Source organism: Lotus japonicus, chromosome 2 (assembly GCF_012489685.1).
Source record: "Lotus japonicus ecotype B-129 chromosome 2, LjGifu_v1.2".
NCBI lineage: Eukaryota > Viridiplantae > Streptophyta > Magnoliopsida > Fabales > Fabaceae > Lotus > Lotus japonicus.
In genome coordinates this window covers 79,943,934-80,013,677 of record NC_080042.1, presented here as the reverse complement: position 1 = coordinate 80,013,677, position 69,744 = coordinate 79,943,934, and the positions used below count along the sequence as shown (strand labels likewise).

At 37.3% G+C, this 69,744-nt stretch overlaps 10 protein-coding genes and 1 long non-coding RNA gene across 12 annotated transcripts; 6 read left to right on the top strand and 5 right to left on the bottom strand.

Moving 5' to 3' along the window:
* Positions 1–1,780: 1,780 nt before the first annotated feature.
* On the bottom strand, positions 1,781–2,900 carry LOC130737093 (uncharacterized). Its single transcript, XM_057588863.1, has 2 exons — positions 2,364–2,900; positions 1,781–2,221 (listed from the first exon to the last, which is right to left on the bottom strand). The coding sequence occupies exons 1-2, from the start codon at positions 2,898–2,900 to the stop codon at positions 1,781–1,783; spliced, it is 978 nt and encodes a 325-aa protein (XP_057444846.1).
* Positions 2,901–17,200: 14,300 nt separating this feature from the next.
* On the top strand, positions 17,201–18,319 carry LOC130737092 (ethylene-responsive transcription factor ESR2-like). The gene has a single exon (XM_057588862.1). The coding sequence runs from the start codon at positions 17,201–17,203 to the stop codon at positions 18,317–18,319; it is 1,119 nt and encodes a 372-aa protein (XP_057444845.1).
* Positions 18,320–21,017: 2,698 nt separating this feature from the next.
* On the bottom strand, positions 21,018–30,258 carry LOC130740056 (plant intracellular Ras-group-related LRR protein 3-like). The gene is given in 4 exon segments (XM_057592552.1): positions 21,018–22,023; positions 22,143–22,309; positions 23,358–23,795; positions 23,798–30,258. Coding segments are annotated over 4 exon segments (1,365 nt in total). The 5' UTR covers positions 23,915–30,258; the 3' UTR covers positions 21,018–21,380.
* Positions 25,054–26,168, top strand: LOC130737091 (uncharacterized). The gene is made up of 2 exons (XM_057588861.1): positions 25,054–25,086; positions 25,782–26,168. The coding sequence occupies exons 1-2, from the start codon at positions 25,054–25,056 to the stop codon at positions 26,166–26,168; spliced, it is 420 nt and encodes a 139-aa protein (XP_057444844.1).
* A 397-nt stretch (positions 30,259–30,655) lies between the features above and the next one.
* Positions 30,656–31,803, bottom strand: LOC130740057 (protein PAL OF QUIRKY-like). Its single transcript, XM_057592553.1, has 2 exons — positions 31,509–31,803; positions 30,656–31,390 (listed from the first exon to the last, which is right to left on the bottom strand). Exons 1-2 carry the CDS (start codon positions 31,660–31,662, stop codon positions 30,867–30,869), a joined length of 678 nt encoding a protein of 225 aa, XP_057448536.1. The 5' UTR covers positions 31,663–31,803; the 3' UTR covers positions 30,656–30,866.
* Positions 31,804–38,004: 6,201 nt separating this feature from the next.
* Positions 38,005–41,732, top strand: LOC130740055 (inorganic phosphate transporter 2-1, chloroplastic-like). Its single transcript, XM_057592551.1, has 3 exons — positions 38,005–39,170; positions 39,891–40,082; positions 40,640–41,732. The coding sequence occupies exons 1-3, from the start codon at positions 38,385–38,387 to the stop codon at positions 41,456–41,458; spliced, it is 1,797 nt and encodes a 598-aa protein (XP_057448534.1). The 5' UTR covers positions 38,005–38,384; the 3' UTR covers positions 41,459–41,732.
* Positions 41,733–43,339: 1,607 nt separating this feature from the next.
* LOC130740054 (ABC transporter B family member 26, chloroplastic) lies at positions 43,340–50,878 on the bottom strand. 2 transcript variants are annotated; one of them, XM_057592549.1, is made up of 18 exons: positions 50,172–50,878; positions 49,959–50,086; positions 48,482–48,524; positions 48,261–48,305; positions 48,040–48,162; positions 47,852–47,955; positions 47,395–47,449; positions 47,240–47,310; positions 47,043–47,145; positions 46,660–46,870; positions 45,924–45,997; positions 45,673–45,729; positions 45,509–45,583; positions 45,110–45,184; positions 44,749–45,030; positions 44,583–44,647; positions 44,433–44,493; positions 43,340–43,965 (listed from the first exon to the last, which is right to left on the bottom strand). In XM_057592549.1, the coding sequence occupies exons 1-18, from the start codon at positions 50,613–50,615 to the stop codon at positions 43,885–43,887; spliced, it is 2,097 nt and encodes a 698-aa protein (XP_057448532.1). In that variant the 5' UTR covers positions 50,616–50,878; the 3' UTR covers positions 43,340–43,884. The 2 variants fall into 2 exon arrangements, with proteins under 2 accessions (XP_057448532.1, XP_057448533.1); XM_057592550.1 differs by lacking the exon at positions 50,172–50,878 and having other exon boundaries at positions 49,948–50,086.
* A 1,562-nt stretch (positions 50,879–52,440) lies between these two features.
* LOC130740053 (60S ribosomal protein L27a-3) lies at positions 52,441–53,082 on the top strand. Its single transcript, XM_057592548.1, has one exon. The coding sequence runs from the start codon at positions 52,496–52,498 to the stop codon at positions 52,934–52,936; it is 441 nt and encodes a 146-aa protein (XP_057448531.1). The 5' UTR covers positions 52,441–52,495; the 3' UTR covers positions 52,937–53,082.
* Positions 53,083–55,006: 1,924 nt separating this feature from the next.
* Positions 55,007–58,640, bottom strand: LOC130740052 (protein DETOXIFICATION 29-like). Its single transcript, XM_057592547.1, has 8 exons — positions 58,239–58,640; positions 57,619–58,160; positions 57,398–57,484; positions 56,402–56,458; positions 56,020–56,258; positions 55,668–55,786; positions 55,439–55,525; positions 55,007–55,336 (listed from the first exon to the last, which is right to left on the bottom strand). Exons 1-8 carry the CDS (start codon positions 58,590–58,592, stop codon positions 55,250–55,252), a joined length of 1,572 nt encoding a protein of 523 aa, XP_057448530.1. The 5' UTR covers positions 58,593–58,640; the 3' UTR covers positions 55,007–55,249.
* A 1,925-nt stretch (positions 58,641–60,565) lies between these two features.
* Positions 60,566–64,295, top strand: LOC130740051 (uncharacterized). The gene is made up of 2 exons (XR_009020038.1): positions 60,566–60,765; positions 64,010–64,295. It is a non-coding gene; the product is annotated as an uncharacterized LOC130740051 (long non-coding RNA).
* A 2,848-nt stretch (positions 64,296–67,143) lies between these two features.
* On the top strand, positions 67,144–69,452 carry LOC130740050 (uncharacterized). The gene has a single exon (XM_057592546.1). It carries the CDS (start codon positions 67,381–67,383, stop codon positions 69,199–69,201), a length of 1,821 nt encoding a protein of 606 aa, XP_057448529.1. The 5' UTR covers positions 67,144–67,380; the 3' UTR covers positions 69,202–69,452.
* The last annotated feature ends 292 nt before the right edge of the window (positions 69,453–69,744 follow it).

Below are 69,744 nucleotides of genomic sequence, written 5' to 3'. Positions count from 1 at the left end.
TTCCTCTTTCGTTACGGAGCATTGTCTTTTCTTTTTAAGTTTAGTTGTTGGAAGAATAAGTTTGTGTTTGAAATTATACAGTGAAAATAAATTTAAAAATTTATTTTTATGTAGATAATAAGATAGAATTATTTTTGAAGTGTAAAAAAAAATTGTGAGTGCATGCTTATAATAAAATTTAAACTATTAAACATGAGAGATATTGAGAATAGAGAATGAGATAGTAGAATATATATATATAAAAAGATATGAGAAATTTTATAGATAGTTTGGTATGATAGAATGAGAAGTTAAAAAATAATGTGAACATTCTCTCATCTTGTTTGGTTGAATAGAAAGAAACGAAAGAGAAGATATTGAGGTTCCCAAGGTGTATGCTTGTTGTCGAGTGTAGGTTGCTCAAGGGAGACTCTTTTACCAAATATTGAGTGTCTCGGCTATCCGTGGTATCAATTAAGTGATATTGACCTGAATCCTTGTCGAGAGTCGTGATAGGGAAAGATGCTTCAGGTTGGTTTCAGCCGCTTGGCCGAGGAGTTACACTCGAAAGGTCAAATGACTGAAAAGATGAGAGCCATACCTTGACCTTTGACTCCTTATGACGTACCTCCCTACACAAAGGCGTATCTTGGTCGTGAGTAAAGTCGGCCCAAGGGGATATACCTCGGTCGCGCAAGCCAACAGGTGAGTCCTTGCCTCAGTATGAGTGTATCTGGGTCTTGAGTATGAATGGTAAGCTAGATATAGTACAATTTATTTTTTGCCTTGAGATACAAGTTAGTTTACAAGGGTGTGCGGATGCATGCCTGAATTTTTTTTTCCTACTTCAGAAAACTAACAACAATAAAAAATGAAATACTAAGAAATTGACAAACGATCCCCCAAGACGAGGATCTCTAGGTCCGGCGGCGGAGCCTCCAAGAGACACAAATTCATGGACGGAGACGAAGCACCCTTTCTAGCTAACCAATCAGCTGGTTGATTACAGTCCCTACTTGATGTGTCCCTGAGGATTAGCTCAAGTGGTTAGAGTTAGGGGACATAAGGGTTGGGGAGGGGAAGGTTCAGGGTTCGAATCCTGGAAGAAAAATTTGAAGGAATTTTTTAACTTACTAATAACTAACCCCTAACATTTGCCTAAAAAAAAAAAAGTCCCTACTTGATGCATGCCTGAAAATGATCTAAACAAAGTGTAAAACGTTAGTATGTTAAAATAATTTTTTTATAAGGAATGAATTTTAATTCATTTACGATTCATCTACTCTTTTATTTATATTTCTATTATTTTCTTATCATTTCACTCTATTTTTTTTCTGAAGTACTACAACCAAATTTGTAATGTGAACAAACATTAACCCATAGATTATACGGGAGGAGAGAGTGTATTTTGATCAATCTTGCAAAAGAGATTTGTAGTAGGATATGCTGGTGGATAGCAATAGTAGCATGACCTCTATATACAGTATGCACTTCTTCTACGGGAGGGGCCCCGGAAAGAAAAAATGCCGATCAGAGATTATTTTCACACTAATGATCTGGTAAGCTAGCTAGCAGAGGAATTTTAATGAAAAGCTGTTGTGATTGAGATAGAATCACAGTGAATAAAAAGCATCGTTATTGGTATTCACGAGCATTGGCCACACGATTACCATTGTTCTTTGTCTCTCTTTAGTAACGTGTTTGGATAAAAGTTTTTCTTTAGAATAAGTTATACCATTTACGAGTGATTGACATAAGTTTTGTGTGTTTGGATTTTTTTTTTGAACTCAACTTCGTTCAATTAAGAAGAAATATGTGTCGCAGAGGCCGATACATCAGTTTGGACAATGCCAATAAGTTGAGGAGGGACTTCCTCAATCCACACACAATCACCCTGCGAAAGCGATAAAGAAGCTAAACAGTCGGCCGCACAGTTGCCGGTACGGCGGACAAATAACAAAGCAAAGACATCAAAGATTGAAAGAAAAACATTACAATCCCTAACAATAGAGTCTAAATAAGAGCAACCACCGTTACGTTTCCAAGCATCAACTAGGAGAGAGCAGTCGGTTTCCAAAACAACCTTCCTGAACCCAAGATCTGCAGCCATTGTCATCGACCACCGCATGGAGAGAGCCTCCGCCGTCGTGGGCGACAAAACCGGACCATAATACGAGCAAGCAGCTGCAAGAACCTCGCCACGGCTGTTACGGGTAATAAAACCAAAGCCACCATGCCCCGCCTGAGAAACCGAAGCATCAAAATTAATCTTGCAAGTTGCAAATACCGGGAACTGGTCGGGTCCAATGCGTATTGTGTTGCTGACCCTGGCGCGCTGGTATCATGGCCGGTCCCGGGTGAAGGAAGGAGCCCCGACGAAGCACCTGGTCCACCGTCGCAGCTGTATCATTGAAGACCAGGTCATTGCGCGAGCACCAAACCGCATACAGAATTTCTAGGAACGATCCCAGTGCTTCGTCATCTGCAACCTGCAGAAACTGGAGAAAAAAGTCACGAAAAACTTGTTCTTGCTGCAGGCGCAATCCCAAACTACTTGCAAACCAAGTTGCTTTAACCATGGGGCAGAAAAGAAGTGCATGATGCACTGTCTCAGAAGCTGCTTGGCAACGAGGACAGATCGGGTCCAAGTCCATTCCACGTGCATGAAGCACTTCACAAAACGGGAGAGCTCCCAAACAAGCGCGCCAGCCCGTTTCACGACACCGAGGAAGGGCGGGGGCTTTCCAAAGACGCTTCCAGGCCGTGGAAGGCAAGGATGGAACCGTGGATGCCATGCCAGCAGAAGACTCCTCCTCTCTTTGCAAGAACTGGTAGCCAGACTTGGTGGAGTAGAAACCATCTGGTGTCAATGGCCAAATGCAAGTATCACGTTGCGGTACCATGGGCAAGGGAAGCGCCATAATGGCTTGGGCCGTGGGTGGGCAGCAAATGAATTCTATTAATTGCTTATTCCAAACTATAGAGCCTGGTAACAGCAAATCCGAAACCAGTTTAATCCCAAGCTCTTCAGATAAGGTCTCACTGAACACCAATGGAGAAGATCCCGGCACCCACTTATCCCTCCAAGCTCGAATATTTCTACCATCACCAACCTTCTAGAAACCACCCTTCTCAAGAGTATTTCCGGAGCGAAATATTCTAGACCATGCGTAGCTCGGACGCCATCCTTTCTTGGCCTAAAAAATGGAACCTCTAGGGTAATACACCGCTTTGAAAACCTTGCCAAGTAAAGAATTTGGACAATTCACCAAACGCCACCAGTTCTTGGCTACCAATGCCATATTAAATTTTTTAAAATCACGGAAACCAATTCCACCACGATCCTTAGACTTACATAAGGATTTCCAGTTTACCCAATGCAAAACACGCTTGGAAGCATCACCGCCCCAATAAAACCGGCTAATCATACCTTCAATCTCTGAGCAAATACCATCAGGCAATAAGAAACAAGACATGACATAGGATGGAAGAACTGGTGGCGTTTGGTGAATTGTCCAAATTCTTTACTTGGCAAGGTTTTCAAAGCGGTGTATTACCCTAGAGGTTCCATTTTTGAGGCCAAGAAAGGATGGCGTCCGAGCTACGCATGGTCTAGCATATTTCGCTATGGAAATGCTCTTGAGAAGGGTGATTTGTGGAAGGTTGGTGATGGTAGAAATATTCGAGCTTGGAGGGATAAGTGGGTGCCGAGATCTTCTCCATTGGTGTTCAGTGAGACCTTATCAGAAGAGCTTGGGATCAAACTGGTTTCGGATTTGTTTGGATTAAAACTTACCAAACTGAGTTTATGTTAACTTGAATTTACAAAATTGAGTTTGGATTAAAGTAGTTTATTATTGTAATGTGATTTATGGTAGATTCCAAATCCACCTAAAGATCACCACTTCATAGTGTTAGATTAAGTATAGATGTGATTTTACTATTTTAAGTCAGCACATTAGAATTTATTATGTTGAGTTTGTTAAACTATATATACAAAATATGAATCAATGAAATAAGTCACGTATTGGATGAAATAGTAAGTGAACAATTTATAAATATAAGGAATCACTTACTATGCCTTAAAATTTTGCGAGGAATTTATGCGGACAATGTCCAAATTATTCCAAACTCGATCATGAGCCATCAAACTATGATAGTCTCATGTTCCGCTATGCCGCTCTTATGGAGTTTATGAGCATGTCATGATTGTAATACATTGAGTTGAACGAAATTAGATACATGATGTGATTAAATGTGAGAGAAATGAAAGATAATATACATGATGTGATTAAAAATAAGAGATATCCATAGTATATAGAAATAGGAATTGTTCAGGGTCCCACTATTCCAGGTGGCATTTGAATACCTATTCTTCATCAGGATCCACGTGGCATCTTTTCAGCATTTTCCATTTTCTTTTTTCTTTTTTCTTTTCTTTTTCTTCTTCTCTCTCAACTTTTCAAGTTTCACGTTTCAGCAATTTTTCACAGTCATTTCTCTCTCTCTGTCTTTCAACTCCTTACGCTGCTAGATCTGAGCGACATGGGAAAGGAGAGTAGCAGCGTTTTGCGCCTCACCTCATCCACCATCTCCTTCATCGCGTAACTCTCTCTCTCTCTCTCTCTCTCTCTCTCTCTCTCTTTATTTCCTGAGTGTAGATCGCTAATTACTTTCCTTTCTCTAATGCATTTTTAGGAAATTTCATCGTTGATAGCGTTCGTCGTGCTGCCTCTCATCAAAGGTATCACCGTTCTCTCCGCGTCATCCTGATTTCTTCTTCATCCTGTTCTTTCAACATGGCCAGTGCTATGATCAAATATTAGGAGTCATAGACACTCAGATATGAAGACTTGATTTAGGGATTTTGTTTTTCAGGACTTAATTTAGGAATTTTGCTCTATGGTATTTTAGTTTTCCCCTGATTCGATATAAACCTGGATTTCTTTGATAGTGCAATGACCATGGTGGGTTGATTTTTGGTTACACAATTCTTGATAATAATAGTCCATGGTGGGTTGATTTGTATTTACCTTAATTTTGTAGTCAATTATGTTAAAAATGATTCATTTTTATGATGCATTGTTGTATTCTGCTTCAGCAGTGAAGGAAACAGAACATGTTGAAAGTGAATCCTGTGCAGTGTGTCTACGTCTGATGTGTAAGGGGGAAACGGTCCGGTCGCTTCCTCTATGTAATCACAGGTACTATGCTGATTGTATTGGTGCTTGGTTGGAGAAACCCTTTAGAGAATCTATGATTGGTGTGGTACAGATTTTTACTGATCTATTTGTAGCTCTTCTCTGCACAATTCTTCCATCTAGCATCACTGAGTCTTTCCCCTTGGTTCATTCATATTTGTAACTATTTATGTAATGTTTATGCAGAATAGATTTAAATTGGGATTAGTCCCATACATATCAATTGCTGATTTTTTTGAGTCTTCTGGAAACTTGCAATTTTAGGTAGTTTTGCAGTTTGGCTTAGGTCTATACTCAGTGATGTGATCACTGTACCGAAAAGACATTTTCTCCACTTTTGTATTCACATGAGTTCTACATTGTCAGATAAATGATGGTTTGTTACTTGTCTTTTTTATAAATCAAGAAATTCATCATCTTAATTAAAAAATGTATAGTTATATCTGTCTGACTGAATTTCTTTTTATGTGACTGTGTGTTGATCAAATACAGATTGATTTAACAATGTTTAATGGAGAGATTTTGTGCCAGTTATAATTAATTTGTTTGTAACTGTTGTTTGGTTTATTTTAGATACTAAAACTTGATTTCTATGGGCTATTGTTTTCTTTTCTAATCTGAGGGCCAGAGAATACAAATATAACTTTGCTTTGAATTTTCTGTAGCCAGATGCATTTCTTTGCTCTGTCAGTGACGTGAAAGTCAGCAACACAGTTGATCAAAGGGGGCGAAATGTTATTGCTGGTGCGCTGAGGTGAGATATTTCGGATTATAGTACATGATTTCTATGTTTCTGATTTTTTTCTTATGATTCTACACAAAATCACTGTAAAATTTGTTATAACCACTTCCCTTGACAAAATTTGAATTTCGAACCTCCTTCAAATTAGGGAATTTCAAACCTGGTTCATCTCAAGATTCTTACTTCCAGTATTTGATAAAATATCTGAATTAATTTTCAATTATTTTCTCTTTTTTGACCCTTCTCTTAAATTACTCCACCTATCAAGCTTCAGATTAGGGAATTCAAATTACGTTTGACCAAATCATTCCCTCCTATTCCTATGAAAATCAAACCTGATCTTTTTAAAGTGGAAAATTGGGATTTAAATTTTGGATTATTGGTATCAATTAGTAAATTAGTAATAATTTGTTCAAAAAATAAGAGAAAACCCATCAGAAATGCGAAATTTTTTATTTGAGTTTTTCATGGTGCAGCCTCAGATTACAACAGCTGTTGTGAAGTTCACATCCAAAATTTACTCATGCTAAATGAGAAGAAACAACATAAGGAAAAGAGTAAGAACATGCGCTATGAGAATAAATGGCATTTACAAGACTCAATGAATGTATTAAGGTGCTATTTCTGTAGATTTAAAGATCATTGCCAAGCAACCTGATCTGAAGGTCATATCCAAGGCAAGTCAAGATTCAATGGTTTACTTTGTTTTTGTAGAATCTTTTGTTACAATTCCCACGATATTTAGCTACCATTTTGGTAGTAGGCAGAGGAAGAGTATCCTACATATGCTTATGTTTGGTGGTCTACTGGTCTATCCCACTCAAACATGTCTATCAAATCTCCTTTCCTCCTTTCTCTCTTGATTTTTTGTGACTTTGAGTGCAGGGTCTGCGGGAAGTAATTCTAAGTGAAAACTTAATTTAGATGGGTTGTTGGAAGCTACTTCTTATTTGTCTGTTTGATTTTTCATTTTGCAACCATTTGTTTTTTATTCTTTATTTCTCTTCAAATGTTTGGTTTTGGTTTTGTGCTGTTTTTCCTATTCATTTGATCTATTTCATATTTTGTTTTTTCCCTCATTCTGTAGGAAACAGCTTGCAGAAAGCTTAAACATGAACACGACTTAGGTTCTTGCTTTCAAGAACAAGCCACTTGAGCCATTTGACTTGGTCCCACATGAGATCTACAACTCTTCCCAAGGTACTCATGCTATTGCTAATAGATCACTTATTCTCTTTTTGCAAGAGGCATAGAGTTCAAGTTTGAATTGCAAGAGGAAAATAAGTAATATTTTGCGCATTAAGTATTTCTGTGAAAGGGACTCTTTCCTCCAAGGTTGGGCTGTTTCATGTCTGTCCTAGCCTTTCTCTTCTTTAGATTTATAATAAAAAATGGTTAAAAAGCAAGATATCTGCTATAGCTTGCTAATTGTTTGCTCAGATTTTGTATCATTGTACTCTTGTGCTTCTCTTTTCATAAGTCTTCCTTTAAAAGAAAGGGTTTTTTATCCAAATTTCATCTTTTTATGTTTCGAAATGGAGCTGTTTCAATTCGAGTCAGCTTTGTTCCTTGCATTGTTATTAAAAATATCTAATGATTTAAAAGACTTCAAATTACAAAATGGAGCATTGTGGGAGTGATACAAAACTCCATGAAAACTGAAAAGCCATTAAATTTGCAATCTTTGGAGTCCAATTTGCTTAAGTTTTGTGCTCAACTGTTCTGTTTTTTACACAGATTTTGTGTTCATTTGTCAACATGGAGATCGGAGATCGACAAATCAATTAGAGTTTGATGATTGAAGGCCTTGGGCATCACCTACAATTTTTCTTTGTGGCAGCAATATGTATATGGCTGATGCATATGCAGGATTTTCCTATCAACCCACCAATAAATGAACGGTGAGAGATTGAATGTGTAGCTGAGCTTTGCCTCCAAATATTCGAAAGTGTATTGATTCAAAGATCAATGAGATTGTATTAAAAGGGTTGACCTATTTTGAGGGAATTGTAGTTTACCGGGGAAGTTGCTCAGATTGTCATTCTTTAGGTAACGTGATATACTTCAATATTACAAGATTTGGTTCAATATTTTGTACCAGTTCCAGCCTTGCTGGACCCGGAATATAATCACGAGAACAAACCAAATTAGGGTGTTTTTTTTTTGTCTTAACCAAGGTATCCCCATAGCCGACAGCCATGAGACTAATCCCTCGCCCCACGGTCAGCGCACTAAGCGGTAGGGGGCTGGCCAAGGAGTTTTTTCTATTCGCAAGAGTTGGGATTCGAACCCCAATCACTTGCTTAAAGGATGAAGTGCTGAACCACTACACCAACCGGTGTTTGATTACTGTTTTTGAAAACTGTTTTTTGTTTTTAGAAATTAAAAATTTAAAAACCTGTTCTAAAATATGCAAAACAGTTTTCAAAAACAATTTCTGAAATCAGTTTTTAAATACAACTTGCAAAAACTGCAATTAAATAGGTTCTGATTTTATTTTTTTAAAAATGATTTGAAGGATATTTTACAACTTAATCGAGACAGTCTCTTCTCAAGTTTTTTTTAGGGGCGTCTCTTCTCAAGTTATTCCAATTTATACTTAATGAAAAAAGTGGGCATAAAATGAACCAAAAACCAATGGAGGTTCAAGCCATTCTTGATCCTATCCTCTAGCCAATGAACCAAAAACACAATAATTCTCTTATCTATTTTTTCTTTATTTTCAGGGATTTCCAATCTACTATAGAGCCGTGTAGCAATGATGAACCACTGTCCAGTGATCATATCAAACAATGTGAAATTCATAAGGATGATGCTTTTGAAACATGTAGCAGAATGACCTTTTTTTCTTTTAATTCATTATCAGACAAAATGTATAATTAGTACTAAAAGTTTAGATCTTAATAAGTGTATAATAACGTTTCCACTATTTCAGTTAAACTTGCATTGCTGTCTACACTTTATAAAATTAATTTACAATCTATAAACCATATCAAATTAATACTAATATATACCAAATGTCACCCGGGAATGCACGGGTATAAAACTAGTATAAAGAGAAAGTGAGTGAAAATAAAATGGAAGAGAAATAGATGTGTGAATGATCAAAACTTATTAGACTACTCTAAATTACTAATTAGAAAAAAATCAGTAAATTAAGAGGAGAAGGAATTAATAAGGTTGAAGTTTTGGGTAGGAGATATCTGAATTTTGATTGATTTAATTTCCATCAAGGATACCAAGTGTTCGGGCTTCTCGTCTCCTTCTCTAGATTCTATACAAAGGAAAAAGCTGGTTTCTAATGGATTTCATTGTCTGACTCACGATTTCTTCTTCTCCTTGTCGTGGGAAATCTATTCAATTTCTGAAAATTCATTCTCTCGGCCAGAAAACCGTCATTTTAATTCTCCCCCTGGTCTCTTGTTTTGTTCATTTTCGATGTTTTTTTTGTGTAAAATTTAATGTTTCTGCTGTTATGGGAATCAGGTACTGGTTTTTGTCATCACTCTTAAAAAAGGAGGAATACACAAATAACTGGATAAAATGAGGGATCTCATTCCAAAACCAGATATTTCATTTTCAATATCCGATTAATGGCCTATTCAATTGGTAACTTTTGCATTGATTTTTTCACATCATTTCAGATGACTCAGTAACCACACATGCTCAAGTTTCACGGGTCCATGGTTACATCAAGTCATCAACTGATATCATACTCCAGATGACATCCACAGGTATCATGCTAATGCTGAGAGATAGGAAGAAAAATAAAATGATAAGTGTAAGTGAATTATTCTTCAACTAAATAATTTTAAAATCATCTCATTTTCCGTATTTTTTTCTTTCTTTCTTCTAATTTTCTCTTCTCTCACTTTCCTTCTACATGTCAAATGTAAGACCCAAGATTTTAAGCTTAGAATAAGTGGAAGAGATTTCCATTTACGATTAGGCTTGATGTAATGTGAAGGGAAACCTGAACGAAAGTTTATTAAATGAAATATATTTATGAAGGAGAAAGTTCAGGAAAAGTTCAAGGATTGCATTATGATCGATAAAAGTTATAGCACGAACGTTTTACGCTTAAACCTAGGTCAGAAACCCTAGTATATAGCTAATTTTCACTTTTAGGCACGACGGAAGTTAATTCCAAAAATCTTCAGAGAAATGTTAGAACTTCTCTTTTTCCATATATCAAAATCGTTTCGAGGCGAAACTCTAGGATCTACGAACGTCCGATTCCAATCATCGGAAGTTTGCCGAAACCGGATCCCTGGTATTTCAAAACCCTAGAATTTCTCGACAATGAAGACTTTATCTATTCAGAGCTTCAAATGAATATTCCACACGCGTACACCCATTTCTCTTGATGATTTCAATCTTTCTTCCGAAGGAAGTTTTCTATTCCGACATTCGATGCAAAAAGCAACTTATCGGGTAAAATAGTTTTACACCGACTATGCATTTGTTGCCAAAAATATAAGGAGACCTCATTTTAGTTTTGGAATTCTTTCGCCAAAACATATCTTAGAATTCATGAAGAATGACGCCGGAAAAATCAGATTCGCGAAACTTTCATTTCGCCGCGAATTTCCATCTTCTACATATAGCAAGAAAGGTGAGAAAATTTACAAGAACTCCTCCATTTCTCACCCAAACCCGCGAGCTCCATTGAAGAGGAAGGAAGAAGAGTTTTTCTTCATCTCTTGCTTGATCGTCGATTAATCAGTTGCTACTTCAAGGCTTCGAGGTATAGTCGCTAATCCTTACCTCTGATCGCTTTTTCCATAGCTTTTCTGTAGAGTTTTCTGAGTGGATAGTTTATGGGTTTTTGCAAAACTATCCTGAATCTTTCATTTCTGATTCTAAACCTCTTCTATATGTGCCCAAGATCACTTCTGCCGGATTAGATTTTCCGTTATGTCGCCGGAATTCCGCCGGAATCAATTTTAGCCTTAAATACCCATTTTTGGAGTTTTTGAGGTAAAGCTTCAACCTTTAGGCTAAAAACTATCGCCTTAGCTTAGTGTTAGTAGGATTAGTTGTCATAAACGTCGTTAGTAACGTCCCTGCAAAATTTGGTTTTTGGGATTTCAGTTTTGAAATTTCTAAGTTAAAAATCATGACCAAAATACCCCTGCGACAGTTTTTGATCCGATAATTTTTCCGAGTTCAGAATACCCTTAGTTACGGCTAATGAAAGCATAGGAACCAAGTTTGATCGAAGAAAAATCGAGCCCCACAATTGTGAAAAGTGGTCGAGCCCTATAGGGGAGGAGGGGGAAAATTCCTTTTCCGAAAACTTGTCCTTTCGCGCTAGATTATCGTACCTCGGAGTATGAACTACTTCGTGTAACCTTAGTGAGCATTGATAGCTTAGTTTCCGATAGATTTTGATAGAATTCTGTGGTTTTACTTTAAAGGTTCTTTTGAAGAATTTCCTGAAGATCAAGGAGCTCATTGTGAAGGAACGTTTGAGGAGAACGCTGGAATAACTAGAGGTAAGGGCAACTTACCTTACTAGCTAATGCTTTAGGTGTCGACGCATTCGACTTGATTTACTGTTTATGCACTTGTTTGTGTATGATTGGGAAAATGTTTTCTGAGGCTTCGGCTGACAATGTAGATGATTCATCTACTGACTGTTTTTGAGATTGAATTATATGCTATGTGCTATGTGGGTAATCTAGGATGTGTGGTGCATGCCTTATATGCTAAGTGCTATGTGGTTATTGCTTATTATGTGGATATATGACATGTTGATTGATGGTGCTGAGTTATTTATGCTTTAGCAATGAAATCTGAGTTTCTGAATAGTGAGAATAGCGGGCAGGTCATGCCGATTTTATTTTGAGAGTTTTGAGAAAGTTCGATAGGACGAATGAGATTCGGGCCTTGTTATGGTGTTTATGGATAGAGACATTCTCTGGAGTCATTTGGGGATTTGGAGATCCCGAGAACTGATAGGATTTGCGATAAGACTAAAAGGATACTATTTTGTAAAGAAAACTCATAAGACATTAAACAACCTCTAAATCTTCAAATAATGATAATAGACTCGTTCGGGGAAGCTTGGGATGCAAATCTTAGTTTTTGGAAAACGAGAATTGTCGTCGGATCCAAGTGTTGAGGAAGTTGAGAGGTTTTGAGTATGTTGATACTCTTGTGCTCTGGGAGCAGTTGTGTTGTTGGGCTATCTGAGAGATAAGCCGGGAAACGGGTAGTTTCCGAGCATGTTGATGCTCTTTGCTCATTGAGCAGTGTTGACCATCGGATAGAGATGAGTCGGATGACTTGGAGATCATCATGAGATACCGTTTATACCTTCGGGTACAGTTTATGCCTTCGGGTACAGTTTATGCCTTCGGGTACAGTTTATACCTTCGGGTACCGTTTATGCCTTCGGGTACAGTTTATGCCTTCGGGTACAGTTTATACCTTCGGGTACAGTTTATACCTTCGGGTACCGTTTATACCTTCGGGTACCGTTTATGCCTTCGGGTACAGTTTATACCTTCGGGTACAGTTTATACCTTCGAGTACCGTTTATGCCTTCGGGTACAGTTTATACCTTCGGGTACCGTTTATGCCTTCGGGTACAGTTTATACCTTCGGGTACAGTTTATACCTTCGGGTAATTCGGACATCGACGGGGGATATGATCGACCGTGAGGTTAGGATCGACCTGTTGATTGTCGGGCATAGCGGAGGGAAAAGTCGACCCGCAGGGTTAGGACTGATCCGGCTATGTCAAGGTTGTAAGTGACACTCCGGGGTTACGGTCGACACAATGCCAGTGTTAGGACCAACTCAAACGTGCCCAGCCTATTCTTTCTGGAACCGTCAAGAGTGACGTTGTATTGACATATCATGCACTCTAATTGTATCGTTATGTGTTTTGATGAGTTGATGTTGATAAACATCGTTATGTGTTTTGATGAGTTGATGTTGATAAACATCGTTATGTGTTTTGATGAGTAGATGTTGATAGATATCGTTATGTGCTTTGATGATGGAATTGTACTAGAGATTTGATAACATGCTATGTTTAAACCTTAGGGTAGACAATGCAGAACTTATATGTATGTAGACAACATATATATATATACCCCTTATACTTTATCTGGTGTCTTGTATTCTCTATCCTATATTCCGTAAGTTGACCCTTGCACGTGCTACCTGTGTTTGGGGGGCTATGTATGCCCTTTTTGTCAGATGTCGTTGGTGGATTCTTCCGTGATTCCTCGTCGTTCGGGGAAGACCCGGAGCGAAATGACTACTATTGAGCCTTCGACGTGGACCCGGACTTCATGCATGACCAGATGGGAGTCGATGATGGAAGTATGGAGGATGGGTGATTAGAGTCTATTAAGGTTGGGTGTTAGTGTCCTAGCTCTGACTTATTCTTATTTTTGAGGGCTTGTGTTGCTGACACTTGACCTATCACTTAGGGGATTGTACATTTTGCCTACGGGCGTTACATTTTTCTACTTTCCGTCACTGGAGGTTACTCGTGACGAGGTCGCTACTTACAGCGGGGAATGTTATATGTATTGTGTATTAGTTCTGTTACCTTTCGCATTTGGGTTTTATTCAATTCAGTCTTGTCTTAGTTATTATAAAAAAAAAAAATATTTACGTTTTCCGCATTAAGTTTATTTTGGTTACTAAAGTGACGCCACCGAAATCGGGGTGTTACACCAAATATAAGAAGATATGCGGGTAATTTGTGACATAATAAATTCCATGACAGATTTAATTTAGTCATGAAAAACAATCTGTCTAGATGGATGAAAATTTCTAATAGTTATAGCAACAACAAAAAAAAAACTCTCAAAATTTAGAGGGAAATATTTTTGTCGCCATTGTATAACACTTAGTGGTGGAGATTAAATTGCCTGTGTCATACATAATTTTCATCTCAATTTGTTACGGTGTATGAAATCTCTCATTAAATATTTAGCGACGCAACCTTCTGCCCCAAATTCAAATGCGCTGCAAATTTCGTCCCTGATAATTTCATGAGAGATTTTTTGTGTGTTTAGTGAGAGTTTCTTACATCCCTAATTTGCTTTCTTTTAAGTTTTCTTGTAATGTGTTACTATTAAATTAAAATAAATTTAGCCAATTTTGACGCTTTTTAACAAGATTAGTTGGAGAAAACTGAATTAACCAATGTTCTGATTTTCGTTCATGCCGATTGAATCGTTGATCCGATTGTGACAACACTAACTCCATGCAAATACAAAAACTCTCTCCATGGAGTGGATTGAAAATTTGTTCACACTTCACTCAACAAATATTCAACCACATAAGGCATTAGTTTCATAGAAATTAGTTATAATGCAAAGATTGGTTAGCTAAATGTGTTAAGGAGAGCAATTTTAGGCAAACTTCGAGTAGAGTTGTTGGAGACTTGCCATTTACCATTAAGCTTCAATCTTTTTCTGACTTGAATAGTAATACAAGTACAACCAGTAACAACTTTTATGTCAGTTTCAAGCTATCAACAGGACCTAATCTCTCGCCTTCATAAACCCCTATACATGAGACAAGTCCATGTGAAGTTTAAATTTTTGGTTTTTTTCCAGTCTCAACATCAAAACCAGAGAGATAAGCAGCAAATCGGCAAAAATATCGACACATGCATAATCAACCTCACTGAAAAAGGAAAACAAGGAGGAACAACTTCTGAGCGCCGCCAGCGTAATCATTCAAAATCATAATCACAAGACTTTCTCCAACTTCCCATAAAATTTGATTTTAAAAAAGCTAGTAACAGTTACCTTTATGACTTTCTGCCCCAAAATCTTCATTCTTTATTATATGTTGGAGGGAGATCATTTTAAATTTACTCTTCATGTGATTTTATCCACCAAATAGTAATCAACATCTGACAACCGATAGATAATTGAATTCAATGATTTGTTGAGAGAAATGTTAACTATTTATTTAATGTGAAAATGAGTCTTAAAATGATTAATCTGCCTGAAAATTATCAAGGAGTAGTGTGAAGGAAAATACGGGAAGATCCTGAAAAGTGTTTACTCCAGTTTCATAAAAGTTTTAGTAATAGCAACTTTATGTTGTTTGTTGATTCAATTCAATCATAGTAACTTTACACGACCCAGAAAAGGTAATCTAGTTCATCCTTCCCTCGCCCCAAAATTGCATCCTTTCTTACTCTCTCGGAAATAGCCAAGAGCAATTAATTTCTATCACTGGTGTTATGCAGCTGTCACAAATCACAACAATCAAATGACCACTACCATAAAATTAGAATTTGCTTATAGCCAAATTCTGTTAAAATAAAATAAAAGATTGTTTGAAAATAAGAATTACTTCTAATAATTTAGAATTAATTGAGGTGTTCATGGTTTGAAAAATGGCCATGGAGACAAGTGGGATTGGGTAATGGGTATTCTTGATTGAAAGTCTTGATTTGTAGGAGGAAATTAAAGTGATTTGGCAAGACTAGATAGACCTCATGATAGAGGAGTGTAAAGTTCATTGGGTATAAAGATCTGTAGTAATGTTTGTTTGAAAAAGTGAGATGTCTAAGAAACCTATCTCCATGCCTGCTACGTAGAGCACTGTAGAAGAGAATGCGATGGATGGAGGACATGCATCAGATCAACACAGAGAGACAAACAAGAAATTATCATCATACCATGCATGCACAGTGTGCAGTGCAGTGTCGCTAATTAAAACTCTTTGCAGTATGTTATCGTATTCGTACTCTACAAACCACTGATCTAATGACACATTACCGAGTCAATTAGTTGAACATAAGTATAAGTAATAAGCAGTATAAAAAATAAAAAATAAAGTTTTTTTACCAATTTCACCTCCATATAGACATAAAATTAGAAGATAGAAAAATGAAATATATAATGAGTGCTAATGTGATGGAGAAAGAAAAAAAAAATAGAAAGATTAAGTGTGTGTTTGGATCAACATTGGTATAATTGGATTCGACTAGATTTGTATCTGATTAGAATTAGATCTGGTAACGTTAGTTTAAGTGACGTGATTTATATTTAGACGCATTTACTCATAATTGATATTCGGATCACCTAGATGGAGAAGCTGCCCAAGTCAATTATGTCAGATCTGAATAAAACTCGTATAATCAATTCTAAAAATAGGCTTCCAAACATCTTCAAAACGATTAAGATCCACATTTGAGATTCTAATCCACGTTTGCAGCTCAAATTCACGTTTAAAAATTAAAACCAAACACAACATTCATAATTTGGTGAAAATGAGATGGAAAAAAAATACGAACATAGATAAAACTTAGTTCCACTACTTTGTCTATTGTTTATGACATTGTCCAATAAGAATTACAAGCACCCCGCTATTTTAATTTAGATATGCATTAATTTTTTAACACATGTGTCATGTTGTGAGTAGGTAAAAACAAAAATTGAATGTATGAAATTGTATCTTAGTTTTAATTTGTTCTATGGACGTATCTAAGTTGGAAGAAAAACGTTTGCAAGAATCAAGTTTAACAAATACTAACTAATACGATTTTGATGATACTTTATTTTTTCTCATTTTCACTTATATTTTTTTCTCTCTTATTTATTCATATCTTTATAAATGGATGTATGATTATATTATAAATGGACAGTTATATTATAAAATAAAATTTTCTTTTATAAGCTTACAATTATTTTAAAATGAATGAAATACTTTTCTTGCATATATGAAGTGTGGTTAAAACCATTGTTCATAAACATGCAACTCCACTTATACTTAGAGAATAAGGAATAAAAAATAGAGAGAAAAAGATTGATAAAAAAAGTGAAGGTAAATGAGATGGAAGAGAAATAATGATAATCAATCAAAACTCATATAAAAAATAAAATATTTATAATTTAAAATACAAATTTTGTTTGACTATGTATCATTCATTCAATTTAAGACAAAACACATCCTAATTACCAAAAGTTGAGAATAAACAATATGGAAAAGGAGTATGTTAATGATATGAAGTTTTTGTTCTTGTTACTATTATTTTGTTGGAACTTGGACATGCATGATTAAAATCAATCGCTTTCCTAATATCCTTTCCATGAAGAAATGCAAAGAAAAATGTTGCAAGGCAGCCGTGTGCAATAAAAACTAGACTCACGCCTCTATAAATATCCACCCAAACCGCACCAAATTTCAAGACATTCTCAGAACACACCCTCAATATCCTCTTCAACGTTCCATTGTTCCATCTCATCATTCTCCATCACTCTTTCACTCTCATTCCTTCTTTCCTGCAATGGAAGAAGCACTCAGGCTTCTTAACGGTGTGGAACCTGACCAGAAGAAGTGCTCTGCCACCACCAAGAAGACCACTTCACGCGAAAACGGAGGCGGCAGCGGTGGAGTAATGAGGTACCGCGGTGTCCGGCGTAGGCCGTGGGGCCGTTACGCAGCTGAAATCAGGGACCCGCACTCGAAGGAGCGGCGGTGGCTGGGGACGTTTGACACGGCGGAGCAAGCTGCCTGCGCCTACGACTGCGCCGCACGTGCCATGCGCGGTGCCAAAGCTCGCACCAACTTTGTTTACCCAACTTCTCCACCTCCTCCTTCTTCTCCTTCCGCCACCGCTCACCACCTTTTCCCTCCCACCTTCAACTTCCCCAAACAACCCTTCAACAAAACCACCACCGCCGCACACACCCGCCACGTGGCAACTACTTGTTGGCCGGAGCCTCACTCTGTTGACCTTTCACCTTCTTCTTCCATCGACATGCTTCTGTTTCGTGACTTTGTCAACTCTTCTTCTAACCCTTCTCTTGTTGCTTCTTCACCTAAGTATTTTTATGAAGAAATATCTTACAAAAAGGCTAGTAGTTCTTCTGTTCCATCTTGCTGTGCCTCTTCATGTAACTGTTTCTCAGGTTGTAGCTGCTGTATGATGAATTCTCATGGAAGCATGGGTGCTAATAGCCTTGTTGGTAGCTCATCTTCTTCTTGTTCTTCTTTGACCATGAACACCAGCAACAACAACCCCAAAATCGCTGAAGCTGATTATGAAGACTCTGAATTTTTCCCTAGAGAGTCTTCTGACTCTGGTTTGTTGGAGGAGGTCGTTCAGAGGTTCTTGCCTAAATCAAAGCCGAAAGTAGAGTCTCTCTGCAACACTGAAACCATGGATGAGATGAAGAAGGGGCTTCCCAAGAAGGAGAGTTTCAGTGACTGTTCTAATCATCACCAAGGTTTCGGAATGCAGCAATTTGACACCCTGAATGGGTATAACACACTGCATGGTATGCCTGTGGGGAGTGCACAACAATTCATGATGAACAATGCAGAGTCTTACTCTATCATGGAAGATGTTTATCAGTACCCGGAGCTTCTCAATGCTTTTGCACTCAGGATGCAGAATGCTTAGTTGATTCAGTGTCTCAATCTTATGCTTTAATCCATCTAGTTAATTATATATGTAGCTAGGTTGTTGAATTTGTTACCACCAATTCAACTTGGTTTGGTCTTAATTGAGCCAAAAGCACTGATCTTTAGCGTTTTGTTGTTGCTAAGTTAATCTAACTTGGTTAGTTTCATTAGTTTGTATGAACTCATTGTGTACTCTGACTCCTACTATGGTTTGGAAAGTACTAATAGAAATTTCAATCTTGGTATACAAGAGTGTGTTTGGTTGGGTTAGCCCGTGCGTTTACATTTATTAGTACTTTTTTGTTCAGCATGCGTTTGCCATTTTCACAAACTTATGCTTTGCTTTTTGTTTGCTTCGGTTATTCTGCTATGAAGGCTCAGGGCAATTGATGAAAAGGTGTTTATGAGAATGACACACTGAGAGTAAAGTGAAATCCTTTGCTTGGGGTTGAATAGGTAGCTAGATAATGATGGCTTCATCTGCGTTGACCTTGGAACTAGGAAAGTATGTGTCTGTGTTTGCACGCTTTTTTCTGCTACTTGTATGGATCTGTATTATATATATTCTTTCCTTTTGTTTGGAGAAGGTAAAGGTCTGGTTTGAGTAATGCCTGGTTGTGCTGTCGTTTTCTTTCTTCATAGTGGTTGTTGTGGGATTGTAATTAAGGTGGGAAGAGCCCTAGAGAGAAATGTGTTCTGGGAAAAAGTGTGGGTGTGGCACTGAAGCTGGCTCATTCATTGAAAAGGTAAATAGCTGGCAGCCAGGGTGAGGAATTTTGGTTACACGACAAAACACCTTGTAGTTGTGGTAAGCCCTTGGAACATTTTCACATACCACTTGGGTACTGGCTGAATGAGTGAACAAAATTTATGAATGGAGTTTTGTGCCATTGATTATGTACAGTTTTTGGTTCCAATCTCAAAGGATTATTCCATCACCCCTTGGATTGGAAAATTCACATGGTTTTTTTTATAGGCAAATGTTAGTTATTAGTAATGTAACTAAATTAGTCATCCTTAGGGTTCAAACTCTGAACCCTTCACTTTTTACCCTCCCAAACCCTTATGTCCCATAATTCTTACCAATTGAGCTAACATTCGATGGCCGTGGTATGAAAATGAAACGAGAAAAAACCCTTCACTTTTTACCCTCCCAAACCCTTATGTCCCATAGTTCTTACCAATTGAGCTAACATTCGATGGCCGTGGTATGAAAATGAAACGAGAAAAAATAGTGTGAATGAATCAAAACAGTTTGGAGTAAATCATGGTATCTATTTTCATATTTATATTTGCTAAAAGAATAATAATAGTGATATACTCCTCCTCAAGAATTTTTATTAGCCAAGAGTAATAGGCTGTAACAGCTGTTGTTTAATCATTCTAAAAAAATTAAAAGACCATTTATTTATGATGTCAGTTTTATTATTTGCGAAGGAAGTAATGATATTGGTAAAGTTAGTTTTGTTAAGAAATAGATCGATTACATATAATTTAATCAAAACCGTTCAAATAAGTGTTACTTGCAAATTATCCATATTTAGATCTCTATTTCTTTAATGCAAATTCTCATCTTCCATTAAACAGAAACCGAAGGATTACAAAGATCAATAGACAATATTGGATGAAAGCCAAGAGCACGAGCCCTCTTCAACCCAAATTTTATCCGGGGCCGACTAAACTAATTTTGACATATTTGACATAATCAGCCGCTTTGAACAAGCACTAAAGTAACTCTTGAAAAGCAAGAAGATAGCAGCATCTTGCAATCCTGGGCAAGAGACAAACAGTCTGTTTCAAAAGTAACTTTTGAAAAGCAAAGATCACGGCTGAATTTAGTAACCAAATGTTTCATAACACCTCCAAAATGTTAGAGCATCTCCAATGCAAGGTTCTTAGTTCTTATTTTGGAGTTAAGAACTAAGAACTAAGAACTTTACCATTGGAGGTGCTGACATGGACTCCTTAGTTCTTAAAAATAAGAACTCAGTTCTTATATAAGATGTTTTGCTTTTTGAGTTCTTAGCTTAAAATATTAATTATTTATCTCTCATCCAAATTACTTTATTACTTTATGAGTTTTGTTTTATTACTTTATGGAAAAAAAGTATAAATAATGTGGTTGGTGGGACCAAATGAATAGTAGTAAGAACTAAGAACTAAGAACTCATAGTTGGAGCAAAATTACTTGAGAGTTGCTTAAACTCATGTGGCAATACGCCCCCACATGAATAGTGCTAAGAACTAAGAAATAAGAACTAGCATTGGAGATGCTCTTAGAACCCAGGTGTTTCCCGCAAGCAAAGAAGCCGGAAATATTAATGCATTTATTTGTTAGATAAATACAGCTGATCTGAGCTCAAATATGGTCATCAACATTCATGTCATTTTTTATCTTTAAAGTGAATCCTTAGATGGTGATGCAACTCTAGACATGGCACTTGTTACACCAAATTTAACCCTTAGATGGTGGATTAGAGGGAGCAACAAGATGCTCCTCCTTCTTTGTTAGCATCTGAATTGACTATATAATCACAAGAAAGGGACCTCATGGGTGTAAAAAAGTCCTAGGTGATCCACTTAATCTCATTTTTAACATTGATTTTGTGGTCATCATTGAACTCCAGATTTCTCAGATGGGAAATACTTCCATGTATGATGTTCAGGATATATATTAATCTTACATAAACAAAAGGTAGAAAAGAATAGTTTCGTACTAAATATTATGGCAACCATAATGTAATGAACAACAATTCAAACAAAACAATTAAGGAATTTGCAACTGACCTCTCTAAAAACCTCTGTTTGAATGCTCTGATATGATACTTTTCAACAAGTGTTCGCATCTAATCTTTAAACATTGCTCTGGCCAATTGAAAAAGGTAAAGAACATTATCGCGTGGGAGGTATGGCACGTGAAAGTTTTATACTATTTGATTACAATATCCACAATAGTCCCGAAGCTCTGTCACTAGCTGTACATCCCGCAAATTTATGAAACTAGAGTATGTACATAGAGAAACTCAGGAGTCAGGAGTAGAGATTATGCTATACTTATATCACAGTTGTTGATCAAACCATGGGTCTCTTGGAGCTTTTCTAGAGCCAAAATATTCTGCAACACTTCCAGTAACCCCAGCAACATTATTCAACAAAGAGGCTCCCCACGCAATCCATCCTGTCTGTGCTTGCTGATTTTGTGTTTCAACCATGTTTTTCTGTTGTTCTTCAATGAGTTCAAGCCACCGCTTGGCCAAGAACTCTTTGACAGCATCAGCCCCTTGATTTACAACCTCTGATGGGGGAAACGTGATTGGATTCTGGTCCAGGTTGAGCTTTGTTAAATTTTGAAGCTCGCGAAATGTGTAAGGAAGAGCTCGGATTTGGTTGTTGCTGAGATCAAGCTCCCTTAAGTTAACCAGATCACCAACTGTTTCAGGAAGCTCAGTCATATCACTGAAATTACTGCTAAGGTTTAGATATTCGAGATTTGTTAGTTTCCCAATAGAGTGAGGTAACCCATGAAGCTCATTGAAATGAGCATCAAGATATCTGAGAGATCTCATTTCCCCAATGGATGAGGGAAGAAATCGTATCTTGTTTAGAGGGACTAAGAGCTTCTCAAGGTTAACTAGTCCATAGCCCATCTTTGTTGGCAGACACATCAAATTGTTAAAGCTTGCATCCAGTTCAACTAGTGACCTGCAATCGCATAAAACCAAAACTTAACAGAAGCAGAAAATAGAAGAAACAGATATGCTGCAAATATCAATATCAAGTCTACAAAAAACTTTATTCTTAAGATAAATAAGAAAAAATACCTGCAAAGAGCAATGGATTCAGGAAGAGCAGTTAGCTTGTTCCCTGACAGATTAAGGTTCTTCAGATTAGGAAGTAAACCAACAGAGTCTGGTAGAGACTGTAAGAGATTATTTGAAATGTCAAGCTCCACAAGCTTTTGCAGTCCTGCAATTGAATCTGGAATCGCCTGTTTTGAGAGCACAGAAACAATCAAAATTACAAGCTACAACAAATGTTGTAATCTTTTTCAAAAGCTCAAGAAAAATAGATCCAGAGCACTTTAGTTTCTTTTTCTTTCTCATTTCACACATGTGATTGTATTAAAGAATGAAAAAAATGCAGAATGGAGCTATTTCACTTGAACCTAACTTGGACAGGTAAGTGGCAGTACTAAAGGAGACGTAAGTGACAGTTATTGATCCACCATTGGCTGATTCAGTTTTCTGTTATAAATCCTAAATGAGTTCAAAGGAATGTGTGGATTTAAATTGCGCTGAAGTGTATAGACACTCCTTCAATTCGCATGTACACCTCAGTAAAAGCATAATCAAATGTTGAGCAGGAAAAGATTAAAGTGAGCAACCAAATATCATATATCAATCCAACAAATACCACAATAACAGCATGTTTGGATGATTGGATCCACTCCTAATCTTGACAAAACCACCTCTCCCCCAAAGGATTGAAATCTCCTATCCTCAAACCGTGTCTTATTCTCTGTTCCACAATCCCTTCAATCAAATTGACATGACAATTGAAATTTGAAAATCATCACGTAAGTTTGTAATTGTCCAACTCATTTCAACAATATTTCATTGGTGGGACAAGAAATCGAGAAACCGTTTAAGGACAAAATAAATATCTAGATCCTTCTCATGTCTGATTTAATTGGCATGACAATGAAAGCTTTCATTGGTAGGACATGAAATTGAGACATCATTTGGTGACGGAAGATCTCGATCCTTCTCTCAAATGTGGAAACCTACTTCTAAATCCAATCCTGCCACAATTACTTCTCCCCCAAGGTGGAAACTACCAGCTAAATTGTTATTTTTAGCGATTTCATTCTAAATTCTTTAATCAAGGATGATTCAAATCTTACATTATTGTGTGTCTTTTCATCAAGTAACAAAAACACCATAGCATATCATCACATACATAGCAGGTTTTGCTAAGAACAAAACACACAATCACACACACAATGCAAAGATTAGATACAGTTGAAATTCACCTACCTCTAACTGATTGCCAGCCAAATTAAGCAAGACCAAACCATGGATCTTCCCAAAAGCCTCAGGAAGAATCCTCAACTGAAGCCCAGAAAGATCAACTCTCTCCACATCCTCACTCACCGCTTTCCTCAACACTCCAACAACCTCCTCAATCTCATCACCACCTCCTTTCACCGACTGCGCCGCCACGCACGACTCGTACTTCTCCGCCAACCGCTCCTCCGCAACCCTCAGCTTCTCGGCACAGTCCTCGTGCATCTCATCCATCCTCAGGAGAGCCTGATACACGTGAACGTCGGTGTCGGAGATATCCGGCTGGGCGACCTTGGCCCGAGAAGCAGCGACGGCGGAGGGGTCTGGGCGGGGACCGAGGGTTTGGAGGAGGGAGAAGGTGTGGGTGATGTTGAGGTCGGTGAAGAGTTGGGTGAGTGAGGGTGTAAGACTTTGGGGTGGTTGAGATGAGGAAGGTGGAGGTTTCTGGGTGGAGGTGGATAGGTTTGGGGATCTTGCTGGTGCATGAGGTGGCTGAGAATGGGGAAATCGTTGAGGTTGGGATCCATTTTCTTCAACAGAGGAGGAAGAATATTGGTGAGAAAGAATAGAAAGTGGGGTTAAAGAAGAAGAGCGAAGATGGTGAGTGCTGGTTTTGTGAAGTGGACGGAGACTCTGAGAACGTTGGTGGCGTGGTAATCTGACTGACTTGGTCAATTTTATTGTAATTTTTAAGGGGTAACTTGACTTTTCTAGCTAGAGAAAAGTGAAAGCTTTTGATGATATACTCCAACTGATACGTTAGGAGTTCTTTTTAAATTAAATTTAGGCTTAATACATCAGAAGGCCCCTGTAATTGTAAAGGGAATCAAATCCAGGGCCTAGAAAATTTTTGCATCAAATTGGGTCTCTAGAAATTTTTTTTTAATTCAATTAAGGCCAAATGTTGCCACCTCTCAATTTTGTCCTAGTCAGCAATACCACGTGGCTTTTTTTATTTTTTTTTAATTAGAAAAATTAATTAAAAATTATTTTTAAAATCCAACTCAATTATATAAGCAGAAAACAAAATTTAATAAAATCCTAATCTAATAATAACCTAAACAAAAACCTAAATCTAATTAATCCCTAACCTAATCTAATAACAAATCCCTAAATTAAAGCCTACCTCAATTTCTAATTAGAAATTCAACAACGCAGCATCAACCCAGCAACACTCAAATTTTTCAGATCTGGTCTTCAAGCTCTCAAACCTCCACATCAAACATTGTTCTTCTTCATCCCTTCAAAGCCTCTAAACCATAATCAAAGCCAGAAATCTCACCCCTTTTGGAGCTTCTGAGAGAAGTCTGAGACAAGAGCTTGCAAGCATCCATGCTCAAATCCATGGCTGTCGCAGATGCCACGAATGTCGCAGCATCCTCCGTGCAAGTCACGTGCTTCACCCCATCCTCCACCTCCGGCCTGCTACTCTCCCTCTCCCCGTCCACCTTCGCCGACATCACAAACCCCTTGTACTGGAATTGCAGTTCCAACCCGAAATCTGACCCGGACCCTCTCGACCCTGACCCGGTTCCTCTCCCCGTTCACGCCACGCCGCCGAGGTGACCCAGCCAATCTGTTTCTGTTCTTCCAAGTTTCTGACCTCGATCTGCACCATCTCTTTCATTTTTCTTCTTCCTTGTTTCTGATATGAGGGTTTTATGATATGGAGGCTGAACTGTGCAAGAAGAAGATGAAGGTTGAGGGAGATTGATGATGGGGGAAGAGGGTTTGCCTTTCAGGTTTTCAGGGGTTGGGTTTGGGGTTGGGGAGCGTGAGGGAGGGTTGGGGTTGGGATTTGGGTTGATGTTCCTGGATTTTCAGTTTCTTGCTGGGTTATTTTCATGTGAGTTCAAAAGATGAAGATGAATATGAATGGTTGTGAATGAGTTATTCTGGCTTATTGTTATAATTTTTGGGTGAATATGATAATGTTAATTTTTTGGTTTAATTTTTGCATTCTAGGTTTTTCTTGATGACAATTAAGAGGATGAAGATGAAAGATTAGGATTTAAAAATAGAATAAAGGTTATTAGAAAAATTTAACTAATATGAGTTGGAATTAAAAAATAAAGTTTTATAATTTTTCAATTTAAAAAAATAAAAAATGCCACGTGGAATTGGTGACTAGGACAAAATTGAGAGGTGGCAACATTTGGCTTTAATTGAATTAAAAAAAAAATTTAGGGACCCAATTTGATGCGAAAATTTTTCAGGCCCTGGAACTGATTCCCTTTACAATTTCAGGGGCCTTCTGATGTATTAAGCCTTAAATTTATGAAGTAATTTTCACAATATGATAAATATCTTACTAATAAAATACACTTGTGGTGTATGTACTGATGGGAGTTTTCGCCACGAGACTGGTTTGATGGGTGCTGGTGGTGTCTTTAGGGACGAGCTTGGGGGTGGCTCTGTGGCTTCGCGAATTCAGGACATGGCGGAAATCCTCTAGTCGTTGAGGCTCGTGCTCTTCGTGATAGTCTCAGACTTGCGTGGGACAAGGGTTACAAGTGGATTGAGGGGGAGGTTGACAATCTGGAGCTGGTAGCAGCAGTAGAAGGAGAGGGTTGGGATAGTTTTGTGCCTGAGATTAGAGAAATCAAAAGTTTGATGGCTCGACAGTGGCAGGTTTCTCTGAGAGGAATCAACCGGGAAGCTAATAGAGCGGCTGATTTCATTGCTAAGGCATCCTTCACTCATACAGGGTTTCGGGTTCTCCTTAGGCCTTGCTATGACTTGGAGGTTTTGGTGCTGAGGGATGCCATTGGTGCTTGTTAGGTTTTGTTAGTTTGCTTGTTTTTCGATGTATCAGAAAAAAAAATACACTTGTGATGTGGTCTATTGGGAATATAGATATGTATATGAAATTTAGGTGATGGGGGATTGTGATTTTGTTACAAAAGGGCATATAGAATTAGGAGTTGAAGTTTTTTCACGGATGAAACTCTTCTATTCTTATCAAAGGGTTTTTTTTTTCCGTTCGATCTAGTCAAATTATTGATAACTCTGATCGTTAGTAATTTAACTACAGATAAAGTCAACGGTATTGTACCGATGTTCAAGATTGTTGCAAAGATACCGACAACTTTTTCAAAATCATCGACAATAATTATAGACTAGACCAATATGGCTGACTTTTAGCCATCGGTTGTTCGTCGGTAAAATAACACCATTGATTGCATTTAGAGCTTACTGGCATTTTTATGGCCGTCGGTGATAACAATTTTTGTGTAGTGAACCCACTGAAACATAAAAGCCAAACCCAAGCAGACAACAAAACCCAACCCTCATTACCTTTCACCACAGTTGAGACAACTTCCACACCAACAAACCTCGTGACCTCTCTCAACCTCTCCCGCCAACAGCCCTTGCACCGTTACAACCTCGATCTCTGTCGTCACTCCACAAACTACCTCATTGTAGATCACTTCATTGTTCTTTCACCACCATCGAGCTCAACCTCTTAACCAAATCCTCAATATCTTCAAGCTCGCAATTCGACAAGCCCAAGACCTTCCAGTTTTACAACAATGCTTCATCTCGCCTATAAGGTCTCGTTGTATTTCCTAGTGTTTGGGTGAGGCTCTAGTGGTATAGAGATGGATAATGGGTTGTTGGTCTGGAGGAGTGAATGGCTCAATCTTGGTGCGACGGAGTTTAGATCATGTACGAGTTTGTGGTGGTTGTGGGAGGTCCGATGATGTGGTTTTTGTTCTTGATTGAAATTGGGTTTTAGGGGATGGGATAGTGGAAGGTTTATGGATAAGTGAGTTTACAAGGTGAGGGGTGGTGGTTACTATGTTGTGGTCTGGTATGGGTATGAAGGTTGGGAGTGAGGGGCTTAGGCGAGGTTTGGGTCATACAACCACCGCGACTTAGTGGTTCTCACTTTGGTGGGAAATGGTGTGGTGGTGTGGGTCAGGATGGTACTTGTGGTTGCCCCGATGAGGGGTTGGTTACTTCATGTGTGGGTGGAGGTTGGGTTTGGGACGATGCATGTGGAGGCCAATGCAAAGGTGAACTTGACTGGCTGGCGGGTGAGGAGTGGGAGTTTCTTTAGTGTTCTAGAGTCCTACATGATGGGGTAAGGGTGAAAATGATATGAAGGTTTGAGTGATTATGTGATGACTAATTTACTAACATTACTAACAACTAACATTTGCTTATAAAAAAAACTGAAGGAATAAAAGTCACTTTATTTTTAAATTACGAGGATTAAAATGGACTGTTTTTAATATAGAGACACTAAAACTAATGTTATCTTATAAAATAAGGACGAAAGTATTTTTTTTCCTTGTATCAAGTTAAGTTCCACATTCAATTTATTTTTCCAACAAATACTTAAGTATCCTAAATTTGTTAATCCCTTATTTTCTTAAATAACACAAAAGAATAACCTAAAAGAGATAGTAGAAAAAGATATGGTGGGGTAGGAAATTATGTCATTTAGAGATTAGTTCTGTGAGTTTTTTTTTTTTTTTATAGGCCAATGTTAGTTGTTAATTGTTAGTAAATTAGTTCCTTCACCAGGATTCGAATCCTGACCCTTCATCCTGCAAATCTCTTCATTCCCTTAGATCAACAAGTGAGCTACCCTTCCCCAGATTAGTTATGTGAGTGATGTTTTTTCTTTTACACAATATTCAAACTTAAGATATTGCTTAAAAGGAAGCAAATATAAACTACTTGAACCATCACTCATTTCTTCATTTGGCATTATTTTAATTATTATCTAATTAATAGTGTCCAAGTAAATTAGGTGTGTGGATATCTCTCATATCTCTTCCAAAACTGAGAAAGCGAAATTAAGGATCTTTCTTGCACCATCTCCGACGAAGAGATGATAGTTATCTTTATTATTATGTATCTTTGTTCTTTTATGCTACTTTTTCTTCATTTTTAAAAAGAAAAACATTTTCATTTTATTATGGTCCTATTATTTGAACATTCTAAGTCCCAGCTGTCTTGAAAGGGTTTTAATTTTCACTATGATTATGATGTGTTCATTAATTCTATCTCCGGCGTGACTTTGGTCCCTCATGCCAATGGGCAATGACATGCGTTTCAGACTTCGCATCGGCATCTCTTTTTTTATGTTCATACATGTGGTCCGGTGTTCTTTTTTTTTTTTTTTTCTCTTTTGGGGCCATTGTATATTTGTATGGTGTTTCATACAGCAAGTTTGGAAGTTTGTAGAAAAATCGTGTATGTCTCCAGAAACCACGTATACACATGAGCCATTTTGAGTCCATCAATATGAGATTCTGAGTAGCACGTGGAACTGTGGAAGCAAACACCCTTGCAGTTCATTTGAATCTGGCTAAAACACAGAGCTGAACTTGAATTCTATCATTAGTTATTCAAAAGGAATGAGAAGCAGAGAGACAATTTATGCAGAGAAGAGGACACAACTGCAAAGAATTCAAAGAATGTGAGTTCAAAATAAATTAATGCATGGAGTCTCACATGAAAGACAATTCTACCAGACGTATATAGATGGATAATATGAGAAAATGAGTATAAATTTATGGCCACGGCTCAGGTGCATGATCGAATAAGTCATGTATGTGTGCATGATAGTTTTATCAGTTGAGAAAAAAGATTACACCGTCAACCAATCAGATTTTAAGGATGTGCCGCGTCAATTAATGAAATTAAATAAAAAGAGAGATTATCTAACATCCTTGAAATCTGATTGGTTGTTGGTGTAAAAAAACTTTACACCGTCGGTGCATAGAAATTAAACTCTTATCAGTTTTATTACCATTTGATATGATAATAAAATATTGGGCTTATAAAAAAAAAATTGATAATAAAATATTGGATGCCTGAGATTGAAGGAGTAAAATGACTAAAACACCTAATTCAAATTATTTTCTCCCATCTCCCATTATCTCCTTTAATTCCTGCGATGACATTGGCATTGCAATGGCAACAGACCGAAAAACCAATCCTTCATCCCTCGGCAAGAGGACTGATAAAGAAGCAAAGAAGCTCTTGCATTCCTACACAGGCCTCAGCTTTCTCCATCTTCCTAGCAATGCTCCTCCACCAACCTCTGGAATGCGCGCGGAGGAAGGAAGTGATGTCATCGTGATGCTAGAACTCCAAGGCCAACAACGGTGGGGAGGGGGCGAGATCTTTGCCTCTCATTCACCTGAACGTCTAGCGTGCGGAGGAGAAGTGCTTGTTGGGTCAATGGTGGAGGGGTCGAGGGCTTGGGCAGAGGAGCTAGAATGCCAAGTGGCTGAGAGGAACGAGATAAAAGGGTTCATTATGAGGAGGATGGAGAATGACGGATTGGGTGCGTAGGTACTACTTGATGAAATCCCAACCTCCATGCTCCATCTTGGTCAGTCCTTTATTGAGCATTCACACAATCACACCAATAGAACACGAGGCAAGGAAGACAATAGCTTTGAATCAAGCTTGAATTTTAGATGTGCATTTAGTAAAATTCCCCTTGAATCAAGCTTGAATTTTGGTCTTGCAGATTGAATTGTTGTTGGGTTTGGGAAGTTAAGAAAATAGCAAACCATGGCTAAACCACAAAGACAAGACAGGAACACGTTTACACATTGAATTTGAAGCACTAGCATTTGCGTTGGATGTGAGGGGTGAGCACCTATACATGATTTGGAAGGGTGATGCACCATAGCCGGCGCCAAAATTTATACTCTCACACTCATTTCTCTCCATCTTAGGTGAGACTTATTACTTATGGCACCCTATCTCCATCTCTAACTATTTCCATCTAGCTGGTCTCCAAAGAAAGGAATTTAAAATAAAAATGTGGACAAGGAATTCAAGGAACATCAAAGCAAGGATAAACTGCCAAGCAATTATAACATAATGAATAATAATGAGAGCCATCTATCAAAGGATGCATAACTTTGTTTGGCCTAGCCAAATTCACGTGGGTGGAAAAACTTACAGTGGAAGCGTGTCCAACAGCAGCCATATCTTGTGCTGATTAACATTTTCCAGTCCTCAGTTATACCTGCAAATAGAGATGTTAAATTACTGATCAATCGAAATACAAACCCTTACCTAAAAAAATAACTGTAAAAACTAGTTACGACACTGATGAGAAAGGAAGAAACTAAGACAATATTCGCCATGGATTATAGCCAGAGCACAAACCAACATTAGGTTCTTAATGAAATTACGAGAACCAATTTGATCAGCAATGGAGTTCAAAACCACGAAGAAGACACAGAGAAAATAAACAAGACAGACAAACAAACTCACCATAGTAACAAAAATGGAGCCAGAACGAAATTGGAGAGAAATTCATTAATGTGCAAGCAAGCAATTGGATCACAATGTAACCGCAATTCTTCTCAACCATTTTACAGTCCCATTTTACATGACTTTTCCCCTCTCCTTTTTGACTTGATTTTAATCTTCTTCTATATTTATCGTAAAATTTCTTATATCCATTTTCTAATTCTTTCTTTTAATCAGAACCGCTTCTTAATCTTTTTGCCAGTGGTTGCCGTTGTGGATCAGATACGAGTGGCCACCGTTTCCCTGACCATGGTAACCCTGGCGAGGCAGAGGAATATTATTCCTTCGAAAAGATTGCTCCACGCCAACCGGATACGCCATCGGCGGCGACATCTGATGGACACAGCGGTGTACCACCGGAGCCGTCGCCACCGTATTCCTCTGGCCAGAACCACCGCCGGTCTGGCTGCAATATGATGACGAAGACGACACCGAGGACGCGGATGAGGTGGACGAAGATGAAGATGCTGATTTTGACAGAGACGGATGCGGCGTGGAAACCTTGTTCGACGATCTCTGCGGCGGAAGGAACACTCGGATCTTCAACGAGGACGGTGGCGGCGACGCCACGCGATCGTATTCCTCGACGAGGTTGGCGAGATCCTCGTCGGAAGTGATGGAAACCAAAGCGTCAAGGTCTTCCTCCGGTAACTGGCAGCGAAGGTGTCTCACGGAGGAGCCGCAGAGCTCTTCCAGCTTCGAGAGGAGTTCTGCATCACACGCGATTATTACGGTTAGCAATCGCAATCTCAATCTCAATCTCATTCTTCATTTTATCGCATAACGAATCGATGAGTGAGAAATTAACTGTGAGAGAGAGAGACTAACCGGAAAATGGAATGGAGCGATCTACGGCGAGGACGCGGGTGTGGCCGCCGAGGTAGCGGAGCTTGCCGTCGGGGTAACGGGGGAGGATTTTGCCGCCGTAGCTGCAGAGGAATTTGATGGAGGATTTGGGAGCGGGTTGGGAGGATCCGAACATGTTGGGCTCGGGCTTGGATTCGGGTTGAGGAAGGTAGCCCAGTTTTGAATGGAGAAAGTGAGGGAAGGGAAGGAGAGTATAGAAGAAGGTGCTTTGGAGTTTGGAGTAGCGCCTTCAAGCCTAACTTTGCTGTCATCTGTCCCTTATTTATAGGGTCTTTTTTTACCCGCAAGAGGGCGCGCTACTGCTACATGGTTGGGCTTGGGTTAGTTACTTAACTTGGATTCTAAATTTGGAAAGATAGAGACAATAGAGACAAAAGGCAATTACTTACCCACCCAAAAACGCATATATTAATTTGAAATAAAGATTCTTTAAAAAAAATATAAGGTAGAATAGAGTGAAAACACATACAGACTATTAGGCAAGACGCTAGTGACATGTTAGGGAAAGGTCCACTCTTAGATAGGAGCATCGGAGATTCATCGAGGAGTGTTGTCAACTAACTGAGACTTTATTGGAGCTAGAGAGATTCAAATGAACCATTATCCTACGGGAAGACGAGAGTTAAAATCGGAACGTGTTGTAGTTGTGTCACCTCAAGTTGGCGAAGAAACAATTTCTTTGTAAGGGCAACTAATAACATAAACAGAATGAAGAACATGAATTCAGTATAGTACAATAGAAATTCAATTGCATGTGCATATATACATAAATATTTGCATATACAAAATTTCAAGTGATGGGTACTTTTTCATCTGTTTTTACTTATTTAATTGCTATTTTCGTTAGTAAGTAAAATGATAAGAGAAAGTCGCTTTTATATTTTTCTGTAAGATTTAACTTTATTCAGTTTTCTCTCAATTGAGGGGAGAAAAGAATCGTTAGGGTTAGCGTAAGTTGTTCAACGATTTCAGAATATGAAATCACGTAGAGGACAACTATGACTTGTATAATTTTTTATGTATAAACATATTAAAGTTGTTTTTTATTATATTTTTATCGATGTGTTCATTTCAAAAATTTGAACCCCTAACCCGGTTTCTGGATCCGCCACTGCTAGAGGAGGTACCTTCTGAGGTTGAACCGTTTGTATCAACTGATATTTTGGTCTCTATGCCACCTGTTTCATATATATGCATGAATTTTTTTTTTAAAGAAAAAGAACTTTGCTAAACTCGTTTATCGCTTGGATCTCACAAGATATATTGACAAAAGAGAAATTGATCAATATATATTTTGATAGAAAACAGAAGATATAAGGCCACAAGAATTAGTACTCCTTGACTGAAAGCCAAGTATTTGCAGATTAATAACTTGAGGATGGCAGAATATGAATTTATCACAAAAAGGGAAATTTAATTAACTGCAAATAATACCCCATCACAAGAGTTTATATGGTGTAACAGTTAGGACACCTCATCCTTTTCAACCATATGTAGCCAGTCTCATTCATATACTTAGCAATATGGATGGAACTTATGGGTTCCACATACAATTGGTTTCAAGGATAACCTTGACCCGGCGCTGAGATGCTCTATGTGGATCCCATTAGAGGTCTATTTTTTTTTTTTGAAACTCCATTAGAGGTCTATTTTTAAAATGATATAATGTATATAATGTACGTACCATCATCATTCTTTTTACGCATGTATATTTTGATTATATAAAGTATCCATATCCTTAGAAAATATAATACATCAACACAATTTATTTTCACCATCTCTCAGTCAGCAGAGCTAGATTTTAATCATAATTAAATTTCTCAAAAGTTTATAATAAAACAAAATACCATATATACAGTACCACATGTTAACTTAATGTAGAAAAAACATGCTACACATGGAGATTAAAAATTCCTTGTACTAATTAAAAAAATTATTGATCAAATACTACTTAATGCGCTGACGTGAGCTGAGAATGTTAGTCTCACAATTATCAAATGTGGATATATATCTTAGTTAAAAAAAAATCCCCATACAGTCTTTTATCATTCTCCATTATCTCCATTCTTCGGAATAAAATTCACAATAATGTTATTGTTTTTCCCGTATGATTTTGAAAGTTATCTTGGATTTTTATTTATAATTATATTAATATTTATTTCACATAGATACATGCATCATGCATGCAATTCTAAATAATTGCATATATATGGGGCTTAGCGGTTTAATTGGAGAACGGATGATGTGGTCCTATGAGTGCCACACGGTCAATTAATCCCCTTCTACTCACAATTGCAGTTGCAATATCTATTCCTAGCCAACAAAATACATAGCTCATTTTTGGTGTACCATAACTATACTGGATTAGATTTTATATGTAGGACACGTCCAGATTTTGGTGAAGTGAAGGCATGTTGTGGCGTTTCTGGCTTACCCAATCTGACGATCTATTCGTTGCTAAAAGATTGATGAAAAGCACTCTAAATCTGTGAACCTGGACAACGGATATATGTGGTATGGGAATATCAATAACCTATGAGCGGTAAGAAATGGGCGAAAACCATGGAAATTAACATGGAACCAGATAAAAACTTCTTAAAGATATTATTCATTGCATAAAATTTCAAAAAAGTAAAGAATTAAATTTAATCGCATAACGCATATGCATACCTAAACTTGAATTCAAGACTATTTGCCACGGTCGCCATCTCATACTACGGAAAGACGATTATGATATTGACCATACTCTTCGACTTCGTAGATGGGTTTAATTGTTAGTTGGTCCTCTTATGATGTTCGACATGGGCGACCATGTGCCTTTTTGATCCGAGCAAATTGTCACTGGAAAGTGTCTCGCTGTCCTTGATCATGAGTATCCTAGTCAGTTGTGATGACAGTTAGAGCTTACTATGCGTTTGTTCTTTAGCTCTATAACCGAGCGATAATTTGTTGGTATGGAAACTTATTGAGAGTAATGGTTGCAGAAAGAGTAGTCCCCTAACTTTAGTCGTCACTAAGAGTGATGGTCAGGTATGAGAACTCATTGTTCTCGTATCAAGCACCACTAAAAGTGATGGTCGATATGAGATTTTGTTGCTTGTGGTTGGCATCCTTAACAATGAGAGTCATCATTATGGTGTAGTGATTTCTACGTAGTTACGAGCTAAAGAGATTCTCTTACTTTGGATAATACAATCCAGAAATGCCATGCTTACCCGGAGAATAAAAAAGAAATTAAAGAAAAAAAGATAAATTAAATCAAAGACTGATTGCATCTCCACAATAACTTTGGGACCCAAAACACGGAAGATAAGAACGTTTTGGACACGGCGCAAGTGTGTGTCACAACAATCGTTACAGCATTAATTTTTTTTTTATTAAATGCTATAGCATTAATTAAGCAAGTGCAATTTGCATTCATTTGGTAAACCAATCTTAGAAATAACATAGAATTCGGATTGACTACTTCAGCTAGTGACGAATCCAGAAATTTAATGTTGTGGGGGCATTATATACATGTAAATTCGTAATAAAAAAAGTTAACATATACTAATAGAAGTTGAGACATTTTTTACCAAAAGAAACACAAGTAAGAACATTTTTACCAAAGAGACCATAAAAAACTACATACTTTTACTATCAAGTGAGGGCATTTAGTAATGTGCGACACAAATAAGAGCATTTTTTACCAAATAAACTATTTAAAACCACATACTTTTACTACTCAATTTTTTTTCTAATGAGTTTTGTCAAAATTAAGTGAGGGCATTTGCCCTCATACTCCTAACATGATCCGTCATTGACTTCAGCAATCTACAACTTGTTTGAATTTTAAGGTTTCGAGAATCTTATCCGGTTAATTTTTTCTTTGAAGGTCCTGTACTGTTGGAGAATGATTGGATCATTGGACCCTAATTGAGAATTTAGAAACAGAGAATGGGAGACGTACGTGGAGGTCACACCCCCACCGTATAATCATAGATAAAAATCCAATGGCATGTCAAAAGAGTTATGCTCCACAAATTAATTTTTGTTCTTTTTCATTGGTGATGATGATGGTAGAAATAGATAGCTCATAGCTCTTCATCCTGTTAATTCTCCCAATATAATGCATATGGGGTCCTGAGCTGATCTTACGTTTGCTCTTCATCTCTCAATTTGTTCATAATATTTTAATTTTACAGGATAACGCTTCCTTCCAGATAATCTTAAAAAGTTAAAATATTAGATAGTAAAGGCTACTATTAAAAGGCAACCATCATGAGCAAGCACATCCAATGATCCAATCCAGATTCTTCTCCTTGGTCTGACGCAACCCCAGAATCGTGCACTTTGCTTAGGTCACTGGCTTTTTATCTTAAAATGAATGTTTAGGATTGGTTTTGCTTTTCTTTGCTTAGGTCATTGGCTTTTTTTTCACTAAAAATATGGTTCTGTTCTATCCTAACAATGGAGTCCACCCACTATTTGTCCAAGCCCCCCAGGTTCATGCGTCATGCACTGACCCCACAAAATACTGAAAATGGATGGGGATAATATGGATGGGCCACCCTAGCCCGTTTGGATCGATGCTGATCTCTTTTTTTTTCCAATTTGCATATTTTTCTCTTAGAGTAATTCTTATTTAGACATATGATATTATATACTATAGATTATAGATATCTGAAATAAGAATATTGTTTTGCAATATACTAGTCACTTGTTGGATGGTGACGGGGGAATGGATGTGAGATACAAAATCACAGTTTAATGCACAGTTATGTATGTTTACTGCAATTCCTCATCCAGGGAGTGGGTCGTTTTGCTGTGAGATTACAAACCAAACAAAGCAGCACATTCCTTGAAATCTGGAAATTAAATTGGAATGATTCAGTTTGTTTCAGTGTGTGCGATATTGTCAGATTTGGGTTACATGATGCTGGAATATGCGTTGGATCTTCCCCTTGCGATTGGATATGAGGCGCTGCAGTCCAAAATGACTCAGCAGTATAATAGTGGTAAAAGTGTGGTGGTAATGCATGCCCATGATTGTTCGGTTCCTTGAATGGCATGGCATTATATTTTCTTTTATTTTTATTTTTAAACCTGGCATGGCATTATAAAATTGTCACATAATTAGAGTGCTAGCTACACTCACTTTAACATTAACATTGTATTTTTACTTTTTTAGTACACTCTAATTTGAAATTCATATGTGTCCCACTAAATTTAAAGTAAGACTCATATTATTAGTGGGCCTTACATGAATTTTAATCAAATTAATAAGAGAGTGTTGTAAAGAAATGATTAAAGTGAATATTATTATCATCTTTTTGTCTCTTAAGAAAAATAAATTAATGACTAGTGTTCACCGCCCTAAACCGTAACTGAAACACTCTCTTCTCCAACCAAAGCCGCCATCCAGATTCAGAAGCGGCACCCCCTCCTTGCGGTTAAGGTAACGACTTCGAGCATGACCAGCTCCCATAGTGTGACGGTTCACATTCATTTAATATTCTCTTATTATCGTAGTATACAAACCAATCAAATCACAAAAAAATTGGAATATTGTTTCTCACCCTCGCAATGGGAAATTGAAATTTTAAGTATTGACATTTTTTTTTGGGTCAAAGGTTAATGTTATAACATTTTTTTTTTTGGTCAAAAGCAAGTATTGAAATTTATCATAATTTTATTTTACAAAATATAATTAACATTAAATGGTCTGTTTTTGTCAAAGGTCCATAATATGTTGAGTTTTTTTGTATAACTTGGGCTCAATGATCAGTGGGCTGGGCACACCCTTAGAGCCCAAACTTTCAAGACTTACATACACATATAGGATCATAGATGACGGGGAAAAAAAGAACCATACAGGATCATACGGCTACAATGGACTAGGCTCATCGAATGACCTAGGCTTCACGTGATGTTTGGAACAAGTGGATTTTAACAAACAATATGAGAGAAAATGAAGCCCAATCATAGGAATTTGCCATAGAGGTCATGCTATTTACTAAGCAATTTATTGGCAAAACAATTTTTTTTTATATTTGAAAAATTACATGTCTACACCTGAGAATTCATTCATCATTTAGTTTTAGTAAGTTAATAGTATTATTTATCTTGAGATATGCCACTTTGTGAATATTAATCGACTGAAATCTTGGGGTCAAGAATCGTCATAAAATACTAATAGTATGTTTGAGGAATGTCTGATGAATGTGTTATGACTCACCATTTTAAATGTTTAAGACCATATTAGTTATTATTTTACTATTTATAAGAATGTATTTTTGAGAAATTATATTCTAAAGCAAATTTATCCGAGATAGTTATAATAGTTGAAAGTTGAAACAAACAAAAATCCAAGACAAGTTACACGTGTAACTAGGAGAGACAATACAAGTCATCCATGATGACAAGATTTTGTCAGATCAAGATAATGGTGGCTAGATTTCTTTCTTTTCCTCAATCTTCCTCAATTGAAAAATGTTTGGTAGACATTCTCTGTTTTGATGCGTAAGTACAGTTACTCTTATCAATTTTATGATGCCTCTAGTGGCTGGTGAAGAGAATCAGTTCCTGAAGAATTTTCAAGCTACAACCACCACTCATTTCCATTAGCAAGAAGCAACCTGCCAAATCCACACACACAACACAACACAACACAACACTCCCTTTCCCAATTTCCCCTGACCAAAACAATCCACCAAAATGCACTTTCCCACATTCCCTGCAGCTACCACTCTTTCTATTCCTCCACATCCATGATCCATGGCCTAACATAACAATCTTCTTCAATAATCACACACTCTCTCTGTGTCCTTTCACCTTCCTTGTTTTGCCCTACAAGACATGAACCCCTCTTGTCACTTCTCTTCAACCAAACACACACCTTCTCTTCCACAACAATACTCCTTCAACCATGCAAACTCTCATCCATTCATCTCCAAAAACACCTCTCCTTTCTTCTCAAACAAGACTCACAGCCCCAAGAGTGAAGTCCTCTATGTCAATTCAGTACCAAACCATTCTTTTGCCACTCTCCGGATCAAAAACTCTAGACTCCAGCACACTTTTGCCACCTTAGCAGAAGCAGGAGGAGAAGAAGAGCAGAATGAAGAAATCCAGCTCAGTGAACATCATCATCACCACCAGCAACAGCAGAAACAATATGCAAAACCAAAGACACAGAAGGGTCATGATGATGGTGATGAGTTGCCTGGGATTGCAAAAGCATTCAACATATCTCCAAAAGCTGCTTCAGCCATATCAATATGCATGGCATTGGCTGCTCTGACTTTCCCTTTCTTCATGGCTTCTATGGGGCAAGCTCTGACTTTGAAGACTAAGTTTTTAACTTATGCCACGCTTCTGCTTGGGTTGTACATGGCTTGGAACATTGGGGCCAATGACGTTGCAAATGCCATGGGAACTTCGGTTGGTTCCGGCGCCTTGACGCTCAGGCAGGCGGTGTTGACTGCGGCGGTTCTGGAGTTTTCAGGGGCGTTGTTGATGGGGAGTCACGTGACCAGCACAATGCAGAAGGGTCTTCTTGTGTCTGAGGCGTTTCAGGGGAAAGATACTTTGCTTCTTGCTGGATTGCTCTCTTCACTTGCTGCTGCTGGTACTTGGTTACAGGTGAACTATTAAGTTTGTTAATGAAATTGGTAAAAACCATTATGAATTTGGTTAAGCACTTAATTTCTGTTTTAGTTTTCACTTTAGGAAGTTCTCTCTGATTTTGGGGGTCACTTCTTTGTTCTATTCTTGTCTTTCTTATGTTGTAACTTGTAAACAAGATATGTAGTGCATTGTTAGTACTTGTGATTGGTGAAAGCAAGTGCTAGTGGAGGAAAATGGACAATATGTTCAAGATATAATGCACCAAATTTTCCTGGCTAAAATAACAAAGCATGGGAATGAGTGTCCTTTTTCCATTTTGTCTTTTCTTAGGCCAGGACATTGGTGTATTCCTTACTGTGAAGAAGTAGCTAGAAACAAGTGAATAGTTATAAAATATTCATTATGATTTAAGAGTTAGTATGTGTAGGCTATGCAGTTTCTCCATGTCAGTGAGGAGTTTCTCAGAGGCTTTCTTAGTTGCTTAGATCTTAGCTGTTGTCCTATATTTTGAGCGTAAAAGGATATGAAAGGAAACATAGATATCTGATTTGTATTAGTAAAGACACACCAACATGGCAACATGTCTCTTTACAGATCAAAGTTTGAACTTTGAGGCTTCTCGGGTCAGAAGTATATTTTGCTTCATTGAAGAAGCATGTACACTACTATGTACCTCCCTTTTTTCTGGCTGGACCTGGTAATTTTAGTAACTATTTGTTGTTTTGTTCTATGCAGGTTGCGTCATATTATGGTTGGCCGGTATCTACTACTCATTGCATAGTTGGTGCCATAGTTGGATTCGGTGTAGCCTATGGAGGAGCTGGAGCCGTTTTCTGGGGTTCACTGGCTAGGGTGATTTCTTCATGGGTTATCTCACCACTAATGGGAGCAGCTATGTCATTTCTTGTCTACAAATGCATTAGGAGGGTACGCACTAGTTATAAATAGAATTTTAGTCCAGCATGATAACTGAAATATATCACCAACATTCAACAGTTTTATATTTGCTTCATCACTTTCAAAAGCAGTCTAGGAAAATTAATTCAAATGTAAAAGCAAAAAACTCATAGTCCAAAATAATATCCCTGCTCAAAATTTGGAATATAAGCAGCTGAATTTGAATCCAATATTCATCTTTCACACTATATGGACACTTCTTCAAAGTTCCAACTTATTTTTGGCTTGAACTTAATTGTAAAATAGACATCAGGTTGTCATCCACCTCTCCCATCTCTCTTCTCTAAATTCTTGCGCTCTCCTAATGCGATTTGAACCATCACATGATTTAGCATTTTATCCAATTTGATGCCCTTTAACAATTAGAGTTCTGCTTGATAGCGCGACCTATGTTTATATCATTTATAGAAACCCTTCAAATCCGATTACAAAAAACAAGGAAACTTGTAATAAAATGTTCCAAATTGATGACATGATAATAAGCTAAATTATTCTGTTGCAAACCACTTATATTGTCCCCCATCCAGTTTGTGTACAGTGCTCCAAATCCAGGACAAGCAGCTGCTGCTGCAGCTCCAATTGCTGTATTTCTCGGTGTAACCGGAATTTCTTTAGCTGCCTTCCCTCTTAGCCAGAGGTTTCCTGTGGCGCTCGCCCAAGCTTTAGCCTGTGGAGCTGCTGGTGCTATTCTAGTCAACACAATCATCAGAAAACAGCTTGGTCATCTTCTCAAGCCCACAACTCCACAGTCAGAGCCAAAAGAGGAAACCGTCAACAAGAATATTGGATTCCTCTCTGATATTGCAGGTCCAAAGGGTGCCCAACTGGAAATTGTTTATGGCGTTTTTGGATACTTGCAGGTCCTCTCAGCATGCTTCATGTCATTTGCTCATGGAGGAAATGATGTTTCCAATGCCATAGGTCCTTTGGCTGGTGCATTAGCAATTCTTCAAGGCGGCGCTGGAGGAACTGAGGTTGTTATTCCAATTGATGTTCTTGCATGGGGAGGATTTGGAATTGTTGCAGGGCTTTTGATATGGGGTTATAGAGTGATAGCTACAATTGGAAAGAAAATAACAGAACTCACACCAACCAGAGGATTTGCTGCAGAGTTTGCAGCAGCTTCTGTGGTTCTGTTTGCTTCAAAGCTGGGACTTCCTATTTCAGCAACTCATACTCTTGTGGGTGCAGTAATGGGTGTAGGATTTGCAAGAGGACTTAACAGCGTTAGATCAGAAACTGTGAAGGAAATTGTGACTTCATGGGCAATCACTATTCCAGTTGGTGCTACACTATCAATACTCTACACATGGGCCTTGACTAAGCTTTTGTCTTACATTTTATGAGTGTGTATTCAAAGGTATAAAGAACAGGTTGTGCATGTGATTACTCTAGTTACCATGACCAAATATTTCACATCATTCTTTGTGATGTAAACACCAGAGAAGAGAATAAGGGTGGTAGCACAGATAACTTGGAGGAGGAACCTCTTAATTCCTGATTTTGGCAAATGATGAATCTTTATGCTAAGATTCTAAATTTCAAATCTGTATTTCTGTAGCCTTGCCTAATTCCTCTGAAGGGGAATATAATAATTGAGAAAGTTATCTCAATATAACATCTATTATCTCTTGTGATTCTGCTTTCTATGCTATTATATCTGTGTAGAATGTAGATAACACCAATACACATTTTTTGGGTCTAGGAAAGTTCTGTTATTCCTTCTCAAGTTTACCAAAGATCCTCATGTATAAATAAAAAACATTAAAATAATGATAAGCGTGCATAAAAACATGCCTTAATAGGAATTAAAAAAAAACATAACAAATAACATGGAGAGAGAATCACAAGGTGTGACCGAGGTGTGACGTGGTGGTTGCTCACCCTGTTCCTTAACCATGAGGTTGAGAGTCTGATCCTCGCATATGAGAATTGAATACATTTCGTGGTCAGTCATTTACTGTTTAGTGCAAGCATCTGAGGCGATGCTGTCAGCTGTCAGCAGTCAGCGTTTGATACCTCGATCTAAAAAAAATCATCATGGAGAGAGCTCAGGCAGAGTGGCAAGGCTGGGTTGCCATCTAAAACCCCGAAATGATTTAGCCTTTGGAAGAGGTGGTGCAAAAGGTTTCTTCCCTTTTATTCCTTTTCGTCTTGAATATCTTGTGGAGTTATGCTTCGGAACATAGAATTCTTTTGCTGTGCAATAAGATTCCTCTCCATCCCCTGCATATTGAGAAAGATTCATGTTTCCATTCATCTCTTCTTTGCCTGACCCGATTGTCTCTCTGACTTCACCATTCACATGGGTGTTGCATTCACGGGGAGATAGAGTTATCCTTGTTTCCACCTTCTCTTGGCTTACTACTCCATTTGTCACACTGAGTGTGCCATTTTCTTTGGTTTTTCCTTGCTGTGGATGTTTACGCTTCAGCTTCTCCAGATCTCTAGAAGAGATTATGATGTACTTGTGACCAAGCAGCAAACTCTCTTCTGGCCGTAACAGTGACTGATGAGGTTCTCTGAAGACTTCTGGCCTCGCAACACACATCCCAGGATGCTTTGCCATCAACTTCGATGCAGGGAATGCATGTTGATACACCTCATGTTGTCCACCCTGAAGAACTATCCTCACAACAAAATCAGAGTCAGGGGATGCTGATGCTGATGCCTTGGTTCCTCTCACCTTGTTCTTTCTTCTTGGACTTTCATCAGGCTGCTCCACTAGGCCTAATGAGTGAACGACACGCTTCAGCATCGCCTCTGTACAATTAAATCCAAATGTTTCATCCTTGTCTCAAACAATGGAAGTGAGGAATGACCATGTGGGAAATGCAATACTGTTTGAGACATTTATGTACTACAAGTGATTTTTGTTTCTTATTGCCGGCTGTGTATGACTTGATATTTTCACCCCCATAAGACAGTGATGAAACCGAGGCTTTTCACATTTGTAAACATAGGGGAAGGACTCGCTTCTATGCCTCAGCCCTTCCTAGAGTGAGAACAAAAGTTTTCCTTGAGAAGATAAGAAAGTATACACTCTTCCTCAAAATTAACTTCATCCTTGGCCACCTTATTAGTTTTGTGGATTGACTTATATAGCTCAATATGGTACCTATAAACTTATTCCCCTCATCAAGTAATAGTTATGAAGTTTTCCATCCATGGAAATGGGAAAATAAATATTGATTAGAGCTTTGAAAACACACCTAACAGATTTGAGCTTATGAAGTGCCATCAATCATGGGCCAGTGGTATTCTTCAAATCAAGTGTTAAACATCAATATTACATTTACATATATTAAATGGACAGTCTATATAGTCATACCACCAAGATGACCATCTTGACTATGAATTGAATATCCATCTTTAACATCAATATTACATTTACAATGGAGCAAGCCTATGTTTGTTTTAGATGAAAGCTGCTGCAGAGGGAGAAACGCGAGTCCTGATGTATGTCTTCTTATAGGAATTTATTTTCTCCCATCAAACCACATTTCTACAATATTCTTGCTGCTAAAACAAACATACCACAAGTTTCATGATCCTGCTGAACCTAAGCCTGAATCCTGATACTGTGAAATCTTTATGAAGCCGCCATGCATTTAGAACCAGAACTGCTGCAGCTTTCTTCTTTGCTAAACATCACCATTTTTTTTTATAAATCTATGAATGCCTGGGTCAGCAAGTAAAAAAAAGTTGCATGTCCCACTTTAAAAAGAAAGAATCCAGAAGAAAAATAGAATATCTGCGCTGGAATTCCAAATCATGTCATGGCATCTGCCTGTTTTCTAGTCAACCGAGCATATAAACCATCTTTTAAGAGAAGTTCCCTGTGACTTCCATCCTGCGAGGATAGAAGTTAATGACAATTATGTTTCAGGTCACGCAAAGAAAGGATAATGAAAAAGAAAAAAGAAAAGCATATCATTCAACACATGAAATCCAAACAGTTTCAGGAATGCATTGGATGTTAAAGAAGCAATATTGTACTCATAGGTTCTACGAGGGCAACTTGAACTGAGTTTTATCCCCACATTATTAAACGAACAGATAAGGATATGGTAACTATTACTGTCTACATGGTCCTATCCAATGCCATATTCATCATGATCGAGCCGGAGTCAAATTCAGTAAAAAAATTGACACAGAACACGTATAACCTTATAACGAACTTTTTCTTATGTTTGATCTTTTACATTGTTAATGAAACAAAAAAGAGGAGGGGCTCATGTATGAAAGATAATAAACCTCAATAAAGAATGCTGATTGGAATATTTTAAGTATTCAAAATAAAATAAAAAATTTACCTACCTCAACAACATGACCGCTATCCATCACCACAATCCTGTCAGCTGCTTGTATGGTAGAAAGCCTGTAAAAGCAGTTCACACATTTCAAAACTAATAATTATTAATTGGAATACCACTAATTAACACTAACAAGTGACAACTAAAGTATCACCTGTGTGCAATGACTATGACACTTCTCCTTGATGCAGAATCACTTCTAACAGATCGAAGAACACCCTACATAGAATGGAAACTGAAGCATCAATATCTTTACTTAATATTTCTTCTCATAATTAACACTCGTGTGTCTAATTGCCATCTGGCTTCTAGTAGCAGACCTTCACATTATGTTCACTTTCAGCATCCAGTGCACTAGTGGCTTCATCAAGGATCAATATTTTTGGGTCTCTAAGAATGGCTCTAGCAATAGCAATTCGCTGCTTTTGTCCCCCACTTAACAGATCATCATCAACAAGTGTTTCGTAACCATTAGGAAGTGCTGAGATGAAGTCATGAGCATAAGCCTGCTTTGCAGCCCATTCAACATCCTCCTGCGTTACATCTCTAGTACATCCATATCTGATGTTTGAGCTAATATCCATCCGGAATAGCTTGGGTTCCTGTACAAATAAACTTTTTGTTAGAAGGAATGAGCTATATCCATTCACTGAATTTTGTCTATGTTGGTGACTAGAGAACCTGTCCCACATATCCAATTCTCTCTCTCCACCATGTGATATCCAAGTTTTCAAGAGGAATACCGTCTATCAAAATCTGCAATAAAACTTTCTGTGAATATTCAAGTAAAGAAGTATCTTCTCTCGAACTACTACCAGCATAACTGGAAGGATAGTAATAGGCACGGCATAACTAATTATGTGAGAGAAATCTCAAATCAATATCTACATTTAAGAAAAATGGTGACTAAGCTTAACAAGTTCACATGATTGGTGAATGTAATCAATATAATGTAAAACTTTTGAAAGAGTTAGTCCAAGATGGAATCCCTTTTCTCTCTGCCATTTTTATAAATTCAATATCTTTTAAATCAGAACATCTGAGTTCACTCTCAGTTTAAATGTGATAAACAAACTCTACCTGGCCATTTGTAGGCTCATAGAGACGAAGCAAAAGATTCACCAATGTGCTTTTTCCGCTACCACTAAGACCAACCTAAGCCAAATCAAAAGAACCAGCATATTAGTCTCTAGGCCAAAGTTGAGGGAAGGAATGAATTGGAGAGACTAGAAGCAGTTTCTTACAATGGCAACCACCTCACTGGGATTGACAACAAAGTTTACATGTTGCACCACAGATACCTGATACAAATTACAAAGTCTGCCATTAATTAAACCTGTTTAACTGACAATTATGATCTTAACCCCATGTAGATGGACAATCAAATGGAAGAACGTTAAAATCCTTCACTGAAATAACTAAGCAAAAAATGTATCATATATACAAATACAAGCTTCAACTCTATGAGTTGTGTGATTAGTAGTAGGAGGCCTACCGTTGGTCTTGAAGAATAGTGAAAAGATACATTTAGAAACTCAATATGCCCCATTAACCTCTGCAGCTTTACTCCTGTAATAAAGTTAAAGCAAGGAAAAAAATTCAAGGGCAAATTCATCGTGAGATCATATGAGCTTCCCTTCTCTTATTTATTTATTTATTTATTTATTTATTTGTATAATACTACGGGTAGATGAGTGGAGTAGATACTGATACTGAAGTAGGGGAACCAACCAATATGCATTATTATTATCACAAAATATATATATATATATATATATATATATATATATATTGAGAGCTGCACAGTGCAGGAGTCAGTTTTCTCTGACAACCCAATCTGTTTAGTGAGGGTGTTGCTTGTGATTTTTTTCTTTTAAAGAAAAGCCTATATATTGCTTATGCTATGACCACCATAGTGACAAGTATCATAGTAAGTGTGTTCAGTTCTAAAACAATTAGTGCCAGTGCATAAGCATCCCTCACAAGTAAACCACACAGTTCAGCTAATGCATAGCTCATTATATTTGAAGAAAATTATAATTTAGCTCACATAATTCTTAACATGGGAAAATATTCATGCTAGTAGAATGATAGTTGAACATGCAGGGGACATGCAGTCTTCGTAAAGGTGGGTAAATTACTAAAAACAAATTAAGCATGAAAAGGACTAAATCAATTACACTGTTGTTTGTCATATCAAATAGTTGAACATGGCTCATAAAAATGCTTGCCTCTTGCCGTGAATTGGCTGCTAGGTGAGAGATCCATTAAATTGAATACTTTTTCACTAGCTCCAACTGATTGCATCAAAGAGGATACATTGTCCCCCACCCACCAGGTTGAATAAATTAACCATTCACTGTATAGTATAAACTTCGTAAGTTTCTCTGCTGTAATATGACCCGCAAGAATTGACATTCCTCCAAATAGCACAGCGATAATCTGTATGATTGATTGTTTCAATAATAGCAGAAGTCAAATTCAAGGGCTTAACTGAACTTTGATAATTAGTTCTAGCAAACTTTCTTCCAACATAAAGATTACAGGTTTAAAGGAAAAAAGGGGAAATTAAATAAATAAAATAATACATGATTTTAGAAACCTTTAGCTATACCTGAGTTGAATGATAAAGAGTGTTGAAACTAAAATTCCAAAATCCATATGCAGCACTTTGTCGCAAGCTTATGTCAGCTAATTTCTCCAGCCACCCTTTGTACCTGTAGATAGAGATGGAAAAGATATATGTGGAAACAGCAAAACAAGGAGAAGAAATAAATAATTAATATCTTATAAGTGGAAAAGCATTATCACCTTCCAAGTTCTTTTTCTTCTGTTCCATAAACTCGTACAGTTCTCATAAGAGAGTATGTCTCTTGAGCTACCTACGATATAATATTGAGAATGTCGTTATCACAATGACATGGGAAAATATAAAACAGATTACAGTATAAAGCATCTTTCTCTACATCATTAGCAGAAGCAGTGACTTCTTGGATCAACCTTGCTGCCTTTTTCTGGTATCTGTGAAGGAATATATAACCATAGTAAGACCAGAGAGATAAAGGAGACATACAAAGGAAAGAGATTGAATCATTGAAGCCAGGAACGGAATTAAACCTGTCAACTTTTCCTTTTCAGAAGGCAATATATGAATATCTCAAAAACAGCACACTGTATTGGAGAGAATTTTTCGGATTTTAAAGATTGACATCTTTTCTAGAGATGAGAATTAGTTAGACTACATGATTTAATTAAGAACAAGTCAATATGATTAGCACTGATGCACATTCTGGATATATGCATCTTTAGACATGCTGTTTCTAGCAGTGGTCATTTAATTTGTACCAGTCATCTGTAAGCCACTAGAAATTCAATATGAAGTTCTAAAAGGAATAATTTCAAGAAAAACAACCAAGAGATTACCTTCCATAACGTAACATAACTGCTGCTAACACAGAGCATATGCCCAATGTGCATAAACCAAGTGGCCAGGACAAAACCAACAAGTAGATTAATGAACCTCCCCCCTGACAAGATGAAGAACCCCAAATTAAAGCCATCATAATGTGGGATGACTTCTTTTTAGCATTATATTATATAAATAAATCAACCTGAAGAATATTGCGCAATATCAAGTTAAGATCATTTCCAATCACCCTTGACACTTGTTGACAATCCGCCCCAAGCCTACTTGTTAAATCACCTACTGTTTCATTGTCAAAAAATGATATATCCTACAATAAGGACACTGCCAAATGAGTTTAAACATACCACCAAAAGAAGAAAATAAATAAATGCAGCAAGGGAGATCAATAATTAAGTACAGCCAAACCTGAAGTAGAAGGGAAGAGTATAATGTTTCTCTCATTCTCTTAACCTGCACATACCTTTCGAAGTTAGAAATATTATTTGCACAATGGAGTTGAATAAAACCAAAGTCAATTCATCAGAATGGCCATTGTTCAAGTACAGCGGCCTTAGTTTGATAGTTACATTTCTCATTTCATTATGGTTATGTTATAACATGCACAAATATCAGGCGGAGAAACTCACCAGAATCATGTTTGCAATGCCAAAACAGCAACCTCGTATCCCACTGAAGCACAGGAAAATGCATTGTTAGAATAGGAATGCTCACATCCCACGTATAAGACAAAAAGATTCAAATGAAGCTCTACTAAAATAATCATATATCGAAAAGAATTTTGTGTCATTACTACAGTCTCAATATGGATATTAACAATGAGATTTTGAACGGAGATCTTTGTTAGGAGACCTATATGGATTTACCAAAAGGTTATCTAATCAAACTACGGTCTCAAATTAAGGGGAGAGACTATTCTGTGAGCTACACAAATGAATTTATGGTCTCAAACGGGTTTCTAGGCTATGTTTTGCCAAATTTGATGTTTCTTAACTGCAGGGTGGCAAACAGCAATCTAAACACGACAATCCTTGTTTATATTGACGATATCATAATAGCTGGTTCCCGTCCATCTAGCACTACTGCTAAAAAACGTACTTAAAGTCTCAATTTAAACTCAAAGATTTGGCGGGGATCCTTTGACTGATAGCTCTGTCTACAGGAGACTTATTGGAAGATTGTTGTACTTAACTATTTCCAGGCCTGATATAACATGGCAACGCATAAGTTGAGTCAAACAGTGTCCAGTCCCAGAACACCACTTGTGTTTCGTTTTCAGAGGCATCTGAACTTCATCTGCAAGCCCATGCAGATCCAGATTGGGCATCTTGCACTGATAACAGGTGCTTTACCAGTGGCTACTGTGTGTTTTTCAACCATTCAGTATTTCAGTCATCTCAAAATACAGTTAGTGGATAATCCATGGGAGCTGAGGTCAAATCATTAGCAGCTGTTGCAAGTGAGCTAACATGGCTATCAAATTTACTGACAATCCAACATAACAGGCTTCGGTTTTCCTCCCAAACCAGCCTTAATTTATTGTGATAACAAGGCTGCCGATTATATTGCCAGAAACCCAACCTTTTATGATCATTCAAAGCACGTCGAAGTTGATATCACTTTGTATGTGAGAAGTTGAATGCTGGTGTTATATGCCTTATTCATGTTGATTCTCATCATCAACTAGCTGAGTTGCATTTAGGCGCCTATTTCGCTATTTCAGAGTTCATTGTCCACGATGAACTCTTGAGGGGGAGTGTTAGACTTGTATTCACTTGGTTGGTTGGTTGGTTGTAAATACTGTTACTTAGTCAGTTACAAATGTCAATTCTCTATTTCTTGAAGTTAACTCAGTTGATGACAGCTGCTATGTACTGAGAGTCTGAGACTGAGACACTTGCATATATTCCCTGATCAGTATCAAAGAAGCTAAATATTCCATTTTCCCAATTCTCATACTCTAATAGAAGACACACAAAAACACACACACACATGAATGAAAAGAGAATAACACCCTTTTGGTAAAATAACAGTTAAGAACATGAAACTTAGAATCATATCAGTGTCGACATGAAGAAGGGAGATTCGACCATACAAGATTTTGACCTGCATATTCCCGAAGTTACGCACAACACAACCAACAGCTTCACATTCCTATGAAACACTGCAATATCCGCACCCTGTGCTGAGAAGATTGAAGCTGTCAAGAAATGCGGAATAGAAATCTCCGAAACCTGAAACCCACATAACAAAAATTCAATCTCATCTCAAAAACAAGCACCACAAAACACAGAGAAAATGGAATCAAAGGGCACTCACTGCAGCGAGAATCAGAGCAGAAAATGCAGAGAAAATGACCCATCTATCTCGAGCAACGAGGTCCCACATTTTGGCGAGAGCGCGCCACACAGTCACCGGCTGAGCCAGCGCGAGAACCTGCACGTCGTCGGAGAACTCCCACCACCTTCCACCGGGGAGAATCGACGGAATGAAGCCGACCCATTTCCGAATTCTGTTCAGAAACTCATCAGCAGCATTTACTTCTTCGTTTGAAGCTTCTCGATCGTCATGAACGGAGACACCATTGATGGACGCTGACTTCGCCGGAGGGACTAAGACTATGCGCCGGGAAGGGAAACCAGGAGTGGAGAGGGAAATTCGCGTGGCGGCGAAGTGGAAGCGGTTGTGTGAGGCTGTGATTAGATGTTTGTTTGTGTGGTGAGGGAGTAAGCGAAGCTGTGTGCCTGCGAGTAGAAGAGGCATGATGGGGAAGATGATTGGAAGATGGAGATGGGTTTTGGATGAAGCTGCGAGGTTCAGAGGAAGAGTGCGATGTGGTCCATGCGTTGTGTTGTGAGACAGAGGACGAGGGAGATGAACTGGGACGGTTGCTTGCGGTTAAGGTTGGAAGCTGAATTTGCTTGGTTTGCTACCACAAAACACATGCAACCAAACGATAGCGTCTTGGTAACTAGTTTTGTTTTTTCTAGATTTGGTCCTTTTGTTTTGGAATTTGGATCCACAAGTCTGGTTTTTTCCTTCTTGAGTGCTTTCTTGTTTTATTTTAATCTTATATGATTTTGGAATCATGAAAACAAGTTGGATTATATCATAGGGATGTATTTGGCCAAAGTGAGCTTGAGGTGTTGTCAAGTTCAAACCAATCGAATGAGTTTGAGTTACAGGGTAAATTGAATTGTTCAATGTTTTAGCACCATACCCAAATTGAACCAATTTGATACTTATTGGGTTGGTTTGGGTAGTCGGTTTTCCTTTTATTGTGATTTTCAATATTCTGTAGGTTTTGGCGATTCATTTTTTACAGAGGGAAAAAAGTTTGTCGAGATTCATCAGGTTTTGTTTTCTTCTTGTGCCTTATTCTTCTGTTGTGAATCGCGTTTTGTCTCCTCAAGTTGTAACTAGTTGAGATTCATGAGGTTGCTACTGGTCGAGATTCATTGCGCCAATTGCTATGGGAGATGTGGTGTTGGTGCCTTACCCCTCATGGAAGTTTTTGTGTAGCTAGGAGATATGATGAGAGATACTTTGTTGTTGACTTGTTGTCACTGCACATGAAGAGAATATGGGTTTTAAGTTTTCATGTTTATCAATCAATAGTTCGCTTTCCATGTGTTCTAACTTCATCAACTCGAGTCTCAAACAAAACTAGATCGGGTTCATTTAAATAAATTTGATCAGATCCAATTAGGTCTATCATTGTCATAGTCAATCTAGATGATTCACAACGAAGTAAGCATTGTGTCAATGGATCATGACGACTAAAATAAACTCTTAACTCGTCTAATCAATCAACTGAGCAAAGACATAGTTGATAGAGTTTATGATTCAAAGATTGCTCAAATAAAATTATCATCTCACAAACAACTTATAATGACTAAATCAAGGTTAAATATTTTCATTGTCACTCATATCTAAATAGAAACACTATAAATACATATTTTATCATTTTATAACTCAATTGAAGTGTTTTTTACAAATATATCATCCTCATGAGTTCACACTGTCGCTCCACATTATGTGCCTAAGTAACTTTCGTGCCCCACCTCACTTGAAGCAGAGATAATAATTCCTCTCAATTTAAGAAGAACACACATGTGATAATGTGGCTGTGGTTCACGTTTTGGTCTACTTATTTATTTTGTCTAATTCTGTAATTGATTTGTGTACGCATTAAACACATGTGTAAAATACAAAAAGTAATAGCTTTTGAATAATTCATCACACAGAATCAGAATGGTATTTTTTTTTTTTTGATAGCTCAGGACATCAGATTAGATATCCAAATGGTGCATTTCATATTAGCTTGTCTTTTATTTTTAATATTTTTGTGTGAATATCAGTCTTTTCTATGTAAGACTAACCTTATTGTTAGGCCCAACTATCACTGTCCATAAGAAACCCATTAGCCTTTAGTCTCTAAAAAGCCCAGCTCCAAAACCAATTTCATGGCTGGCCCACGTAATTTGCTTTCCCATAAATACCCCGCCTCCATTTCAACAAACCCCACAAACCCTAGGGGCAAAACAGTAACCCATGTCAAGCATAAATAAATCACACCACACCAAACCCTAATTCTTGTTCTGCGGCCGAAACCAGAGGGAGGAGCAGCAAAGCAGGTAGAGATGACGACCCGTTTCAAGAAGAACAGGAAGAAGCGCGGCCACGTGAGCGCCGGTCACGGCCGTATCGGAAAGCACAGGAAGCATCCTGGAGGTCGCGGTAACGCCGGTGGCATGCACCACCACCGCATCTTGTTCGACAAGTACCATCCTGGTTACTTCGGGAAAGTGGGTATGCGTTACTTCCACAAGCTCCGCAACCAGTTTCACTGCCCCATTGTCAACATCGAGAAGCTCTGGTCTCTTCTCCCTCAGGATGTGAAGGACAAGGCCTCCAAGGACGCTGCACCTGTGGTTGATGTTACCCAGTATGGATACTTTAAGGTGCTTGGCAAGGGTGTGTTGCCTTCCAACCAGCCCCTTGTTGTTAAGGCCAAGCTTGTCTCCAAGATCGCTGAGAAGAAGATCAAGGAAGCTGGTGGTGCTGTTGTTCTTACAGCTTAGTTTTAAATTTTGTTTGTTTATCCATTTTGCGGTTGTTTGCATACATCAGATATTGTTGGTTTTGTTTTGTTAACATTTTATAATCTTAAGGGATATTGATGTTATGCTTTTCAGTATTGTTGGTTTATGAAACTGATTTTGAGTTACATGTTTTTGTTGCCTCAATGTTCAATTGTTATAGTTTATCATGTCAAATGGAATTATTGGATGCTTAGTTTCTGTTTTAATGCGGATTATAGTTTGCATGGGCCTGGGTAAATGATATTGACTATTGATGGATTTGATGCTGAAGTTTTGCGAGCCTTTCGGTTTTTGCTTGTGCAATAGTGTGTTTTACATGACCACTTGACAGGATTGGTTTGGTAAAGCTATGAATTTGATTAGAATTTTATAGCCATAGGTTGGATTGAGCTGCTTTACAGTTGTACATCTAGAGGATTCTTATTACCTGATAGCATTTCTAGTCTGATTTCAAATGTGGATTTTCAGTCTGCTGATTCAAAATTTCAGTTTTCGCCGTGTATTTTGTTCTTCTGTTGTTTAAGGTCCCTGCATCTTGATATCTTCTCATGTCATTGTGCCCGTAAGACACCGTAGTGCTTGTAGTTGGTATGTATGTTACTTTATGCAGGGGAAAGGTTTCTGTGTAGTCCTGTTTGAGGTCGTCTAGGAATATGCTTTTATGGTTCTTTAGCATTTAACAAGTGCAAACAAACATGTCATCTCTGCACCAGTTATTATAAGCTTGCTATGATTTAAGAATGAATGTTAGCTGAGAAATATGTAACCAAGCACTAGATCAGACTAGAAATGGACATACTTTGGTGATCGGACTCAACCTGTGGTTCAGCACCACAACTTCTTTGAGAAGCCCCTTGATGACACGGCCTCCTTCAAACTAGTAATCTCCAAAACAGTGAAAAGAATTTGTGTTTCCTCTCTAGGTACAGTGATTTGGAATTATCTTTTATTGTGTCGTGTTTGTGTTTTGCGTTCAGTTCTGTGCCCCCCACCCATTCAATTTGTTCTCTGTTCCACCTCTTCCATTTGAGATTTGAGTTGTTGTAAGTCCTAATCCTAGCATGATTTGCATAAAATGCAAGGAATGTTTACCGTGAAACCAATCATACTGCCAGCTGCCTATTGTGTGCTCAAGTTGGTGTTGAATTCATGATTTCATGATTGCACCTTTCTTGGGGCTGCTTGCTCTCTTATAGACCCTCTGCCCTGTGTCTGGTCTGTTGAATTGCAGTCCCATTGTCTGGTCTGTTTGTTAGACCTCCTCAAATGACAATAGTTTCAAGTTTGACACTAATGTTTCTATATGAGGAGTGCTGTTAACACTCATTTTCACACTCATGGGAACTTTTATTGGTTGAAATTCATTTAGGTTTAACTTAGTGTTATTGCCCTGTTGGAATCTCATGGCAGGATTTTGGCTATCCGCCATGGCTGGTATCCTACCATAATCCATCATCATTATTCATCAAATATGGTGGGTTTTGGTTTCTCGGTCATAGTTAGCCATCCGTCATTATAAAAATTATCATCTAAATTATGACTGGTTATTTCTCAGTGTATACCAACAGAAATAGTGAGAGGTCTGATTAACAAACATCAAAGACAATTATGATTAGAGAATGCCTACTACGGAGATGGTTGGAAGATCCGCTAGTAGTTGTGGACTTGTGGTTTCCGGATATCAATGGTGTCCTTAAGCACATTGTCCTTTATACAAATCAGTCAGAAATTTTGGATGATATTCAATTACTTCTGCAAAATAATTATGCAATTTTTGTTGGTATTAGAGGAATCATTAGAAATTTAGAATACTCAAAGCATAGTTTTCTCCCCTGTTTGTGAGAGCCAACAAAATGTTTTTTTTTGGAACTTAGAGCCAACAAAATGTTGATTCCACGAAAAATGACGTTGAAAGAGTAGAAAAAATAATAACGACACCAATATTTGTAATTGCAAGGAAGGGATTAATTGGACTATGCCTACACTTTGACTTACATATTTGACTTATTAGATAGAGTGAGTGACAAACTTATTGTTAACAGTTGAATATGAATCGATAAATAATATGGGTGTAGCACTATAATCAATGATCAAGATGTCGGGATCATGTCACATTTGAAGAAGGGATTTTGAAACTCATCAATGGATTGTTCAATAGCTGGTTCATATTTTAAAATGCTAGCTTGTGAAATGCGGACATACTTGCTAGTTCTAAATCAAATTTAATCGACAAAAATTCACCAAGAATATGAAGTTTGCTTATCATATGGCCCAAATTCTTCTAGTGTAATTTCATGTTTCTTCTGCATTTTCTATGCTGCTGACAGTCGCTTCTTGGTGTCCACCCCAACTCTTTATCCTATCTTCAGCAAGGGAAGCCTGTGATTATGTCAACATTGAGTCATCACACTGCTCAAAACTCAAAAGCAACATTGAATTGAACTTGTCTATGTAGTTAAAGGATGTTGAATAATATCTTACCTCTTTGTTCCAGTTAGTTTTGTAAACCATCACGAAAAGAACAAATGTCTGCAGTATTGTCCCGGCCATCATTCCACACCAGATTCCCTGAAATTTAAAAATAGTGGAGGTCCTCTTCATTAAAAAAATATTATAAAATATCATAATAATCCTTGAAAAACAAAAATATATATCGACATGTGCTTCCTCATTAATTCTAAATCAAATGTAACGAAGGACAATGACTTACCTTGACTCCCAAGTTAACCTTGTAACCCAATACAAGACCCACTGGAATTCCAAAAAGATAGTAGCATGCAATGTTCACATAGGCAACAACAGCCTGCCATCCTGCCCCAATAGCTACCCCTGCTCAAAAAATAAAATACCATACATGCATTATTGCATTAACAAGACAATTAGTTGTATTAGAATAAACATTTGGAAGGTGAAATTTGTATGAATAAACATTTGCGTTTGTCCATATATGGATTGATTTACCATTCATAGCCACTTATTTGACTATATCTCTAGTCAAGATAACTAAACAAACTGAAATTAAAGAATTTGTGTTGAGAAGAGAATGAATCTATGTCTATTACCTGAAAGAACAGGTTGAACATTATTAATGACAACACAAAAGGCCAACAAAGGTGTGAGATCCTTGACTAGGTCTTTTACTTCTGTGTCATTTGAAAACAGAGAAGGATAGGCGTCACGCAATATGATCAAAACAAGAGCGAGTAAGAGTCCGATCAAAATCGAAGTAACCACTGCAACCACCAGAGAAAATCTTGCTGTTCTTGGGTGAAATGCCCCTAGTTCATTCGACACTCTCACACTGTCAAATTTCATTGAACATTTGGAAAAATTAACCACCTATTTCTTATTGATTACATTATAATTTTTCGTTTATGTGATATCATAATCTTAATAGATATGTTTAAATTTGAATTAAGTACTTTGTGCTGTGAAGAAGCAAACCTTACAGCCACGTTCATCCCGAAGGACACCATGATGGTCCAGCCCAATATATTCATGCTGCAGATTACAAAATAAAAATACAGTCAGGCTCTTTGGGTGCATTTGTGTAATTGTGCAAATAACTTAATTAAGTGTTTATTAATATGAACGCTTATTTATAATATTATTCGACAAATATGTAGAAATTATAAGCTCAAAACTTTTTGTGTAATTTTATTTATATTATAAGATAAGTTCAAAATAAATGAGTGTATAAATAGTAAAAACAGGTGTGCAAAAAGTGTTCCACTTCCTCCTAGACTACTTAATTAATGAGCATTTGAAAAATATTAAGGGAACTTGTTGGTAAATTAAGGTTGAAATAGAGTAACATACAAAAAAATTATCCTAAAAGTAAATTTAATATAGATTTATGTGATATCCTAAAAGTAAATTTAGTGTAAAAATTTCGATGTAGTATGAAGTTATATATATTTTTCAACTCAATTTCAGTCAAATTAAGACAATAATAAAATAAAAAATGTTTTGTTGACACTAATGTTACCTTCATCTTCATCTTTAGAGAGAGTTTAAGGAGGAAAATGAGATAAATGAAAATATAACGAGTGGTGTAATGAGAAGAGAAGAAAGCAGTAAAATAAGATAAGATGAGTGTGAATATATATATAAAAGTTGTACTAAAGCAAATTATTATTAAAAAAAAACTATAAATAAACAACTGATTTTACACACCCAATTTTTGGTTCTATAAGTAGGGTGACATTGACACCCCTCAATATTAATAAATACTAGCGACAAACATGTGGAATAGTTTAATGTTATTGGCTGAATAAATAAATCATTTCTATTAAAGTTGCACTAAAATACATATAGTTACTGAGACTTTTGACACTTGAATAAATAAATCATTTCTATTAATTTATACTAATCGTTAGAACTTAGAACTTAATTAGAAGCATTATATCACACATTCACACTATCTTCGTTTTTACATACCAGATAGAGAAGGCATCTACCGACACTTCTGCATTCTTGAGATATCCAGCAAACAAAATCAGCACCATAAAGTACCATGTTTCCAAGCTGCTCACATACAAGATAAACATTACATGAGACAAAATATAAATTTATGATTAATTTGTTAACTTAGGTTAATACTATTTTATTAAACTTATAATAAAATTGCACATGATTTCGATCCGGATCATGCGACTTACCAGAGCATCACAGCTGAAGCAAGAGAGAGGCGGAAAAATCCCCACAGATTCTGAAACGCTCCCCAAGAAAACCCACTCCACGCTGGCCCACACCTCCCACTAAAAATGTACACCAACTGCGCCACCACAATGAACCACCACGTCCCGTTCAGCACCACCGCCGCACCCACCAACCCCCACTGGAGCTTCACCATCAGCAGCCAGCAGAACACCGGGTGCAGTACCATGGCTATACCCGATATTACAGCAATCACAATCACCTTGCTCTGAGCCTGCAGAAACTTCGCCGTCGGGAAATTGATCGCGTAAGCAAACAACTGCGGGATCATCCAGATGGCGAATGTTCCTGCAGCCTCAGAAATCTCCGCGGTTTGCCCTATCGATTTTAGTATAGGGCCCGCGAAGATGTATAACAAGCACAGAGGGAAAGCCATGCCCATGAGTATCACCCATGATCTTTGCATGTATACACCAAGCATGTCAATCTTCCCTGCTCCCACCGCTTGTCCACAAAGCGTTTCAAGCGCGCTTCCCATTCCCAACTGCTCAAAATATCATAAACTCAAATCATTTGAAATTCATAACTCATGATGGAGGATTTTCAGTTAGATATTAGTTACCATGATGCCGAAGGAGAAGCCGGCGACGATGGAGTTTTCGACGGAGACGGCGGCGAGTTCGATGGTGCCGAGGTGGCCAGCGAAGATTTGAGTGAAGGCGCCAAGGGAGTACTTGGAGACGAAGGAGAAGATGGCGGGGAGGGCGAGGTAGAAGAGCTTCTTGGATTCGGTGATGAACTGCGTGGAGAATTCTCCAGGGCTGGTGATGAGAGGGATGTCAGGGGTCTTGGTGGTGAAAATTGCTCCGGTGGCGGTGGTGGTGGGAAGGAGGATTTGATTTTGATCATTGGATTCATGTTGTATTGGTATGGTTGTCAGAAGTGGCTGCGTGGAGTTGATGTTGAAGTCCTCCATGAATATGGTCCGGGGAGAGTACTACTATGGCACAGCTAGATTCACTTCATAATGATATATACATACCTCATTTTTGAAACACTTTATTTCCACCTCTTTTTATTTTTATTTCTCTCCTTTTATCATCTATCACATTTAATATTTTATCTCTCTTACTTTTTATTTTCTTCATATCTCTCTCTTCATTCCACCTCTCTCTACATCAAAGAGAGTTGTGAAGATAACATTATTGGATATGATAAGATAATCATCAAATTAAGAAATTTGGTAGCTATTAATGCCAATAACGTGACGAGGTAGGTATTGGTTGGGGCCTATTGATTTGTACTCTGGACTGCATACAGCCAGACACAAAAAGGCAAGAAAAAATGAGTGAGGGATTTATTTATCACGCAATTGTCTTCTTTTTGTTTAAAACGGCATGTTTGGTTTGTCAATTTCTGAATTTCTAGTTCTCATTCTCACGTAGGGTGTGGGATTGAATTATAGTGTAAAAAAATAGTTTTCTTTAAAATCAAGGTTATTAGTAATATTGTTTCGAAATACATTCTTTTTTGAGACATAAGACAAAACACATTCATTTTAATACAATGTTTAAATTAAATTTATGTGAGTTTCATTAAATTTAAAATATGACATTTCAAAAAAAAAAAGACTTATTGGAGTGAGACTCATTTAAATTAACAAGTCTTACATAATATTTTTATAAGCAAGTCTTATATAATTTAAATTAATTATACTAATGAGTTAAAAATCAGAATGGGTAAAAAAGAAAATATAAATCATTTTTCTTGAGAAAGTTGGGTATTCAACTCTCGATATTGATGTGTGGGTTGTATTAAAGAATGATTTATAAGTATTTATATAAAGGACTTATAATTGTTGATAAATGTCCTGATCCGTAATTGTGATTAGAACGAACTGATCCAAACTTCTTTTCATAAAAAATAGATACGGAGTTCTTGTAAGTCATAAATGTTGTGCCAATGAGAAAAAATAAGTCAATTAAGGCCTACCATTGAAATAATCATGGACACTTTAAAAAAATAGACAAAAAATGGAGTTTTGTTATGTCCTACTTGGTGAGCCAACCTCGAGGGTGGAATTGGTTCGCTAATATTTATTGAATTTACAATGTGCTTTACCAATGGATGGTTGATTAATATGATATATATATGTATGATCCTTTTTAATTAATTAAAATTTTGTGTATGATTTTTATGAATGAAAAAGACTTATCGCCGGAGGATTGATTTCATTGTGATATGGATGTTCTCAAATCAAACAAGGTTATCTATAATGAAAGATACATGCGGTGTACAAGAAATTTTCCATGTTTTATTATCTTGTTTGATACTTTTACTTTATTGTTTTTGTAATAGCACTGGTGACTGGTTTATTGGTGAAATTAGCATTTAAATTTCCTAGTTATACCTGGATTGAGGATACTCCTAGTCTCCTACTGTCCTACTCGTTTAATTGAAGAAGATCTTTTGGACATAATTAATTCTAAATAGTATATATTTTTTTTAATAAAGATGCTCATATTATTAAGCAGAAATAGAGCTACATCATTAGCAAGAATACTCTCCAAACCCGGAGGTACTCTTCAAGCCAAACATGACAAAAAAAAGAAAGAGCAACTTAGCAAAAAAAAAAAAAAAAAGTCTGCTCTAAATAGTACGTAGTTTTACTTTAAAAAAACTATAATCTCACATCCTACAATACACATTATTGTTTGTTTAAACTTCAACTAATTTTCTAATTTTTTAAAAAGAATTTTCAAAATGTCTTACTTTCAAATTCATAATATATCCTAGAAATTAACTTCCAATTTTAAAAGTATATGAATTTAATTAACTCGAAGGTCACAAGTTTGAACCTCCGCTAGACCCTTTGCGGTGAAGTAAATGTAAGTGCTTTTTAAGTTCGGCAGTTGTCTCATCCTAGAACTAGAGCACCTCTAAAAAAAAATTATAAAAGGCTAATCTCAGCCCACCATGCCAACTTTACCCACCAAAAAAAGCCTACCATGCCAACAAACAAAAACATAGGTTGCCCTCTCGGCCTCTCCCACGCCGTTCACTCGTCCGCTCCCGTCGCCGTTCGAGTTGATATCATGTTCAGCTTCAACCCAGCTCGCCGGCGCCGATTTCCGTCGTTGTCGTGTGAGGTAAGAGACTGATTAAGCTGAACTCCGAGATTGTTGCGTTTTTTTTTTTTTTGTTTTGCATTACATTCCATTATTGTTTGTGTATCCTGGTAACATGCAACTGATGCAAGATTCCAATGTCACTCTCTGTTTTTTAGATTTTGCTTTGCTGCCTTGTGATATTGTTCTTATCTGATATGGCTTGTCTTCATTGATTACCATATGCTTCTGGCTCCTGCCTGCTGTGTTCCTCCAATACTCCTTGTATTTTGGATGGAGTAGCACCTTTCTCAATTTCACTATTATGATGAAATGTTAATCTGTCTGTTAACTATTTCCTAGGTTGAAGTTTTACCTGTTTGCAAATAAGATGCAAGTGATAATATTTTTGAAATATAAAAAAAGAATATATTTTAACACTTGCATAACTATATACATACAATTTCATATTTTATTACAATTCAGCCTTTAATTTTTAAGTCTCTGCACCTCCTCACTTTGAGCTTAAATTTCTTTTTTGGACTTTAATTGGTTTCTAAGAAGCTATTTCATAGGAAAAAATGTGGATTGACTAGAAAGGGGAGAACTCGAATGTTGGAGAGGGTGATTTGCAAGGGATTTTAGACGATGAGGTTGATATTATGAGACAGGAAGAATATGAGTATAGGTTTCAGGAAGAATATGAGTATAGGGTGTTGGGTCATGCTTGGAAAGTGGATGGATCAGTGAGGAAGATTTTTTTTATAATTATATTTAAAAAACAAATTACCACAAAACTGTAAGAAATAAACATTTTACCAAGATGAGATAGTTTGTGCCAACTACCTGGCACACTCAAAATGATACTATCATTGACCCACCCATCCATCATCACACTCAATATGATAAATTGTCAACTTAATCTCACTAATCTGAGGAAATTATATCTTGCCAGCTTGATATTTAGAACCATAAATCATCTCAGTTATGATATTAAACAATTTCAAGCACCCGCAATCATGAGTTGCAAATTGCCATTGTGAAATTGTTTTGCAAACAAGTGTAGAGACTCACGTTGCCTTAACCAAGTAAATACATCATTGTGTGATATGGAAAGCTCAAGCGTCTTGTATGTTAAATTCCATCTAGTTGGACCGTCAAAAATCAACTTTCTAGTGCAAGGAACTCACAATTTTTTAGTTGTCTTCTTATACTTTTTATTTCTTTTAGGTATAACATTCCAATATTCTACCCTATCCTGAATTTTTTACCCTGTCTTTTATAACTTCTAACCCATCTTTCACTGTTGAATTTAGGACGTGTGCACAAGCATATGACGTAAAGACTCATCCCATATTAAAGTTCTTAACTACAGCTTATCCTTAATTTTTATCAATCATAACATCATTTGTGTTACAATTATCTAGAGTGATAGTGGATAGTTTTGTGGCAATGTTCCAATTCATAAAACATTGCATATACTTTGTTGCTCATGTTGAATGCTCTATGGATGAGAATATTGACACAAAAAATCCACCCTCACTTTAGATAATTCTAGCACAAATAATGCTATGATTGATACAGTTGTGAACTTTGCTGAGGGATGAGTATTTACTTCATCTGTGTTGTTGTGCACACATCCTAAATTTAATAATTAATAGTACAAGATGAGTTAGAAGTTGCAAAAGATGTAGTGGAAAAGATTCAGTATAGTCTAGTATATTAGAATTCTACACCTAAAAACAAAGGAAAATTTTGAGGAGACAACTAAGCAATTAGGACTTCCTTGCACTAGAAAGTTGACTTTAAACTGCCCAACTTGGTGGAATTTAACTTACAAGATGCATGGGATTGCCTCATTGCCATATCATACAAGGATGTATCTGCTTGCTTAAGCCAAATTTTGAAATGGAAAATGAACTACTGGGGCTTCCTAAAGGATGGGATTCATATGGATCAGATGGTGCACTTTTAGCTGCTAGAGAAAAAGCATTGGAAGAAAAGATTGAGAATACTAGTGATGATGATAACATGGAAAGAAAGAGAAGATGAAAAGGAAGAGAAAATTCCTGAGGAAGAAGAGGAAGCGTAAAAACATCACTTTTGGAGCAAGATTCAAGTATGCCAAAACAAAGCCAATCAGATTAGGCATGAGCACTGCAGAGATATTACTGATGGATGACAATGATTTGTCCTTGAAAAAGATTGCTTCATACTGGAAAGAACAAAATAGATGCATGCTGAAGATGAGGGCTAAGGAGCTCCTACATGCAACAAGTTTGGATAAGAAGAATTTTGTCTGCTTTATATTTAATTTCCACATGTTCAGGACACTTGTCCATTTCACACTTGAACATTTAGTGGAACTCATCATAAGTAACTAAGATGGTTGACTTAAGACATTCACATTAATGACTGATGAATATACTTTGTTTGTCCTTTTTATGCCTATTCATTCTTTGTATATGTTATCTGATCTGGTAAGATGTTCCAGTTATGTATTTGGAGCAACACACTCCTCAATTGGAAGACTGGGGCCTGTTATGTTTATGGTACCCCCGAGTGAGAAAGGAATAGAATAGAGAGAAATAATGGATGTGATGTGATATGAAAAGAGAGATAGAGAGAAAATTTAGGTGTATCTCTGGTGTCTGTACTATTTGATGTCTACGTATTATAATTGATTTTACTCAACATCAGCTTAATAATATTGGAATGCATTTAGTCTAGCTACATGGGTTTTCAATGGCTGCCTAACTGTTAATGTTCCCCATTCCGCAAGTGATTTGGATGATGAGGAGAATGGGATGCCTAAGCCTAAGCAGAAGGTGCTGATTGAAGCTTTTGGAATGAACCAAAAGTAGACTTTGGTTATGTTTATTATCAAATTAGTGAGTGCATAAATTTAGTTAAATATCACTGCTCGTTAGTTAGACTAATCCAGAGTGCTTCTTGATGGGTATTCAAGAGTAGCTATTTAGGTGATGCATGAAGTTATATTTTGGGGGTTTCTCTAAATTGATCTGATATGCTTATTATCATAAGGTTAATTGAGATTTAGATTATTTTAAATTTGTTTTAATAGCATAATAAATTGATTTTATGACCTCTGAAGCTGAGAGCTGAGTTAGTTTAATAATGTTGTGATGTTAGTTAGCCGTCATAAACATTATCTTATAGATAAATGATATGGACTCAACCATCGCAGTTGTAAAAACTTCAATAAATTGTTTAATCTATGCATCACTGAATCATATCTTATCATATTTAATTGAAAATGTTTCAGGGGAAAAAATTCGTGGTTCAACATAAGGCGGCGAAGTAGGTGTTCTCATGTGGATTTGGCTTTGTCTTTATTTCCAGTGGCTGCTGACTGACATTCTTAATAAATTGGCAGGTTTTAAATAGATGCTCTAATTTGTATTATGAGGGTTGGAGCTTATAGTGAAAGAGATAGCTCAATTTATTCCAATTTTCTTTATCGATTTGCTGTGTTATATTCCATCCAAATCATTTTAGTGTTTAAGATTGTGACACGTAAACTAATTAATATTAGATCCTTATTTTTTCAATATTAGTTAATCTATTTTCTTTATTATTGCTTTTTATTTCTGTATTGGTAGTGAATTGTTAAGAATAGAACTAGAAACAAAAATAATTTTTTATTCAATTAAACAAAAATAAAACATCAAGTCAAATGAATCAGAAGCACTCGTGTTATAGGAGGGTGAACAATCTGCCAATAATGTATTGTGTGCTGTCTACCTTATGAGTAATTTGAGCCACCCGTTGTGCTGAGTTTGTGCCTCTTAACATTCTTGTCCATTTTGCAAAAGGACATGTGTATCAGCTTGTCGACCGTTTCCATGTTTATTTTTTTCTCCCTATATTTTTAAGCACATGATGCCATGATCTTTCTTTTGCAATTTCTACACACTTCTTGGACACAATTGTTGCAATTTCATGTATTGGTGCCCCTAAATGCATCATTTTTTTGAGGTATTCATGGTTAATTCACTTAATTGTAAACAAGTTGTAACATACGTGTCACACGTATAAAAATATTGATAGGGATGTGGAGTAAATTAAATGAAAGGAAAGAAAGAGAATACGACATGGAAAGAAGAATGACTTGTATTTGATGAACGTGGATTAAGGGGCTTGACATTGACTCACTTTAATATGACTAGTACTTGCTAGGAAGAAGCTAATTTGATATGACCATTGAAAAGACGCCATGCTAATTGTTTGCAATGTGATTTCCAAGTTAGAGTACGTAACATCTTGTTACTATGTTTGAACAGTCAGTAATCAACATGTGTCCAATTTTCTTCTCTTGGCCAAAGACCATAGTTAAGCAAAATTAGATTTTTATGATTATGGGATTTGGAGATTGGAGATCAAACCTTCAATCTTCATCTACGTGTTGTGTTATCGAGCTTTGCTTTGCCTTTTTACCTCATTTTATCTTTGCTTCAAGGTTCCAACCAATTCCACGGCTATGTTTGATTTTTGGATCGGAAGGACGGAACTCAATCTGCCTCATATCCAACATTATGTCATCATATTTAGCAAGTAAAACACATTTACCTAATATAATTGCACCTCTAAACTCACATTCATCTCAACTCAACTCAAAATTCACTTTTCAGTTGATCGAACTCAGTTTGAACTATGTTGTGACATAAATAACCTCTATTGTCATACACTCTTAAACCCATATTCATCTCAACTTAATTGTTACCCTTTTTAATAATTACATACATTTAAAAGTGCTTTTAATTAATTATCCAAATAGATTAAAATAAAAGTATCCAAACATAAATCATATTACAATAAATCATATTTACTAAAATGTTGTATTACAAAGCTATATTCAGTCAAACATCGTATTACAAATTAAAATCCAAACTTATTAATGATTATAAAAAAGTAGCTATAAAGCTTCTGTTGCACAACCTATCTATACAAGCATCACACATTTAATACGAACTAACTAGTATTTAACTGACTTTTTAAATTACACTAGATACAAAAAAAAATTAGTTTAGGTGAAATTTAATACTACTATATTGGTTGTGAATTTTACTTGAAAAGTCTCTAGACCTTTTTTTTTTACATATGGAACGAAAAGTCTCTAGACTGGTTTAATCATTTCAATTTGTGAAAACGATGTTTAAGAAAATTTTGATAAAAGTGATTGAATGACTTAATATATGCTCTAAGGACAAAATATTAACTATGGCAGAAATATATACACCAATTAAGAAAAGTAAATAATATTGTGCGTGCTGTAATGCACGCTCCTCAAGAGCAAGTGCGATGAACAGAGCAATGACAATGCTTGGTAAAATGACAAGTATACAACGCAGAAGTTACGTTACATACAAGTCAATTTGACTCCACTCCTCCTTCATAAATTAACAAAATCAAATCCCTCTTAACATGAAATTAAACTCAATTGCTTTGCATCGCAATTTCCTAAGGGTGTGTTTGTAAATTGACCAAGGCCCTCATTTAGTAGTTTATGGACTTTCCCAAATTGGGTGTTTAGAGGAATAGTATTTGCACAAGGGAATGATTTACCATCAGTCCCTTCTCCACTCCACATATTTTTAAAGCCTTTACATCATCTTCCCTAAAAACTCAAAAACATGCACACCTGATTCTTTGTTTATGAGTTTTTAAGAGAGGAGGGAGGATGGCTATGAGTTTTTAAGCTCTTCCCTTATTTCGGAGTTCCGAATTACCTAAAACCCCCGAATTTTAGAGAACTAAAAAATATTAGGAAGGGTTTTGGATGGTTAATAGAAACTCAGTTTTATCACCCGCAACACCCGAATCTCGACCGGGTCCGCCCGTTTTAACAAAAAAGGCATCGGTTTCGGCCCGAGCCTTTTTGTACAACCCTAGTATGTACCTATATTGTGTTTTCTAATCATACATATATACAAAAAGTTGAAACAAATCTAGATAAAATTGATATCATATTATTATATAAAATATATTTGATATTGTGTTAAATTACCTTAATTTTTAATCCTTATTCTCACAATGCCTATGACCTAGTAAATATTAGGTTATTGACCTAATATTTTACAGTATTCCATAACAATAATACTCATTACAAAAAAACAATAATATTCAATCTCATTTTTCCTTTTTTATCTTCTTTAACATTAATTAATTATTAATTACAATATAAGTCAATATTTTGTGTAAATTTATTACACACGTCATGAATTCTACCACTTATCAAACACAAATAGCAATATTTTCGTAGTTAGGGCTAATTAACTATTCTACCAGTTACGTCTGATTCCCTAACATTAAATATTTTTTTCTAATTAAAGAATAATTTGATATCTAATATTTAAAGCACACACAATTGGAAAACCATATCTATTTGTTATATTATTCCAAAATTGATAAAAAGAAAAGAAAGAGGTTACTCCTGAATATGTTGTAGTAATAAGCATATGGAGGAGTTTCGGACAAACATGGCTGGCAGCAGAAACATAAGTAAGAGGAACAAAAACGCTCGCTCCGTTTCCCAACTCGGATCGCCTGTGACTCACCGTAGACTCGTTTGACTCGCCTCCGCACAACACGCTCCGTTTCCCTCACTCCACCATCACTTTCTCTGACACGGCGGAGATGACGTCATCAGAGGAGAAGCAACTCGAGGAGGAGCTTTCGTACCCGATTCTGGTGGCGGAGCGAGTTCGCTCGGCGGTTGGGGAGGCCGACGCGTACAAGTTCGAGTGCAACGAAGTCTCCAAGCAAGTGGATCGCCTCCTCCAAATGCTCCGGACGCTGGTCCGTCTCGCTGCCTCGCCGTCGCTCTACGAGCGGCCCGTTCGGCGAGTAGCCGCCGAGACGTCGAAGAATCTGGAGCGCGCTCTGACGCTCGTTCGGAAGTGCCGGCGCCGGAGCATACTCCACCGTGTCGTGAGCATCGTCAGCGCCACCGAGTTCCGGAAGGTGCTCGGCCACCTCGAAGCCTCCGTCGGTGACATGCGGTGGCTTCTCAGCATCCTGGACAACGACGGCGGTGGCGGCGGGATTGTGGTGTCACTTCCTCCCATTGCGAGCAACGACCCTATTATGTCTTGGGTATGGTCTTTCATTGCTTCTCTTCAAATGGGTCAATTGAATGATAGAATTGATGCTGCGAATGAACTTGCTTCTCTTGCACAAGATAATGATAGGAACAAGAAGATCATTGTTGAGGAAGGTGGGGTGGCTCCCTTGTTGAAGCTTTTCAAGGAAGCCACTTCCCCTGAGGCTCAGATTGCGGCTGCTACTACTTTGTGCCGTTTAGGCAATGATTTGGAGAGGGTTAGAGTGATTGTGAGTGAGGTTGGTGTGCCTCTTGTTGTGCAGGTGCTTGGTGATTCTCCTATCAGGGTTCAAACCCTGTCTGCCAATTTGGTAGCTACCATGGCCAAGCATGACCCTGTTGCTCAGGAAGATTTCGCGAGGGAGAACGCGATTAGGCCCCTTGTCACGTTGTTGTCGTTTGATACTGCCATTGATGAGCAATCGGGTAAGCAGAGTATTCATTCTCTTGTTCAGATTAATAAGGAAATGGGAAAGAAGTCATCTGATAGGTCTGTTAGTAAGCAGTTTACGAGCTCGTACTCGAGTTCTTCGTATACCTACAGCCGGGGAGGGAACTATAGGAAAGATAGGGAGAATGAGGATCCTCAGGTGAAGCTTCAGCTCAGAATTAGCTGTGCTGAGGCTTTGTGGATGCTGGCGAGAGGAAGTGTGTCCAACAGTAGGAAGATTACTGAGACCAAAGGGATGCTTTGTTTGGCTAAGATTATTGAGAAGGAACAAGGAGAGCTTCAGTTTAATTGCTTGATGACGATAATGGAGATAGCAGCTGCAGCTGAGTCCAATGCTGACCTTCGGCGTGCTGCATTTAAGACTAACTCCCCTGCTGCCAAAGCTGTTGTGGAACAGCTCTTGAGGATAATTAAGGAGGTGGACAGCCCTTCATTGCAAATTCCAGCAATAAAGTCCATTGGTTCATTAGCTAGGACATTTCCTGCTAGAGAGACTCGAATGATTGAACCTCTAGTAATGAAGCTGAGTAATAGAGACACAGATGTAGCAGATGAAGCAGCCGTTGCTCTTACCAAGTTTGCTTCTCCAGATAATTTCTTATATGTGGAGCATTCCAAGACAATAGTTGAATACAATGGTGTTCCTGCACTGATGAGACTGCTAAGGAGTAACGAAGTTAACCAGTTACATTTGGATCATGGGCTAACTCTCCTTTGCTTCTTGGCACTGCATGCCGGCAACAGTGAGTCCTTAGAACAAGCAAGGGTGTTGACGGTTCTTGAGGGCGCAGATAGAACAGCCGTTCCGCCGCATCTAAGAGAATTGGTGTCCAGGACAATATACCACCTCAATTTGTACCATACAGGAATGAATTCTCAAAGGATATCATCATATTTGCCTTGAGCACAAATTCAGCTATTTTCTGGACCCTGTATTTTTGTGGGTTGATCAGTATACTGTTGGTAGTTGCTTCTGGTCGACTCTTCTGGGAATAAGGTGTTTATCATTGAAACAAAGCATATACTTGAGAAAATATATTAGTTTTTCAGCTTAGGCAGTTTTTTCTTTATTTCCCTCATGAAACTAGTTACTAGTTAATGGGGTGGTGGTTGTGCAGTATTAATTTATATTGGATTATTAGCTCTTCTTAGTCATTTGGATTTGTGTTCTTTGTGTTTACTTATTTTGCTCATCAAATATGTTCTCGACACTGCATTTTGATAGTGTAAGTTCTTACAGTAAAGTATAATTTTATGAGGTTTGATCCCCATATAATGTATAGTGACTTTGCCATTGGAAGTCTCTATACCAGTTTACCTCTGAACTCATGTCTTGATCAGTTGATCAATGATCAACACATCAACTTTTTTATTTTGATAACTGAGATGTGTTTTGTTCGTCAGTCTTCAACATTTCTACAGAAAGTAACTAGGTTTTTAAGGTAGC

What these genes read in the sequence shown, in the direction of transcription:
- LOC130737093 (XM_057588863.1), bottom strand. Translation starts at nt 2,900, where the DNA reads ATGGCGCTTCCCTTGCCCATGGTACCGCAACGTGATACTTGCATTTGG. An exon ending in CAGCTGCGACGGTGGACCAG is followed by an intron (nt 2,222 to 2,363) that starts GTGCTTCGTCGG and finishes TCGGTTTCTCAG; the next exon opens with GCGGGGCATGGTGGCTTTGG.
- LOC130737092 (XM_057588862.1), top strand. Translation starts at nt 17,201, where the DNA reads ATGGAAGAAGCACTCAGGCTTCTTAACGGTGTGGAACCTGACCAGAAG.
- LOC130737091 (XM_057588861.1), top strand. Translation starts at nt 25,054, where the DNA reads ATGGAGGCTGAACTGTGCAAGAAGAAGATGAAG. An exon ending in TGTGCAAGAAGAAGATGAAG is followed by an intron (nt 25,087 to 25,781) that starts GTTGAGGGAGAT and finishes TGGTGTCTTTAG; the next exon opens with GGACGAGCTTGGGGGTGGCT.
- LOC130740057 (XM_057592553.1), bottom strand. Translation starts at nt 31,662, where the DNA reads ATGTTCGGATCCTCCCAACCCGCTCCCAAATCCTCCATCAAATTCCTC. An exon ending in TCGCTCCATTCCATTTTCCG is followed by an intron (nt 31,391 to 31,508) that starts GTTAGTCTCTCT and finishes CGTGTGATGCAG; the next exon opens with AACTCCTCTCGAAGCTGGAA.
- LOC130740055 (XM_057592551.1), top strand. Translation starts at nt 38,385, where the DNA reads ATGAACCCCTCTTGTCACTTCTCTTCAACCAAACACACACCTTCTCTT. An exon ending in CTGCTGGTACTTGGTTACAG is followed by an intron (nt 39,171 to 39,890) that starts GTGAACTATTAA and finishes TGTTCTATGCAG; the next exon opens with GTTGCGTCATATTATGGTTG. An exon ending in TCTACAAATGCATTAGGAGG is followed by an intron (nt 40,083 to 40,639) that starts GTACGCACTAGT and finishes TCCCCCATCCAG; the next exon opens with TTTGTGTACAGTGCTCCAAA.
- LOC130740054 (XM_057592549.1), bottom strand. Translation starts at nt 50,615, where the DNA reads ATGCCTCTTCTACTCGCAGGCACACAGCTTCGCTTACTCCCTCACCAC. An exon ending in GAAGAAAAAGAACTTGGAAG is followed by an intron (nt 47,146 to 47,239) that starts GTGATAATGCTT and finishes CTCTATCTACAG; the next exon opens with GTACAAAGGGTGGCTGGAGA. An exon ending in ATGAGCCTACAAATGGCCAG is followed by an intron (nt 45,185 to 45,508) that starts GTAGAGTTTGTT and finishes GTTTTATTGCAG; the next exon opens with ATTTTGATAGACGGTATTCC.
- LOC130740053 (XM_057592548.1), top strand. Translation starts at nt 52,496, where the DNA reads ATGACGACCCGTTTCAAGAAGAACAGGAAGAAGCGCGGCCACGTGAGC.
- LOC130740052 (XM_057592547.1), bottom strand. Translation starts at nt 58,592, where the DNA reads ATGGAGGACTTCAACATCAACTCCACGCAGCCACTTCTGACAACCATA. An exon ending in GCTTCTCCTTCGGCATCATG is followed by an intron (nt 58,161 to 58,238) that starts GTAACTAATATC and finishes TATTTTGAGCAG; the next exon opens with TTGGGAATGGGAAGCGCGCT. An exon ending in GTAGATGCCTTCTCTATCTG is followed by an intron (nt 56,459 to 57,397) that starts GTATGTAAAAAC and finishes TGTAATCTGCAG; the next exon opens with CATGAATATATTGGGCTGGA.
- LOC130740050 (XM_057592546.1), top strand. Translation starts at nt 67,381, where the DNA reads ATGACGTCATCAGAGGAGAAGCAACTCGAGGAGGAGCTTTCGTACCCG.